A 72,089-nucleotide genomic window follows, 5' to 3' on the forward strand; every position below is an offset into this window, starting at 1 on the left:
TTAACATTTTTTTTTTTTTTTTTTTTTTTTTTTTGCCATTATAAATTGTAAAGTACATTAATTTATAGACCATATAAAATATGGAGTATATAGAACTCTTGTGATATTTACTTGTATGATATATATAGTGTAGAAATGAATCATATCCATAACAAATAATTAACATGATCAGTGGCGGATCCAGAATTTTACGGGTGCTAGGTCACCATTAGCTATCGACCGCATACCAATCATAATTAATGCATTGATATTCTAAAAGTTAATTAAAAAAAAAAAAAAAAAAAAAAAAAAAAAAATTCCAAAAGTATTAAATGTTACGGGGAAGGAAAAGGATAATGACAAGTCACTAATGAAATTACCCAAAAAAATTAGAACAATGACCTTTAACAATTTACCAGTTTGAGAACTAAGTAAGTAGTGGTAGATATTATGTAAAAGGGAAAAAAAAAAAAATGATGCCCGTAGGAATTGATCCATGATCTTTGACAAAATTTATAATGCCTCCCACCACTACAATACTAAGAACTCACTTGTAAAGTTGTAAGTATGCATTATGTTTACATATTAATCTTCTAAATGAAAAAAAAAAAAAAAAAAAAAAACACGGAGTGTAGCTTCCCCTAGGAGTCGAACCGCTGACATTAGTCTAAAAATATGAAGCCTGCACCATTAGACTACGGAGTACATATCATTACCAATTACAGTATTTAATATTTAAACATTTCCCGTTTTTGTGCTAGGTCACGTGACCCACCTTGCACAAGGGTGGCTCCGCCACTGAACATGATAGGATAAAATGGAGTAGAAATGAATCATATGAACGTTCATTTTCAAATTTCAGGTAGTCAACGATGATTATTAAGCCTGATGCATATCCATCCCCTCGATCATTTCTTCGCAAACAAGTATCCTAACAATGGATACCGACTTTAACCGACTCCTTACAGTTGCAATTCAATTAATTTTCTCTCTTTTTTTTTTTCATTTTCTAATTTTTTGATAAAGAAAGTATTCTTACGAATTAAAGGCACTACCTTACGTCAAAAGACATGCAATGATTATAATCTTAGAGTACGGATGTTTTTTCAATAGGGAGGTAAACACCTTCAAGTAAAGGGGGGATTTATTTAAATGTAAATTAATACTCCAGTAGCATAATACAATAACCACCATTTTTATATGATTACTTTTGCAAGTTTTTGTACATAAGGCCACAAACTTGTTCATTAATTAAGAAATACTCTCTTCCCCAACCCGAATTAATAAGCAACATTAATTAAATTAATAAGCGAACATTTGATTAGAGGTCGTTTTTAAGATATTGACATGATTACGTGAAATATTACAATTATCCTTGTTGAATTATTCGATTGTTGAGATAAACCCTCTTATCAAGCTCTATCTACGTATCAAGCTCTTGCTCTTCAAAGAGTAATATGAATATGAGAAAGAAAGAAAGAAAAAAAAAAAAAAAAAAAAAACTAACTACCCAAGCTAGATCTAAAGAGTAATAATGTTATTTATAAACATCCTAAAACAAAATTATGGGCTATTAAAATAGCTTATTAAAGATGTGTTCTCTTTGTTCAAACTTATTTTATACAAAGTATGACCTAGTTATACCTTATACCTTATTAGCTCTTTGATTTTCACCTTATATTTCACACCTTATTGAACTTTATCAATTCTAATTTTAAGGTAAACATAACATACTCTCTTAGTTATAAAATTAAAACAGCTTTCTAACAAATTAAGTTTTATATATTTTCCTCCAATAATCCATTTGATTCCTTGGAGTACAACGGTAATATGATGGATATATTAAAAGATTCAAAGAAAGATAATTATACGTAGCACATTTATTCAAAAAAAAAAAAAAAAGTTTACTCCTTAAATTCCTCAAGCTAAAATAATAAAATATTTTCAAGGATTACTTTTTTTTTTTTTTTTTTTTTTTTTTTGAAGAATTCAATGAGTATTACATAGGGACCTGAAAGACGGAATAAAAAAATAATACTCAAAATGGTCCAATTTATGACTTTCCAGTTCAAAGTAGATGGAAACACAGCTAAATGGTGTTTATAAGTCTAATTAAGGTAGGCCCAACTCTTTGAAATTGTGATTTAATGACACATTGGGCCCCATTTACAGCCATAATCCACATCGATTTAACAGGAAATAACATAACATTTGATTAGTATCATTAAAAATGTCAATAACACCACTAACCAAAGGCACTTTTGCCAATTCACCTGTCTTTCAAACCTTGTTTAGACAACCTTGGCTTTAATGTGTTACACATTTTTTATTTTATTTTTTCTTATTCTCTGTAGAAAAGTCGTAAAAAAACAATATTGTAGACGTGATTTAATTGAAGTCATAGGCACCGCGCCAAACTTTAATCAGCCAAGCTATTGGCATCCACTAATTGTATCATATCATTCATATTAATCATATGTAACCTTACAAATTTACAATCACAACATAGTAGGTAAGTAAAAATACAAAATAATTGAAAAATATAAACTAAAATTCCAAAAAAAGAAAGAAACAAAAAAAAAAAAAAAAAAAAAAAACAACTTATCTTAAATGACTGCATAACACTCTTCTAGTGTTTTACAGGCATTGCAGCAGATGCAATGAACATGCATCGTCTACTTTTGGATAGGATAATGAAAGATAACTAGCAAAATCTATTTTACTTTTGGGATAACAAAGCATCTCTTGACAACAAGGATGAATTAGTCATTTCTTTTCAACTATTCCTGCACGAAACTCAGATTTCAGTCGCAAATAGCAAATACATTACTGGGAAGCAGGAGGATCTCTTTTACACTTGGGTGAAGTTCTTCCCAGTGAAATGCCGAGGACAGAGCGAGTCTTAACAAATTACAACATGACAGACAACGGTGATGAATTCCTAACATGTCCTTGAGACAGATTGCATAATTGATACAACAAGAAGTAAGATTGAGCTATTCGCTAAAAAGCTCTTGGGGCTAACCTAATACTATAAACAAACCTTGCCTAATGCTGCTAGCCTGCTATAAGGCATGCTTGAGGTGCGGATGGAGTACAAGGATACCTGCATTTTGCTGATGGAGCCTTTGCAGAAACCTTTTATGCTTTTTTTTTTTTTTCTTTTTTTCTTGGAACATTACAACAACTTGCCCTTGCTTCTGTACAGGAATCTTAAGACGGAACATTGAAGTGAAAGAGCCAAGAGATGACGAAGGCAAAGACCATACAGGCAAGCAGGAAATTCAGAAACCTATGCCCTTGCCAGAAATGCCGAGTCTCAGCTGGATGAGGAGGAGCAGCTGTGGGTGCAGGATCTTGAGCCTCATTCCATTGCTCCATTAGTTCGACTTCATTTACACCAACTACATTGCGAGCTGTTGAACCACATATCTCGCAGGTTCTACATCAAATTGAAATGAAAAACAAGTTTAGATCAGTCAGGCACAGGAAAGAAAGTTGACAATTTGACATCAAGCAGCTGCTGAGATGAGAATAGTTCTCTGAAGAACTGTGCAAAAAAGCCAGGATTTTGAAGAAGGGAAAAAGGAAAAACAACGCAGTCAAAAAAATCTGACATAGCAAATTCACTCCAAGATAATTTGTTCTCATACCAGAAAATTCTGGGAGGCATAACTGCAAAAGGGGTGTGATACTAGGAAGTTGATGCACATGAGACTAAAAAGGCACCTAATATACAGCGTCTTCAGAAATTTTAACGAACAGGAAATAGACATTTTCTCCAATTCATTTCCTAGGTACAGTTCCACATACTTTAAGCTCCTTCCACTGAAAAAAGGAAAGCTCCATAGATGTCAAACTTTACAGATCTGTAGCCAGATGGAGCGATATATTTGCGGCAAATAGACAAAAGAGCTACACTCCAGCCAGAACTAGTTCACAATATAGCTTTCTTCTCGCTAATTCTTTCCTTTATTCTTTTCTTTGGGTAAGACCAAGCAGGAGTATTATAGAGTAATATATGGACAGAGTGCCAAAATTATTTAACACTATCCTTTGGAAGTAGGAGCTATAGGGAGTAAATTTAAGTTTAGCACCACAATTTTATCTCCAGAAATTTTATGATACATTACTTGACAAAACTATCAAATGTAACCCAATACACGGCACAGTAAATCCAGACATATATTTTTTCACTTCCTCCTTGTTCCTACCCTCTGCCGTAGGTTGGACTGAAGAACTATACAGGTTTTTTATATATTAGGATCAATAAAACACATCTAACACTTTGGTGCACTTTCAACCAACACATAGATTCAGCTTATGCTTAAAACCAATATCCCACTATGATCGTTTCAATTATAACCAACTTAGATTATCAAGTGAAATGCTTATGCTTAAAACCAATGGCATTTGGATTCTAAAATCCACTAAGCCCTACATTATGCATCTCAGGTATACACGTTCACTAGGTTCTGAACTTTCAAAACGTCATGCTCTGCACAGATGAAAGACCTGGATGAGGTAATGCCAGCCAATTTACAAACTTGGTCATTGGCAAAAAAGTGAATGGCGCAGAACAAAAGCAAATAAGTAACACATTGTCATATAAAAGTAGCTGCTTAGATCATAACTCCATTTGTAGATCACCATCCATATCAAGAAATCATGCTCGGTAAGTAAATCAAGCTTTTTAAATTCCATTCCAGGATATCTGTATCCAGCCTCTAATTATTTGACAGAATACAAAAGGGCATTTTACATTGGACCAAAAATATACAAAGTATATTACAAGTAGGCTATTATGAATGGACAAATGGTAGGGAATCTAAGAATGCTATGTACAAGTAGCCATTTAAGAATGCTGGGAAACTTACAAGAGAGGAGGAATACAATGCAACACACGTAAAAAAGAAACAAATAAATACAGAGTTAAAAAATAGAAACATATTTAAGTTGAGAATCTAAAAGTAAATTAATTTTGACAAGTAAAATCATATGAACATCAACTACTATATTGATTAAAAAAAAATAGAGCTGTATTTGGATTATTTTATAAGCTGTATGAGCACCAAAGAACTTGATAAGCACTACCCTATGGAGTATAAAAAAAGAAGTCAACCAACTAGCATCCAATTTAGACAACTATATACTACGACCATCCTTGAGAGCTACAAAGTGATTAACAGTTCAACTTTTCTGCACAACTTGTCAATGTTCTAAAGTATCTAACCAATTATTACTATTAAACTCAGCTCTTTGAGCGTGAACAATAACACTTATCCAATAACTTGGTGGAACACAATCATGGTTCTTGGCATTAGTGCATTAATATTAGCATATAAGACGCACCAACTTCTGCTCTCATTTAGTGACTCCTTTCACTTCCAAAACAAACCATCACAGAGGCCAAGTGACATACAGAAATTAGAAAACATGACAAACAAACAAAAAGCTACTTTGTGGAAAATTAAATGCAAATTTACAACTTAACATTCTGAAATTTACAAAGCTTAGATATTTTATTCAGCTAGTAAGTGATGAACTTGTCTAATGTGTCTGCCTTGAAAACTTATCAGCAACTTTCTCGGTACAAAATTGATGAAATATAGCCAAATCGGTCAAATCAGCCAGACATGCTAGAGTATAATAGCACAAAAATATCTAATAAGTAACAACAAATCAATTATCAAATGTCAATTTGTGATGATGCTAGATTTATTCACACACGTGTTATAGCTACTATGAAAAACACTCTGTACTTTATGCAGTTAGTCTAGCAAAGGAGGTAACTGCTACTTATCTCTTCATCCAGTGTCAAGTACTCGTTACAGAAAGTATACCAAGAGGCAAGGAAAAGAAGGATATTTTTAAATGGAAGTGAATTCCCAAACTGTCTTCTTACCAATTTCTATATGTGGTATCATTAAATACAACCAAATTTCATCTTTATCAACTATAAGCCGGAGAATCCGAGCAAACAATAAAGGAGAATCAAGTAAACATTGTAAAAAGGTTTTTCGTATTTCACATGACAGGAAATAGAAACAACAACCTTCAGCACAACACCTAACTCATAAAAGTCAGTTAAAGTATTCACATGCAACAAATGCAGTTGCTATTTCAATATATGACTAAAACAACTTAAGATACAATTAACAAAATACAGAAGGTTTACCGACACAAACGACACATAAATTGTTTAAAAAAACAAAACTTCAGTTATACGTAATGACATTAAGTTGAGAATCTAATTAATTAGATAAACAAGCAGAGAACCCCATGGTCCTTACAACTTTTGCTTTATTAATAACTTGATTCCCTCATTCATTTTTGACCCAACTTTACTTTGTTTTAAACATTTTTCCTCCTTTATTTTATCCAAAACACAAAATGTGTCTATTCTTATTTCTTAGTGCACCAATATACTACCTTTCATCAAATACAAGCTCTCTTTTTATAGTTTTATGGATTACCTAATAAAAATCCTCCCTATGAGCCAGAGTATAAAGCATTCAAAACGAGTCATACCCACTCACAGATGATCCAAATCAAGGACCCTTCTGTTTTTGAAGCGATTTCATATCCAACCAATCATGTGATTAGCTGTCTAATCACCATTGATTTATCAACTAATGAGCAGTTAAGACATTGGTTTTTCATAATAAACAGTAACAAAGCTCAACTCCATTCAATATACACAAAATATCAGAAAAAATATACAAAAAATAAATAAACAAATCACAACACCCCATACTATAATAATCAAAGCATAAGCAAAAAAACAAAAATAATTTAATAAATTAATTAAGCTATAATTAAGCAAGAAATGCAAAAAATGAGGCATAATCCAAAATAAAAACATAAATTAGAAAATAAAGTAGAGTAAAATGCAATAAACTTACTTATTGCCTCTAATTTTGAACCAAGCTTCAGCACAGTGTTTATGAGCAGCAGCTAAATCCTCCTTACAAGAACAACCCAATTCAATTGGGAACCCAGATTCAGGGTTAGACCCATCTAAGCTCATATGACAAATTCTACAATCTCTCTCCACTTTCGACAAATGCACCGCCACCTTCGTCTCCACCGCCGTTGCTGCCGCCGTCGCCGCCGCAGCACCGCCGTCTTTCTCCAGATCCACCACCGAACATTCCGACAAGCAAGAAGAAGAAGACAAAGAGGGTCTTCTTTTCTCACCACCAACAACTTCACCCACCCCAACAACAATCACTCTTGTACATGACTCACTTGATGAGCTACTGCTGCTGTCTTCGTCGGAGCAACGGACACTCTCCTCGTCGGAATCCTCGCCGGCGGCGGTGGAGTTCCGGCTGGGAATTCCTTGGTCAATATCGATAACATGGGTTTGAATGGTTGGCATTATGGTTGACATTGGGGGTAATCTTCATGTAAATGAGATGATGAAAATGGGTGGGAAAAATGAGATTTATAGAAGTGGGTTTTTGTAAAATTGTTTGTTAATTGAAGTGGGGTAGTTTGTCTGTGCTACTACTGCTGCTACTCCATTGAAGAGGAAGAGAGTAGGTGAAGAAGAAGAGAGAGGAGAGGTGGGGTGGGGAGGTGTTGTGTTGTTGCTTTGCTTTTGTTTGGGTTTAGAGGTGCCCAGAAAGGGCGGAGGAGAGAGAAAATAGAGGTCTGATTTTTTTACGGGCAACACACAGGGTACGAGTACTAATTATACAAACATATTAAAGATACGAGTGTCAAGAATGACATCTTTAATTAATCCTCGGCTTTATGTCAACTAGCTTGTTGGTTAAAGTCTGAGATGATGTCGTTTTGTCTTATTCTACTCGCTATTTATGTTGTTTCAAGTATAGAACGTAACTTAAAATTATTGAGTATTCTGTATGATCTAAATTTTATTTTATTTTACTACTCTTATTACGTAGTATATTATTAGAATTTATTTTAATCCCTGGGAACATTTTTGCCGGAATAAATTAAATAAGTTGAAAAAAATAGCGTCTAAGTTTCCTTTGTTTAGCATCTATATGGTTATACACTTACAAGAAAATAGAAGAATCTTAACTCGGCTTAATGATGCATTTTAATAATGGATGCATTATTCACGATTTTAACTATTACTAAGGATAAGTGGTGGCATTAGGATAAACATTAAACTAAAATGTGTAAGAAATACTATGTATAAGTTTTCCAAAATGTATTGTGTGAGTCACAGTAAGACATATATATGTTACTCCGTATTAAATAATTTAATTATACCGACTTTAAAATTTAGATGTACTCCCTCCGTCCCCGAATGATAGTCACTTTTGGGTGAAAATCACGGGAATTAAGGAAAAATAAATAAAGTATATGAGAACTAAAATTCAATCATGTGCAAAACAAAAAGAAGAGAGAGAAACTGATTGTCATTAAAAAGGGAGATAACTCATTCAATTAAGGCACAAGTACAAAGGCAAATATGAGGGTATTTTGGGAAGCACAGATAATACAGCCAAAAAAATGAGGGTATATAGGTTATTTTGTGTTATTGTATGGGACCTAAAATTGTGAAATGTGACTAACATTTTGGGTGTCCAAAAATGGAAATAGTGACTATCGTTCGGGGACGGAGGGAGTATAAGTTTTTACATTCTCATCTAAATTATTGAAGATTTCATATATGTTAGTTTTTTTGAAATTATATATATATTGGGTAGCTGGGCTTACGGTGAAACGAATTTACTTACAGAGTAATACTTTTTAAATACATAAACGTGTGTAATGACACAATAATTGAAGCTCGAAATGAAATAGGTGTATCCAAAATTTTGAAAATACATTGCACAAGTTCACTACCTAGTCAAACTTTTACACTTACTACACAAGTGTAAGTTTCAAACATACACTAACTTGGGAATTTAGGAGTATTCTATATTTGTATTGCAAAGCTTAAGTTATAAAATCTGTATATTATCCTTTCAAGTTTCTACACAAGGATCGATATTGACAAACCATTATTGCAATGCATTATAATTAGACTTCACTAAGAATATCTTGTCGGAATCTAAATTATAAATTTGGTTTATCTAGCAAATAAAGCTGCATGCATATATATACAACTGTATTAAACAAGATAGAAGACTAATTAATTATACATTTATACTCAACAACTTTGTAGTTTGTCGAGTCAAAATTCAACATTTGAATGAGATTAGTATCATAGCTAGCGTATAACGTGTGACAATTAATGATCAAAACTATATTCAATCATAAAAAAGCTGACTGAATAAAAGATTTATAGTATCACTTGAGGCACGTCTACCATGTGAATACCTAAACCTTCTCGTGATAACTGAGATCCTATGTACTATACACTATACACTGCCTATTTTATACAATATATATGTTTGGAGTATGTTTGGAGTATATGCTAATATCCTATCGTCTTTGTTTAATATAGGTGTTTATATTAATTAAATTGACAAATGATTACTCCTTTCATCTAAATGTAATCGTCATATTGTCAAGACTTCATAAGTAAAACACATCACACAGTTTTGTTTAAAGGACTCTTTGACATACATTATACGACCGACTGATTGTCACTTTATCATACATAATATATATACACATACTTGAATCAATTACCATCTTCTTCTTAGCAAAATAAAAGAAGGTGACAAAGAGAATCAAACCCTAAGCTACCAAATAAGTGAAAGGTAGGAAAGATGTCAATTTATCATTTGGACCCCCCAACCGGACCACCATCTAGCTTATAACATAAAAAATGTTAAAGAGAAGGCTCTGAATTTTTGATAATGAATTGCTTTGGAGAATATCTGAAGTGTCAATGCACCAACTGGTGACCGAAAGCTCTACTCATTTAGTCATCTGTGACAATGCCAATGCGGAAATTGATAATAAAACTTAATTAATTATCATATATTTTTTGAATTTTTGTTCATGATAATAACATAACCAATTTCTTTGCTAGCTAATTAAACTAAAATAATCATCTAAAATAATGTAATGGTTGAGCATCCATCAAAATGTAATTAAAATAAAGTGAGGTGTGTTACTATACGTTGTTAATCTTGTTATAAATATGATATGAAGTGCATAGCTTTATTATTAATCTAGTTCGTATCTACAAGAAATAATAATAAACAAAAATTTATGCAATATATTACTCCGTACATGTTAACTCTTCACCACTATTGCTTTTTTTTTTATTATTATTTTTTATTCACTATAATAAAATATGTCTACTCTGATCTACTTAGCTTTCTCTCTAATTTTTCACGCCGCTCAAATCTTATTAACTTAGGCATAAATTCTCATCAGATAAGGTTCATCTCGCATGCACCAAGTTATTTAACAGGTATCCAAGTCAACTCATTTCAAGCTTATGTTACCGTATTATTAACTTGTAATTATTATTGACTCCTATGAAAATTAAGGAAATAAAATAGGCGTATGAATATATGATAGATATTAAAATAGAAAAAAGAAGCTAGAACTCGACATCTAAAAGCACCAAATGACTCGTCATCTTTAATTACAAATTAACTCACCTATTAGGAATAAAAGGCTAAACTTATAACTATTAAAACCCTAAAGCAACATACTTTAAATCTCACTTTTTTCTGCTAAGTGGTAAATGACACAAAAAACAACTCGTACTCGTCCATGATTTGAATGGTACGTAGAATAATGATTTATTGCATAATCAAATCTTCAATTTGAGAACACAACATGACATAGCAATATAGCATATGAGAAAATATCAACGTAACACAAAATCCCTTAGCTTATTATAAAAAACATTTTATAAACAAAGACTTAATTTTTTGTCTTGACCATGAATTAAATGATTAGCACCGTTCTTTTTTTACTCATGTCACGTACGGCGTGTGACGCCCCACTATTTCCACGCCTTCACCATTACTAATAATTACTCCATTTTTATTTTTATTTTATTATTATTAATTTGTTTAATATATAAAGAAATTCCCCCACTGTAAATGGAATATGTGAAAAGTTTTAAAAAAAAGAATTTGTGAAAAGTCAAATCTACCCGTGCTTTAAAAATGGAATACATGGTCAAAGAAAGGGCAAAATTGTCATTTTAATTAGGCTCTTTAAAAATGGATGTAATAACATTAACGTGGTGAATTATCTAAGTTTATGTGATATGCTTTTATGGAATTGCTAGTACACGAATGACGAATTGCCAATATTGTAACGTACTAGTGGTTGCAAATGAAGTATGAATCCACTCTTTGTTGGTATCTTGTATGTGATGTCATGAAAATTTGAAGCAAACTAAATCATATCTTTACTTTGTACCCTTTAAGGATATTTGTTGGTTCTAGGTTGCTAAGTTTAGTTGAGAATATTCTACTTGTAGATAGTTATGACAATAGATATTTCTAACTATGGCCATCGAAACTTGTGGTTGTGATCGCTATGTTATGGTACAATTTTTTTTTACCATAGAATCATATAGCGTGATACTTTATGATGTACGAAGTACGCAGTAGTAATTATGCATGTGAGTATAACCAAATTTAGAAATGAAAGTGTGATCATATGAATTGTATTGGTACTATTAGTGTACTAGAGATAGTTAAAATTAGTGGTAGATAACTAGATATTCAACGTATAAAAGATGTAACAAAGGAGAATTTACTATGTTAGTTTTGAGTAACTGAGTAAGTGAGATGACAATCTAGAGATGATGCACACTTGAGTAGGAGAATTGAGATAATTGAGTTTTTAGAAAAACAAAACCAAAAAAATTGTAAAATCTAACTTCAATGGAGGGAAGTAAATATGACCTGAAAAAAATAGAGAGTTTCATGTAACTCGAACTATATGGAATGAAGGAAGAAAATGTTTATGAAAGACCAAAAAAAATTTTAAAAAATAAAATTGGATTCACTTAGTGACTCCATCTCAGATAAATAAAAGATATGATGATATGAAGTACTGCATATTTGATATTTCTCTTTATTTATGTGAGATAAATGTTAAAAATAGACATGTAAATAAAGGACGGACAGAGTACGGAATAAATTTTAAATTTGATAATAATGCACGCAGTAAAATAGTTGTTTATATCATCTCAAATACTACCTCCGATTTTTTTTTGTTGCAACTTTGGGGTATTATTTGTGAGATATTAAATATTCCAAAGTTACAACTTAAAAAAATCGGTGGTAGTAATCGAGTATTAATGTTGGTTAGAAGGAATCAAGCAAAGAATCCAATAAAATGAAAGTAAAAATCAATAGTTGTTTATGTAATCTCAAATTCTCAATAATTCATGGAAACAAAGATGTGATTTGATTCACCTACATCTGCATGGATCATTAATAAAATACTGTACTCGGCCCATACTTTGCCAACAACACATTATTGACTTTCGAATTCTGACGGTTAATTGTCGACATTTCGTCGGTTTGATTGATCTTCTTAATTTAGACATTAGACTTCCTCTGATTAGCATTTTGACTAATTAAATGCGTAACAAGGTGACATGTTAAACTAATGTACTTCTAAGATGTTGATATTTAGATAGCTTTTCTGTGACTTGTGCTCTTGTAGCAAAACATACACTAAATAGATTTTTATTGTGTGACTTGTGTCATTTCATCTAGCTGACATGTTAATTAACTTCTTGGTGTTTCTCAAGGTGTAAAAATATTTAAGATAGTTGAAACTAGATTGAAGCATTCTACATTTCTACGCAGGAGTAAGTTTTTTTATTTTAAATTGGCTATGGAGCTTGATGATTTATATAGGCTTCAGGAGTCTTATTGGTTCACAAGAGCTAAAACAAATGAACTTCGTGAAAACTCACGACTCATCTTTACATATATTAGAGTAATCCCCGGATTGGACACTTGGCAAAATTTTGTGAAAAATTTCCCTCCAAAATGCTACTTGTTATTTTTTAAAAAAATAAATTCTTTTAATATATATATATATATATAAAAATTTTAAAGGGAGATATTAAATAGAGTCATACTTCAAAATAAATTAAAAAAAAATAAAAAAGAGTTACATAAGTCATTTAATTCAAACTAGTTCTTAATTAAGTTTCAATTAGCTTTATTTTATTTTACTACATATTTGTATATCTTTTTCAAAATTGACAATTCAAACTCACAACCTATTAAGACATATAACTTCGATCTTAATCAAAGAGTTGTATACTCATACGAGTCATACCAGTAATTAATTACAAGATAACAATCGAGAGCAATTTGCAGTGTCCTCATCTTCATCCAAACATGCAATATTGCAATACCCTCACAGCCAAGTTTCTTAGCTAGTTAGCTCGATCATTTTCTTATGGACCACTTGTAGGAAACTCATCAAGGTAGTGTACAAGTCACAAATTAAACTCACAACATTCACTAAGTCTCAAGATCACAAAGCTGGTGCATTGTTACGAATTTACGATTACTAGGTAATAAATGAAGTCCATTGTATATGCTATCCCAGGTTTGATAACGAAATGACCATTAACAAAGACAACATCGATCTATCAATTCATTAGGGTACCACAAGGTTGGTGCACTACCTACAGAGCAATAATCAACCTCCCACAAATAGAATAGACCTAAAACATCAACTAAGTAAAAACTTATCAAGTTACTCTTTCAGTTTGGTCTACAAACGTTTTCAAATCAAACTCTTCTTCTACCAACAACTGATAGTAAGTGGTAACTGAACTCGAGTTATTCAACAAACTGATAAAAAAACTTGAGGTGACATATTTATCAGAAATGGAAACAGAATAAGGCACAGATCGATAAATCCATCTAGCATTAGCAAGGCGGCAAACAGCATGGCAGCAGAAATTTTTTCTTCTTGCGATTGGACTATTGTCAAAAGGTTTATCAATCCAGCAATGACATCTTAAGAAAGACATAAAGCATAGAAAAGAAAAGCAGATTAGAGCCATTACCTTATACGAAACATCGCACATTTGGATCATTCTATATATATTGTTAATACAAGGCAGCACAAACATCTACAGTTGGTAGCCAATAGCCATCATCTAAAGCACCAATGGAGAAGCAACAAAAAAGCAAGCTCTGTTGTAGAGTTGTACTATTTCCACAGCCATATACAGGCCACATAACCCCAATGCTGAACTTGGGAAATGCCCTTCACTCAAAGGGCTTTTCCATCACTGTAATTCACACTCATTTCAACTCCCCAAATCCTGTTGAGTTCCCCAACTTCAACTTCCACTTCATTGAAGATGTCCTGTCAAAAGCCAAAACGCCTTCTTCAGGTTCTTTAGATACCATAACTATTCTCAATAAGAGTTGTTTGGAGTCTTTTCGGAATTGCTTGTCCCAGATTCTGGAGGACGCTTCCAAGGACAGGGAGCCCGTTGCATGCTTGATATCAGACCCCTTGTGGGAATTCGCAGGGGTTGTAGCTGATCAACTGAACCTCCCAAGGCTGGCACTAAGAACTGGTGGCCTTTTGGCTTCCATTCTTTACGAATCACTGCCACTACTGCAGGAAAAAGGCTTCTTCCCCCTCCAAGGTACTTCCTTTTTTCTACATAACATAACAAAACAAAAATCAATGCTAAATTTTAATCTATCTAAACCTAACTAATTTGTCAGAAAATCTGTAACTAACAGAAAGCCATTTAGGAAATGAGAAAAGGCAAGAGTCAGTGTAACTGTGTGAGTATAGAAATTGTACATTTAGCTCATCATCAGTTCTAGTATCAAAATAAATATCAAGGATAGCATAAGGCTCGGATAAGCAACAAAGTCTAACTAGATATTAATTCTCACAAAAGTGCTCCCAACTCCCAAGCATACACTAACAGAGAGTAAAACTGTTGTATTTTGGTTACACAAGAATTAGTCTTGGACTCTTCGCTTATCTTAAATTTTTGTGGTGTAATTAATCTATTCAGATACCCGAAAGGAAGAACCAGTGTTAGAGGTTCCACCTCTAAAAGTAAAAGACCTTCCTCCAGAGGTACATCATGATGTACTTCTTGGCATGGTTAAAGAAACCAAAAGAAATTGTCAGGGTATAATCTGCAACACATTCAAGGAACTTGAAGGTTCAATACTAGACAGAGTTCGTGGAAATTTTCTTGCTACTCCTATTTTCCTGATAGGTCCACTACACAAGATCTCTCCAACTACTACGAGTACCATAGTCACTCAAGAACAAAGCTCCATAACTTGGTTAAACAAACAAGCACCAAATTCAGTACTCTATGTTAGCTTTGGAACTCTTGCAGCAATAAGCAAAGAGCAATTTTTAGAAGTAGCTTGGGGACTGGCCAAAAGCCAGCAGCCCTTCCTCTGGGTGACTCGACCGAAACTGATTAATGGCTCAGAGAAAAATGATGAGTTGTTTCCAGAGGAATTTTTAGAGATAGTGAGCCAAAGGGGCCACATCGTCTCTTGGGTACCACAGCAAGAGGTTTTGGCTCATCCTGCCATTGGAGGATTCTGGACTCACTGTGGATGGAATTCAACCATCGAGAGTATTTGTGAAGGGGTGCCCATGATTTGCCTTCCATTTTTTGGTGATCAGAAGATGAACGCTAGACACATTAGCGATGTTCTGAAGGTTGGATTGCAATTAGAGAAAGAACTTGAGAGGCAAGAAATAGAGAGTGTGATTAGAAGATTAATGGTGGAAAAAGAAGGTCAAGAAATGAGAGAAAGGGTAAATGCTTTGAAAGAGAAAGCGCAGTGTTGCCTAATGAAAGGAGAGTCCTCATATGAATCATTGGATCGACTAGTTAGTCACATTTTATCATTTTGTGGTGCTGAAATAATGAGGAGCTGATACAATCAAACAATACCATAGATTCATACAGCAAATAAAGAGTCCTTATTTTACCAAAAAAATGGACACATGTTCCTACATTGGATTATGTTGTTTTCGACTTTTAATAGCAGCCCTTTGTAATGCATATGCAGTTAGCTCCTCTCGTTTCAATCGGTATAATCAAAATTAAAGTCTCTCTTCATCTTGCTAATCATCACTCATACCCTTCTATTCTTCACTACTTGAATGTGTCATCCATACACCTTACCACAAACATACAGGTATCAAAGCAACTATACACTAGACATGCAATAAATTCACAAGAACCATAACATATAACAATAGTTGATAACCCATAATTATCAGAAAGATACACCAAGTTTGAGGAAATTTCAATTACTGCATAATACAGATTGAAAACAATCGTAATCACAAAATTGCTTGATGAAGTACAGAAATCAAGCAAGAATCAACTAACAAATTTGTGCCATAAAAGTTTACTGCAGAGTATCAATCTTGCTACATGCATTCATCAGATTTATGTACATACTCCGTATTACTATCAGATATTTCTAAGTTAAGAATACAAACAAAATTCTCTAAAATAGTTGTCGAACCCATATTCTTTAATTTAAATAAAGGCATTTCAAAAATTCAATAAAAATTTGTTTCTTAACCATTGCAGCCAAACTAAAAAAGAACTGAAGAAGAATCCAAAATACAAGCAGAGGTAGTAAAATTGAAAATTTTAACCCTAAATTCAACCAAAAAACATGAACAGATCAATGTAAACATTCACAATTATTTAAAAATTGACGAAATTAAAAGAAAAATGATTGGAAATCGATCTAACCTCAAATAGGAGATTCCGGCGTCGAGTACGGTATTTGAGAGGGCGGCGGTGATGAAGGAAAAAGATTATGACCGGATACACGTGAGGTCGATCATCGGCGGGACGGGAATGGTGTTTACTGCAGTGCCGCCGACTTACCAACTGGCCGAACCAAATGTTACTCCCTTTTTTTTTAAGGAACCAAATACTCCGAATTACCTTTTTTACCCATTTTTTGAAGGATGGAAAATAGTCATTAAAAAAGGTGGAAAAATTTGCAAATTGCACATTTGCATCTATTTAAAGTTCATATTTTGTAAATTGTAGCTATTTAAAAAAAATTGCAAATTGCAGCACAAAAGTTCGTATAACTTGTAAATTGCAGCCCGATTCAACTTTTTCATCGGTTTACATGTCAAAAATCTTCGGTTAAGGTTTTAAGGGTTATTTTAGGCTTTAAGGGGCCCGAATTGAGCTCAGAATTAGCAAAAAAAATAACGTACTTTAAATGTCAGGGTAATTTTGCAAAATACGAACTTTAAATGACTGCAATTTGCAGAATACGAATTTTAAATATCAGGGTAATTTTTTTTGTGAGGTAACTTAATTTTTTTTTTTTAGGAAGAGGTAACTCTCTTTTAGGTAGAGAAGAAAACTATGTACTCGGTACTCCGTAGTATTTTTCTTTTATTAAAAGGGTCATTGAAAATTATTTTCAATAGAAAATGATTTCCATCAAAATAAACGAACCTGAAACCACAATGAGTCAAGTTAAGCTAAGCAAGTTTCAACCGACTTACCTACTTGGTTACTTGATAAAGCTAGTTAGCTGATTTTGACTAGCTTATTGTATTAAATGATTTGACTAACTTATTTTATTAGTTTATTGTATAAAAGAGTTTGGTAAATAGATGGTTGTTTAAAGTTGATTGAGTATGTGAAATGGTCAATAAGCTAATTGCGGGGTAGTTAATTCATAAAGGATTTTTAAGTAAATGAGGGTATAAGTGTCATTTTATCATAATAATTGAATAAGCTATTTGAAAAAGCTCATTTTAGGAGCTCTTTGTAAAAGAGCTTATTTAGTGGAATAAAGCTCTTTAAATAAGCTTTCCACCAAACACTTTATGTTAGCGTATTTAATAGTCAATAAGCTAATATTGCTCAAATAAGCTAGTTACATCCATTATCTTTGTGCACCTATTAGTATTTTAGAAAGATTGTATTGAAATGAAAAATTAATGATTGTTCGATTAACATACAATATATGTTGTGGAGTACTTAAAAAGATATTTGGCTAACAAAAATATATACGATGTATATAATGTGAAATATTTTAGGAAGTTACATTTTTCTTGACTTTTATCTACCATATTACAATTTCAACTTTCTTTATATGATTAATCAAATAATTTAAAAGTACATAAAAGTAGAGGTGATAATTCGGGTCAGAAGGTCAAGTTCGGATCAGATTTCAGGTCGAAAATAGTGTAAAATTTAATGTTATTACGAAATATGAAATTTGGGTCAAATCGGGTCGAATTCAGATTATTTGGATTCGAATCGAGTCGGGTTCAAGTTTCTCTCAATAACTTCAAATCGGATTATCAGATCGGATTCAGAAATTGCCACCCCTAAACAAAACAAAAGAACTAAAAATTTAAGTTTTTATATGTGCAATCAAACAAATTAGTTAACCAAATCGATAAGCTTGAGTTCCAAAACTCCAAATTGCACTCAACTTTTTTGGTTGCCAACAAAAAAATGCATGGTTATTACAAGTGACAAGGCCTGGTCAACACGTCATGTACATTTCAAAAACAATTGCATATTGTACTGCCACATGTGATACAATCATACAAGTGTCAAGAAGAAGAAATGATAATCTTGCATTGCATGCTCAAACATTATGCTAGAAATAAGTTGAATTGCCCTTTATATACATGTTAGTATTATGTTTACTTGATTCATAACATAACCATCCTACTCTTTCAACAAAATTATTTCACAGTAAAAAAAAAAAATAATGTCGTTAATACCGAGCTTCTCTAGCGGCCGGAGATCAAACGTATTCGACCCATTCTCACTAGACATATGGGACCCGACCGAGGGTTTTCCATTCAACACTTCGATCACGAACTCTACCGCCTCGGGTAAGGCGGTAGGAGGGTTCGCTAACACTCGAATTGACTGGAGGGAGACGCCGGAAGCACACGTGTTCAAGGCGGATCTTCCGGGACTAAAGAAGGAAGAGGTGAAGGTGGAGGTGGAAGATGGGAAGGTGCTACAGATAAGTGGAGAGAGGAACAGGGAGAGTGAAGAGGAGACCGATAAGTGGCACCGCCTCGAACGTAGCTCTGGACGTTTCATGAGGAGGTTTAGGCTGCCGGAGAATGTGAAGATGGATGAGATTAAGGCTAATATGGAGCATGGTGTGCTTACTGTTACTGTGCCTAAGATGCAGGAGAAACAGCCTGAGCTCAAGTCTATTGATGTCTCTGGTTAATCAAACTTAATACAAAGGTTAAAATGTAAGGCTAATAAATACCGTGGGTTTTTTTACCTTTTGTAACTACGAGTAATTAAGTAGTACTAGTAAGTATTGTAAAATATATAGTTGTGTACTACTACTTAGTATGTATATGTTCAAGCTATAAGCCTATAATATAGCTAGCTAGTCTCAATGTTGGGTGAAAATGAGGCTATAGCAGCATTGCAAATATGCATGAATGTAAATTAAAATCTAATAATGACGTAATCTTGTAAGTTAAATCTAAGTAGTGTATTTTGTGATGTATTTACTATCTAATCTAACTCCGCCAGTGGGTTTCCCGCTGCCAGTCCCAAGCCTGGATAAAGGAGGAGGGTTACGGTAGGCCAGTGACAGCCAGTATAAAACTTCGTCACATCCCATGACATGAGCCAAACAGATATTTTCGTGGGGGCGTTCCCTACTCAGCGACGCGCTGCACTTCCTAGACCCGGGTGTAGTTCGTAAGGGATGGAGGAGAAAGATTTATGTTGATGACTACACGGAATAATCAAATTTGGTTCATGTTAGCCGACCCCACTTTTGGGATTAAGGCTTTGATTGATTGATTTACTATCTAATCTATCACTTTAATATATGTTTGGTGTATTACTTTACTGTACTGTATAAAAGGGTCAAAATGTGGTTGTCAAAAAAATAAAAGGGTCAAAAAAAGTGAGGTATTTTATAATACCTCATTTAGAACACTTGCACATTCTCTCTTCCACCAGTCCTTGAACCCTTGACCTGAGGTTTCACCAGTCTTGAAACCACCAGAGCCAAAGTGGACTAGTGAATCTTAATCAAGCGTCAAACATATAATACTTAACTAAAAAATTATTTTAATTTTGCCGTTAAAAAGAATGAGAAATACAGTTTGATCTGATCTCAAGAGTTCAAGAGGCAAGATAGTAAGATATGGACGTTTCTGTTGTGGGCCAATTTGTAATCAGAGAAATGGGTTAGTAACTTAGTACCCAATTTAATCGACAAACCCAAAGTCTGAAATATGGACCCTCTTGTAGCAACTACAGAACCCACCCATATTAAGATGTCTAGTTTACCTTCTCCAATTACGGCTACTTTTTATGGAGGTTTTACACATTGCATTATTTCCATTTACGGCCGTATATCAGAGAGTAATTATGAATTTAAAAATAGAAGTCTTACTACTGAAGTACCAGATCCACAATTATATTCTCTTAGAATTACTCCCATCATATTTAAACTGGCTGGCTAATTCAACAGACAACTAGTGAGTGCAAGAACATTCATGTTTCGGGTACTAAAGCTTGACTATAATTAACAAAAAAGACTATAGATCCCATCCCTTGTATACCAGCATGACTATATAACAAAAAGACTATAGATCTCATCACTTGCGCTGCACAAATCTCGCCATGTAAGATGTTCCGCTAGTATGTGAATCTCTAATATCAATCATCTGACACTTCACAAAACCTAAATAACCCCAACCCCTGAGTTTAATGACTGAAACATTAGAATGATCTCGAGAATGCTACTTAGAAGGTAACAGCACTCGTCGTATTCAGCTCAAACCCCAACTTCAGCAGGCAGTGCGACTGTTTGCCTTGGTATCTGAGTTGAGAGTACTTCTGTCATCATACCCATAAGCTTGGTCCGTCCTTCCTCAAAACGCACATTGTTGGTCTGCGCGCCTGAATTATCAGTCCCTTGAGTATCTCTTCTCTGAGTAGGATCCTCCATTCTTCTGGTGCAGCCACTATCCAACCCACTTTTGATCCACGCTATATTGTTCAAATCAGTGGCTATTGACGCTAATTCATGGCTTGAAAAGGAAGGAGGCTCTTCATATTCAATGAATTCAGGCCCCAACAGTGAGCTAGTTGGAGTTGAGCAACATCCATGGCCACACCGCAAAGGAATAATTGGCTCACACTGAACTCCATCAAGAAACTTGGAGATTCCAAAGTCAGGTTGGAAGGCATTTACCAAAGGACCCTGCACAGGCACAGGCTTGGGAGGTGGAGCAGCAGGTGTTAAATTAGACGAGGATTGATAAACATTAAAAGCACCAACACGTGCAACTGGACGAGAGGGTTTAGGGTGCTCAATAGGTTCAGCATAATGAGCATAAAAGGGAGGATATGCAATCATGGGAGGATATGCAACTACAATGGGGGGATTCTCATACATGATCGAAGGTTGGTTTTCAGGTTGCATGGATTGGTTTAGGTTCTCATTGACTGGAGACTGGTAATCGGGCTGAGGACATTGGTTAACAACCATATTTACATCGTGTTTTCCATCATATGCTTTAAATGAATTGGTTTCACCAGAAACTGTTTCTTCGGATGATGCCTTGTTTCTGTCAAAGCTGGAATCTCCTACTGATTTCCCAAAATCATACCTCCGTCTCAAAGTTGAATTCCAGTGGTTCTTGATAGCATTATCTGTTCTTCCAGGGAGAAGCTTTGCTATGCAGGCCCATTTGTTTCCATGAATAGCATGTGCTGAAATAATAGTCTGGTCTTCTTCTTCTGCAGTGATATATTTCTAATTAGACATCGAAATATATGAGTACTAGATAATACTGTCGAACACAACTATCATGGGCAAAAAGATCATTGACCACAATTCAGGCTGCAATGATCGATACAACAGTTCATTTGCAAACCATCTGTTTCTATGCCTATGATAGATGCTTACACGAAGGTATTTATGACGGCATGTAACAATAGTACAGGAGCCCAAAGCTTACTAAAGAGACACCTGCCCACAGGTAAGGGGAGTTGGAAGCATACGGCCTTACCCTGCACTAGAACAGGGCATTCAAATGCTATTATGTAATGAGCATTCTAATTAGCGATAATTACATTTGCTACTTTTATATATCTTGACTCCATCTGATATTCTGATATAGAGCTCCAATACTGAGTATTACAATTGATCAAAGAATGAGTCAAACTATGTACACTATTGACCTGCAAAAGCCCTCAAAAATGCCTTAGACCACTAACTGCATCTTAATCCAGTGAACATAGAAGGAAGACAGCAACATTCACAAAAGGATTGTTTGAAATAAGATCATTATTTTATGAATGAAGTTAGTGAGATTCCGGTACGTATGTCCCGCAATCTTTAGCCAACAAACCTTCATTTTCTATTTTTCTGTGACGATAATGCCCGTTGTATTGCAAAGTAACAAATCTTTACTAGTGTTGAAATAAGCTGAGTACTCAGCTAGTTTGACTAAGTTTTTATGCTTTCTTGAATATATCCTTAAATATAGGATATTTAGTTATTAGGTTGTCATGCTAATTGAATCATTGAATACAAACCAATTATAACAAATTTTTCAGTAGAGAAGCTGTTCAAAAACAGAAATGTGGCAAACCCAAGATAGGAATGACCGTGAGGAGATTCACTAACACATATCAAGTCCAAACAACTAGTTTGCTCATAACTTGTAGGATGGCACTAAATTGGGCATTAGACACCAATTGCAAACAAAAAGAAAGACTGCACTATAATCTGTGGTCATTTTATCCCCAATCCTTTTTTTTTTAAGAGGACATTTTATCCCCAATCCTAGTAATTGAAAGCATGCAATTGATGCAAACCAACCAAATGTATAAAATCAAGCAACTGTCAATCAATAAGCATTAGCAAACTGAAACTTCAGCTACTCACTTGTATACAAAACAAAAATTTGCAAGAGATTTGCATTAGAAAAAACTAATCTTTGTCAATAATCTTGGCTTACTGGCTACTGAATTACTGATGTCAACAATTTTAATTCCTAACTTATACCAATGAGCACATACTAAGAGAACCAACCAAAGAAAACCAGAACATTGTCCTTATACAGTAGCTCCTCGAATTCTAAATGCACATTCAAGCCATGACAGGATAAACCACAAGGATCATACATCAGCATAAGCCAAGCAAAATTTTATTGTATGCAGGACATAACTAATTGTTTAAAAAAAATCCCTAATCTTAAAGAAAATGCCAAAAATTTAGAACATATGGGTCAATAGTTCAATACTGGCTGATGCAACAGCTAATATGGTTAATTTCATTCATCAAAGACCAAACAATACAATAAGATAAACATCATTCGAATGCATTGGCGATGAAGTAGGCTACACACATACACGACAAACAAAGGGGAAAAAAAAACCTTTACTTTAAAATTTTGTTGAAATTTTTTTCTATTAACCTTAGCTACACTACACATCATACAAAATTTTTAACCATAGAAAAGTGGTAACAGAAAAAAACTATTGCAATATTAATATTTCATCAGTAATAGCCATATGACCCCACTAGGTCAACCAAGAGCCAGTAACACCATAATGAAGGGTTTCACCTTAATATAGCATCACCTAAAGCTCATTGACAAGGCTAATCAGTTAAAACCTAAGACGAAAACATCCTGCATTTCCGAGAAGAGGCATTGAAAAGCTAAATTAACAAACAACATGTTCAAGCAAATATAACTAATGCCCACCGAAATGCAAGGTTACCTACTTTGATGTTCCACAATATTCCACCCTGAGATCATTTGGTGCCCTGTTAGTCATATCATCGAAACGATCACAGACTAGGTGTAATTTGCAAATTTCGTGCCCTTAATCAACCTAATGTGTTATAAAAAGCTTTTCAAAAAACCTTCAAGCTGAATTTTAGTTATTGATCAAAACTAGAAACACCCAGCATCTCTTCATTACTCGACTCCAGACCTAAATGGAACCAGCTCAAATTCAAAGCACCCGAGAAATTCACCCCAAATCAAACAAATGAAACTGCATTTGATTCAAAAAAAATGAAGCAATTTTGATTACATCCTACTGTGTTTAACACTACACACAAAAAAGAAGTAAAATTTAGCAAACAAACTGGTAAAATTGCTGCCCAAGAAAACATTTTGATCAGAACAACGAAATACAGAAAACTAACATCAAATTCTACCAAAAATCAGATAAAAAAATACGAAAATTACGATACTTTAAAATTCAAATCATCAAATGCAAACCACCAAATCACAACCCAATTGATTCATCAACAACACAACACACAAATCACAAACACCCACAATCATCAAAACCAATCAAAACAGACCTTTTCAAAATTCAACCAGCGGCAAACATAAACAAAACAAAAATTCAAAAATCCAAAAAAAAGGAGAGAGAAAAAAAGTAGTAAAATTACCAGAAAAAGGTTTACGCTTGACACAAGGGTCAAGCTGATTACACCAACGAAGCCGGCAAGATTTACCGGAGCGACCCGGAATTCCACGGGCGATTAAGCTCCAATTTCGGGCTCCGAATTTGCTAACAAGTTCACTAAGTATGGCGTCTTCTTCCGGCGACCAAGGGCCCCTTACTCGGCTCGATGATGGTGCGGCCGGAAGTTCGTCGGCGTCGGCGGCATCGGCGGCGGCGTCAGGGAGGGTGAGGTCGTTAGGGTCTTCGGTAGTCATCGGCTGGTCACTCATTTTTAGTTTTACTGTTTTTTTTTTTTTTTTAATTGAATTTAGGTGTTTCTGCTTTCGGTCTCTCTCTCTCTAACCGTACCTACCTTCCTAACTGCAACTAGAGGAGAGAGAAAAAGGAGGGTTGTTGTCAAATTCGTTTGGAGGGGAAATGGAAAATTGTTTCGGTTTCCTGTTTTCCCCCTATGGCGGTTTTATTGCCAAAATGACCAATTTGTCCTCATTCTTTTTTTCTTTTTTTTTCGGGTTTTAATTTGTGAATGAAGTACAAGGACAATACAGAGTACAAACATAATCATACACAACTACACAAGCTTTCATTATTACTTGTAACTAATAGACCATGACTTCTCTCTCAAAATAAAATAAAACCAACCAACAAACAAAACTAATAGGTCACGACTTCTGTACCCCCATAGTTATTTTGGATGTTTCATGACGAGTGCACAATTCTTGTTGTTTTAGTTACATAGGGGAGCATCAATCTCCTTTACCTTATGATAATTTTCTTAGTTTTTATCTATTATGTATATATGTTAAGTAACAAGCATTTCAAATTGTACATCCCTATGAGGCAATGATTTAGATGTAGAATATACACCATCCATATGATTAGATGTAGGATACAAATCTTATTTTTGTTTTATGTATTAGTCCATGTTCAATTGATTTTGTTTTGTTTTTTTTTAATAATGTACCTCTAATTTCCTATAGAGATCTATGTTGAAAACTTGACACACTTTTTTTAAATTGAAGCCTTATAGAATTATAGTTGTGAATTCAAAATTCCCCGTTGTTGTATTCAAGTAGTAGATAAATCTCAATATGAGTTTTTTTTTTTTTGAAGACAAACACGGGGAATCAATTTATTAAGTCAAGGTCCGCCAAAGTTTGAATACTTTGGGGGATAGGATCCGAACAAATACATTCATTACTAGTACCCAAATCCCTTCTAGCAACTAAATGAGCTACGGTATTCCCCGCCCGTCTAAAATGAACACAATTGAAACTAGTAAAACCATTCCTCAGTCTACCTATATCCTCGTAGAAATGAAAAATTGGAGTCGCTCCCTCTTGCTTGTCTCTAATAGCACGAACCACATTCATCATCGCCTTCAAGGATTACATTTGCAAACCCGAGTCTGCTCACAATCTGGACACCATAGCACGCGGCAGCAGCTTCAGCCATATCTGAGGTCCATCTGCACAAGGTCTTTTTCGTTGCAATCATCAATATTGTGCCCCATTCATCCCTCACGATAGCACCTAGACAAACACCTCCATGGCTAGGCACAAAAGCATCTGTATTTACCTTAACAAAAGATGGATGTGGCGGACTCCAGCTTGTAGGAGAGAAGGAGATAAGAACAAGCACACCCCCACCAACTCTAGCATTGTATACACAATAGTCCTCACACAATTTGACGAAGCTTGCAGCGATCATCACCCCATTAATGTCATTCGCATCACCAAAAATTGCCTTGTTTCTACAACACCATCCAGCCCGCGCAAGACACAAGAAGACTCTCAACTGTGCTTTATCCAATTTACTCGACACCCAGCAGAATAGCTCCTGAAATGAGGACATTGGGGCACACTTTTGTTGATTAAGGGTCTGTTCTCTTACGTTGAAATTCAGTTTAGTTTAGTTCCTAATTTCCTTCTCTTATAAAATATTTATTTCAGTTCAGTTCAATTCAATTCAGCTCAATTCAGTTCAGTCAATGAGAACAGGTCCTAAGTCAATCAATCACAAAAATGATACAGACTACAAAGTATTAGCTAGGGTAATTAAACAGGCTAACTTTCATTATGTCATATTGCATTAGTGCCAAGCCAAATTTGATCCAAATTTCCTTTAGATGTTCCATGCACTAATACTGCTAACAAACCCAATCATTAAATCATAATCAAAGTTTATCCAATCATTTTATTGAGCTAAAATTCTTCAACATAACCTCTAACCAAATCCATGACAAATTGTATGGATTATTCTAGTCAATCCATAACTACTTGGTTTATGAATTCGACTAAATGAGAAGCAAAAACACCTCAGATTTCTTGTTCACCACTAATAAGTTGAGAATCCCATTTAACATTTAAACAATAATTCCTAAATGCGAAGAAAATTAAAAATGTGCATCACATTCATCATTTTCTTCTCTAATCAGAAACAGAGTACCTATTTAGCAAGTAACCATAAGAGTCATTCCATTGCAATGCAATCCACTTTAACTCAAGATTTAATATAAACAAAATTTATTAAGATCAAATTAAAGATTACATAGTAAGCATCATTAATACATAAACATACTTATTATTAATATTTTTCATACTATTAACATAGATCACTAAATCAAACTAGAGGAACCGAAAGCAGACGATAATACGATATGCCATTTGATAGAAAACAGAGGATAATTTCAGCCAGAAATGTCAATTGATTTAAGCTGAGGCTTCTTCTCCTCAGCTTTAGGAACAGTAACAGTAAGAACACCATTCTCCATATTCGCCTTAATCTCCTCCATCTTCGAATTCTCAGGCAACCTAAAACTCCTCAAGAACTTTCCAAAACTTCGCTCAACACGGTGCCACGTGTCATTCTTCTCCTCTTTCTCCCTGTTTCTCTCTCCGCTGATCTGGATCACCTTCCCATCTTCCACCTCAACCTTCACCTCCTCCTTCTTCACTCCAGGAAGATCCGCCTTGAGCACGTGCGCCTCAGGTGTCTCCTTCCAGTCAATTCGGGCGTTGACGAAAGCGGCGGTGTCGCGGGCGGAGGTGCTGCCGGAGGAGAGAGACTGGTTTAGGTTTCCGGCGAAGGGAAAGCCCTCGAATGGGTCCCACAGGTCCATTGCGAAGGGGTCGAAGGTGTTGTTCCTTCGGTTTCCGAAGAAGCTTGGAATCAGCGACATTGTTGATTGCTTTTTTTTGTTGATTGGAGAATTGATTTGAACAGTGAATTGATTGATTAGAGTGTGCTTGAGAGAATTTGTGAAATCCTTTTGATGATGTTGAAACGAGGAATATGAATGTGGAGATATTTATATAAGAAGGAAAAGAGAGTTCTGGGAGGTTCTTGAATTGACCAATGGTTTCGTTGATGGATTATGGACCTACGTAAATTTTGGGAGGATTAAGGATGATCGAGTCAACAAAGGTCTTTCACCAATGTTCTAGACTCTTCTCCAAACTGAACAATATCTTCAAGACTTGCACTTTAGTTTGTGTTGGGCCGAGCTAGTCAATACTCCAAAGATTACAGTCCTATTAAACAGTTTCGCTCAGCCCAACGGAGTATGTGTTGTTTACGAGGTACATGTATATTTACTTTACTTATTTTAGAAAAATGTATTCTTACTCCCTCAATTTTTTTTTTTTTTTTTTTTTAAATTCATTACTTGATATTTTGCACTATTTATATGTTACATTTGACTAATTTTTTTACTACTACATGGTCATGTAACATGTTATTGGATTTGTTACAAATCTACTTTCATATTACAATTTTATTATCATTTTACTAATATCTCATTAAACATATTGATGGACAAAGTTGTGCCACGACAAGTGTGAAAACTTCAGAGATGCATTAATATAAACCAAAAGGTGACATAGTGATGTCTTCATAAGACTGTTAAAATGCCCTTTGTTTTACTCTTTTCTAAAATGGTTGGTGTTTAGCTAGGCATATAAATGATAAATTTAATCTAATCTTCACATTAAATTAATTGTTTAGGGCTTGTTTGACATTGTTTTATGTTTTTAGTTTTTTATAAACACACACAAAAAAAAACAAAAAAAAACAAAAAAAAAAACCCAAAAACAAGAAAGAAGAAAAAGATGTTTTTACTTTTCAGTTGTTAGTTTTCAAAATTATCATGAATTTAATAAAATTGACTAATTTTTTATTCAATATGTGATATATATCATATGATTTTGAAAAACAAAAAACTAAAAACCAAAAAACCACCGTGATGCCAAACGAACCCTTTAGTCTAATTTTATCATGGTTTGGTCAAAATATTTCATGTTTGGTTTGACGTAATCTATTATACTTTTTATTTTATTTTTTAACAAAAGATGGGAAATTTTATCCATTATTCCATTTTACTTGCCTAAATATTTATTTTAACATGTAATCTTTTTAAATTGTAATTTCAAACATTTTTATCTTACAAAAATAACCAAAAGGATTAGATAAACTACGTAGTAAGAATACGTAATTCAAAATTTTAAATATGTTATAATATACCCTAATTTGGTATAATACCGAATTTTCAACAAGTATAAATAAACAAGTACTCGTAATTAAAATAATTTGAAGAGAAGTATAAGTACTTGTAAGTTTTTTGCAAAAATAATACTCCGTAATAAAAAAAAAAAAGAAAAAAAAAACCAAAGTTAAAGTGTAAAACTAATTGGATAGTTAGAGGCCCTGGAGTAAAGATGGCACAGGGCCGAGGCTTGGCATGATCCAACATGAAAAAAGCATGGCCTGGGCATGCACTGCACAGTATGGTACGTTTTTTTGCTTGCCGGGCTTAAGCTGCCTTTATTTGGGAAAAACACGATAAAGAACGGCATGACAAAACACGCTAAAATTAAGAAAATTTGACTTAGACATGCAAATACGGAATGGTCCAACTCGAGGGTCTAGGTCGTGCACGAGCTAACCTTTTAAAAATTCAAAACTCGTGGGCTGAGCCATGACTGAGCTTAACCAACCGGCACGACCGGGTATGGCCCAGAGATTAGAGATTCGAGGCCTTGGAGCGAAGAAGTTAACCTAAAAAAATCAGAACCCCTAAAGGCCCTAATTTCCAACCTCTTCCGGCCGTCTCCCACCTTATAAATACCTCTCCATTTCTTCGTCAAATCATCCATTCATCTGTCGCTTTTCCAGGTCTGTCAATACAGCTAGGGTTTATACTATTCTCTATCCTTGTTGTTTTCTTTTCCTGTAAATTTTAGATTTCCAGCGTAATACTTCGGTATAATTTTTTCATTTTTTCAAATTTTCTCTATTTTTTGGTTAAATTGAAAGAAGGCTTCATTTGTTGGTTGATGTGGAGAATATGAATTCCCATTGACTCGTTCCCTTGAAGCAACATTAATTCGTGTTGTTTTCTCTTACTTTCTTCTTCGTTTTTTTCAGCGATTAAGATTATTGAAAGCAGCTAAATTCATAATCTACCCTTTAATTTTTATTTGTTGGGTTTTTAATTGGCAAGAAATGTAACCGTGATGAGTCAATACAGACCTGTAATGATTTTGCGGAAATGATCGCACTTCATTGAACATCTAAGGGACTGAGTTCTTTTCTTGCTTTTTTTTCTATTTTTTTTTTTAAAACGCTTTGTTTTCCTTTGATGTTTTAATATTAAATTAATTTTGGGTTCACTTTGATTAGGCCTAAAAATGGTGCTAATGATAAATTGGCGTTGTTTAGAAATGTGAAATCCTAAACTAATTTGTTCCCCTCGCTATCCATTGTAGATTATTTGAATGCTACATTTGGACGTTGGGTAACTCTATTTTTCCACTTTACTGATAATTTTTGTAATTAAGATAAACCGTAAACCTGATTGACTCATACATGTATTATGTGTTCTTGGTTGTAATTTGATTTGACTTATTGTTTTCATCTTTGGCTAATTCATTCTAAATTAAGATATTAATATCATTGATGAATTATTAATGAACAATTTGGCCATCAATATGCATTAGTAATAACTAATAAGCATTCCAATTTCAAGTCTCTCTTGCAAATGAACTGTGTGCTGTCAAATCATCTAGCTTAATCTGAACACTAATTAACTTGTCCCTCAGCATTGCATTGTATTCATATAGATTTCGAAGCTCTCTTTGTAGAACTTGCACATCAGCTGGCGAGTCACCTTTAATTTCTGCTGCATAAAAAGAAAAGAATCGGATCAAATCACCATGACAATCGAGGATCTTCCATATAAAACCGAGATCAAGGCCTTGTTTGATTCAACTTATTTGGACTTATTTCAAACTAAACCTGAAGTAAGCTTACCTTGTAAAGATGGCGGTGGTGCTATATAATGTTGTTTAAGCATAGACGACTCCTTAATAAAGTCATCTGATGGTTTCGAGGAGTTGATGGTTTGTACTTCTTTAGTGATCCTGGATGCATCTCTAAGAACCTGAACACATTGTGGAAATTAAGAGTTTTGCTAGTAAAATGTGGCGGATTATTAAGGAATACCGAATACAGCACAAACCTGTGCATCAGCTGGCTGAGGTCGTGTTATGAGGCCGAAAGACTGAATATTAATCTCACGCTGTCTGAATTTACTTATAGATAATCCATTTCTTCCAAGGCAGCATGTTGGCTCCTCTTTCATGTTGTATCTTTCATCTAACAAGCGAGAACCAAACGTATATGCTACAAATCTTCGTAACTGATCAGTGCAGGTGTTTAAGAGTCAGTCTACATTGATCTTCAGGATAAAGCAGGATGATGACAGTTTTGACATATGCTGAAGAAAAGTTCTATGTACGACAGTCATGAGCACGGCATGAGTGTACCTTATGCCAGTGATCCTCAGCAATTCTTCGTTTTTTGATGTTTTGCATAACCTGATCTTCATTGCGCAGTTGTTTGATCCGGGATTCAAACTGAGTACACCAAAGATTGACAAGTCATGTATGTAGATTGGCACAGATATTGTCACATGGATTTATTGATGGCAAGAGAATACGAGTATATCACTAAGAGAGGGAGTAACTGTACCAGAGTCAAGAGCAAAAGAAATAGTGTAATACTGAGGCAATATAGACCACCAACATCCGCAAGAAAACTCACTGTAATTTTCAGACAGCACAAGAAATGAGAGATGTCTAACAGAATTCAAAGTGAGCAAAGGCCATAATTCTGAGTATTTTTTTGGCTAATTGCAGTTACTCAAAATTAACAGGACTAAGATTTTCCAGAAATCATGATCATAAAGAAGGTTACCTAGTCCAGTATATCTTTTTCCATCATCAATCTCAATCATATATTCAGTCAGAAAACGGAGTGCCAATGTAGTGTTGATTAGTCCATTCTTTGGACTGTGTAGTAATGACCGGAGCTTGTCTTTATCGCGAGCAGAAGAGCCAGGCCGAAACTCATGAAATGAGGGCTGAAGAAGCTTAAGACCATTTACATTAAGATGAACCCTTGGAAACAGATTAAACTTCAATACATGTGTGTTAGCTCCTCTGTAAGTTATGCTTGTATTGTTTGATTTCATCCCATTCTTTATTCTTCCACTGACAAAATTTGCATATTTGTGCTCATCAACATGACTCTTTGCAGAGAAATTGAACTGGAAGCCAACAGCTGTGGCAGGAAACTTGTTTTTTATATCGAAAAATTGCCATGAAACGTACACATTCTCATAAGCGAGTGGGCAGTTCCGGCATCTGAGAGTCACCACAGGACCTATACTGGAGTTTTGGCAAGAATAGTTTGCAAAGTTTGAGAAAGGGATTATGCTATAGCCTATGGAGCCTGGGGTGCCAAGAACTATGGTGCTCGGACCACGAAACTGAGAGCAAGTCATGCTAGAAATGGTGGTTATGTTCAACTCTAAATCATTGGTGAAAGATACTAAATCTGGTGCATTTGCTGCCTTCATGGTATATACCTCTAGTCCAAGCGTAGTTATGATCTGGTACAGTAGTCTTCAGAAAAATGCAATTCGATCAGTATGTTGCTATTATTTTGGGACGGAGGGAGTATAGTATGCACTGATGTGCGATATTGTGATGTATGATGAATTAGAAAACGAGTAGATGTACTCACCCAGCAAGCAAACCAATGAAAAGTATCCAACTAGCTATTGTGAATGTTCCTCCTAGTTCAGATTTCCGCTTCTTAACTACCTTTTGATCAGCCTGCACGCAGTGAGCAAATATTTCTTGATCATGAATGAGAAATGACATAGCTATATACGAGTTGCCTCACTAATTTAGTACAGTCAATAAATTTTAAGAAAATTATTTTTATTTCTATTTTAAATTTTCCATTACACATATATGGCAGTGTGACCTTATAAAATGATCTCAACAAGCTAAATTATAAACCAACTCTCAATTACGGATTACAATTCAAAAACATGTTAATTAATACTATTACTATATACTGTATTAGTGATGTGACAACTAAATCCTACAAGTATTAGATTTAACAAAGCCAAAAGACAATATATAGTGTCATATATTATGTCTAATAAACTTGTACCCCAATATATGGTATAAAGCACAAAGGAAAGCACAAGGGGACCAAAGCAAAGAGAAAAAGTGAAGTGAAAAAAGGAAAGCTAGGAGAAAACTTACAAGCCAATGTTTTGTAGAAAACGTAAAATCGAGGCGACTAATCCACCAGCGAATCTGAAACCAAGCGTTTCTTCCATCCTTAAGCTTCCCAAACCTCACGATTGCACATAGTAACACCCACATCAACAATACAACAACGCTACACCAAAGATAATATACTTCATATTTGATCGCATTTTCATAACCATCGTCGACTTTGGTGTGCTTTACTGAGGAACTCGTCCACCACTCTAAAGGCGAAATGTTAAAGAAAGTGCATGATTTAGTAGAAACATTGTAAAGATAGCCTGGTGAACATGAACACAAAGTTTTGTTGTAGATGAATGCATGTTTTGGGCATGGGGCTTGGAAGATGGCACTATCATGGTTATTTGGCATGTTGTAGTAGAAAATATGTGATTTTGGGCTTAACTAGTTGGCTAATTATAGTTTTATTAAGGATAATTTGATGGGAATAAATGGGTAAGTATGGATTGTTAATGTGATGATTGTTTGAGGGGATTAAGAAATAAGAAAGGTAGATAATTATGAGGGTGAAAGCTCTAGAAGAGGAGTTTTGCAAATCCATGAGGTTGGATTTGGTAAAGAGACTTGGACAAAAGGTAAAGGCAAAAAAGATGCACTAAATTTAGAATGATTATATGTTGTTGGCTTGGAGGTGTGGTTAAGTCTTTTCACAAAGGCTAGTAATTTGGTTTAATGTAGCTTAGGATCAATTATATGTAGCTTAGGATCAATTATCTATTTATCTTTCCGTAGCTATTAAACTTAGTTGAAAAATGAAATTTACTAGATTTAGATGTTATTACTATATCTTCAGAGATTAATACTAATAATTGAGATTGATCGAGAAGTTATAGTCATTACATAGGCACCAATTAAAAATTATGGAGTAATAATTATAGGTGAATATAAGTATAGTCAAAATCATGTCAATTAGGTTAAAAAGGGGGTGAACTTTAACATACAATATAAAAAATATGCAATTTCGCAAGTTATAGATTAAATTGATGATAAATACGGAGTAGTTAAACTTAATCAGAAATCTTTTTTTATATCGGAGTACTGTTATTTGTTGTCAAGTTCTCTAAACATGTAATTTCAATTTAATCTATTACTTTTACGGTTTTACCCTATATCTTGTGCCAATATTCAACTGTTTAGTTGAGGAGGAAATGTTTCGTGAATGACAGCCGATTGTAAAAATAAATGACAAAATTAATGCAATGTCCTTATTACAGTGCTATAATATAGTTGGTTAGTTTGATAAAACCATATTTTATATTTTATATGCATGCATTTAAATTTCATGCATTTGAGACTTTTAGTGTTAAAGAACCAATGGTCAATGGACCATAAAAATTATACGTAGTAGATGTGTGATTGTGTGGTCATATATTATAGTACTACCACCATCTTCTCGCTTTGATTTTAGAATGCCTATTGAATTGACATTTCCATCATTTATTCATAGTCTTTCATCAGATTGATTTTGATTTAGGTTCAACCTCATATTCTTTGATAAGGGGTGTTTCCCCTTTTTTAGGTGTCAATTTCTTGTGGATTATTTTGTTGGACCAAAATTATTGTTAGAGATACGTACACGCATAATGCATCTCATGACTTGTTTCTCACATACACAAAAGAAGTTAAGATTACACACAAATTTATATAGCTCATTAGCAATGTGTTCATTATCTTCACACACACACACACACACACACACACACACACATATATATATATATATATATATATATATATATATATATATATATATATATATACAAAGAAAGTTATATTTCCAGACTTGCTTTGTTTGGTTCAATATTAGTAAAGGAAAAAAAAGAGAGAAAAAACAAAAAAAAAAAAAAAAAAAAAAAAGAACAAGGAAGCTGAGGAAAAAAAAAGAAAAAGAAGAGATTACTTAATAATGTTTATTGAATCCACCTCACAAACCAAGGGAGTTTCTATCCTAAAACTATAAGACACTAGGTGTTTTCGAATCTTAGTATTATAAAGTGTTTAACCCTCTTTTCTTTTATCAATGTGGGACATTTACATGTGTTATTTGATAGGATATATTTCAACGCTAACACTATATTTGGATAACAATAGTGAAGGGAAAGGGAGGTGAGGGAAGGGAGAAGATGACATTCAATTTTTCTTCTAAAACTCTAATAATGGAGGGATTTAGTTTATTAAAAAGGGAAGGAAAATGGATCCATCCTTCCAATTCTACCCCTTCCCTCCTTGCATTAGATATCCAAATAATAGATGATGCATCCTTTGTTTTTTCTCTCTATTTCTCTCTATCTAAACGCAATGTAAAAGTTAGAAGTAGCTTATTCAATGGATCTAATCTAATCAATTAGATCAATGAACATAGAACAAAGTTAAAATTAAAGTTGGATTTTTTTTCCCCTAACACAATATCCATTCGAAATTGTGAAAGGCTAAGCCATATGACTGCATTAGAACTTTTCAAGTTGTATGTTGACCGAACAAGTATAAACTCGACAAGTATCACAAATCACAAGTGATGAGTAGCTAAAGGTGAAAACGATAAGAGTAAAAACATAACCCAATTAAATCGGTCCTTTTTAAAACATAAGTGAGTGTAAAGCCTAGTAGGCTAGTGATTTGGCCTGCCTATCTAAGGGAGTGGGGTGTATGCTAACAAAGACACCATGTATTTTTGCATCCTTTCTGGATCCCAATAATAAATCAGAAAAAGATAAAAGAAAAAGGCAGTGACCTATCTTTTCTGCTTCCTCTAAAATTAGAGTTGTGTCGAGTTAATTCCTCAGTTAAACAAATTTTGTTTATTTGGGAGTATAATCGTCTTTTTAAGTACTAGTAGAGGGGTACATGCGTCTTTTCATTTGCTAGTTGAGGGGTATATGTGTTATTTCCTCACTAAACAGAAAATGCAAGTTACAAACAGTAATTAGACAGCTCATCAAAAATACCGAATAAATGATCACGCCTTTTCAATATATTTACAGAAATGTCACTTGATTAACAAAAATTCGTTTATCTGACAGATAAACTTGTATTCGCTTATAAAAAAAGTAGAACGTTAAAAATGAAGAACCGCCAAAGTTAGCAATGGAAACAATTTAAAGCATGGTTGGTCCGCAACATTTATAGTCGTTATGCTTTACTAATCACTATATTCTATACATACATGTAAAATGTTACAATCACTTCTAATTTTATGTGTGACATGAATTGGAGCCACCATTATTGTCTACCAAAGACAAGGCATTTGCATTTATCCATAGACATATTACCTTTATTGCTTCCTTTATTTTGTTTAGTTTACAACTTTTCTTTTTCCTTTTATAAAGGTAAGTGTACAGAACTATTAGGTGGAAGCTAAGATCAATAGTCTCTACTCATAAAATTTACCAACTATCAATTTTCTTAACTTTGTGCGTGAAAATTTTGATGATTGGTCGTATGTTTTGTGAGCTTAAAAAATTAGCTATATCCAAATTCATAATTATTGAAATCTCCAACAAGAAGCCATATTAATACCTCTAAATTAATTATACAGAAAAGATTTTATAATGAAAATTAAGTGATAAAATTGCAATAGCTTGATGAGAATTAAGTGAATGTGATCTATATAGTGTCCTATATCCAGCAAGTAGCTTCATGACCACAACCTATTTAAACATATTAATTTTAACCACTCAAACTATATCATGACACAATCTTATTGTTTATACCTCGTACACAATATAATTGTTTTATGAGAAGAAACTAAATTTATCATCATCATTGAGAAACTATATATAACCACCATTATGACATCTTCCTTTTTTCGAACTTTATGTCCGCAAATCAAGCAATGATAATGAAAATTTAAAATACCTTCCTATGTATTTAGGCAGGGGAAAATGAGTGTAGTGACTTTGATGAAGCTAAGTATAGTACTATAGTTTTAGGTCAAAATCACAGCTTATACATATCTTCATCCACAATTCCATATATACCAAAGTTAATTGATCAATAATCCCATCATATCACAATCAAAAAATAACACTAGCGGGAGATAAATAATTACAATTTAGCATGCAGATAGTAGGACCAATCACAACTTATACATATTGTTTGTTACATAAAAGACTATTTTAATAATGAGAATTGATGCGATTGGAGCAATACATCTATACGATGGGCTCGAGAGTAATGGCCAATTGGCAAAGTCAAAAATTGGACGCCGTCACATTAATAACTAAAATTATTGGAGTTTGGTCTAAAACGTGGGGATTCAACAACAATTTAGCCAATGCCAAAATAATGGTACGAGTATTAAGATTTCTAGTGGATTAATGATAATGTGTAGTGGGTTGCTCTTATTATTCTTTATCTATTGGACCTTTAATCATTATTTTCTTACCGGATTTATTTAACTATATCTTAAAGTTAGAGAAGTTCAAATAAGCTCAAATATGTGAAAATCATGTCAATTACTTACTATCTTTCTCTGTTATACCTAATTCAAATAATATCCTTCAATCATGATTTACATCAATATCATCTTTATCATAAGTATGCAATGATAGCCTCAGATGCGAGTTTTTCTAAACAAAAACTCCTACCATAAGCATTAATTACATACGCCAAGCATAGGCTAACCACACAATTGCACCCATTGCAATACATATAACATCAAAATGAAGATGAGAGACCTTGACAACACAAGCTAGAATAAAAATAAAAATAAAAAAAAGAGGGTGCAATGGAGGGAAAAAGTGGGGCAATGATGCTTCATTAGTGAAGGCAAGATCTAGCATCATATAAGGTGATAAGGAAGAAGGGGGTCCATTTAACAAAATACAGTAGATAGCATACCAACTAGAATTGCATATATTGCTTAATGGGTTGAAAATCAAATTTTAAAAAGGGTCCCCCACGTAGTAACGAATTGAAAGGTTACCATATTATGGACTTAACGTGCAAATTCTGTAATTGTTGTTATTGGCCCAAAGCCAAACTTCGTTTAGCCACTACCCTCGAACCTGTACTGTACTGTGCTGTCCATCTGTATCAAATTATTCCATGATTGTTGGAAAGAGAAGTCTCAACAAGTTACTTACTTTGTCACTATAACTATGGAGTACGTACCACACAAATACTTTACTTGATTGTTTTGAGGATTTCATTATATGACACTTTTGATTTGGTCACGACTCGTGAGAATACTTGTGATTCGTGTAATCTGTCGTTGATTATCTGTAGTGTGTACGAATAATCAATTATAGTTATAGACTTGTGGAAGGAGATTTCTAAATATACACTCTAACAAACAATTTTAGGAAATTCAAATTATAAAAATTCTCAACCAAATTATTGAAGAGGGGAGGGGGTAGGGTTGATACAACCCGTAGAGGGTAAGCAAGGAAAGAATAATGCAATTCAAAAATATATGATCGAAAAAGAAATGGCCTAAAGATGTGTGTGTGTGTGAGAGAGAGGATGTTAGAAAACGATTGACAAGGCTAATTATAAATGGATGATCGTGAGGCGGAGAAGGCCGACAAAATATTACTCATATGAGCTAGGTTAGTTGAGGACCATTCCTGATTTTAGATTGGACAACCAAATATAATTCAAGCCTAATTTAGATGTAGCCGCATGACATGAATATGTGAGGTTCGTATATATGTGTCATGTTAATATGTGGCCTCTAAGACTGCACAAGGAAAGCTTTAGTGCTAATAATCTATTTTAAAGATGAAGAATCAAGTCAAATTTGTGGTAATTGGTTATCGAGGATTTGGTTGGTAGGACATATTAGTGGGTGAAAAGGTCCATTAAACAAAGTATGGTAGCGCACGGGGCAGAAAGAAAAATCTAATTAGCTAATATATTGAGAAATTACAATCTAGTACAAGTTAAAATTATACAAAGTACTAGCTACCTTAAACGAAATCTCAATTTGTGTTGTGTCTTTTAGGTCATGTTGAATGACTTAGGATACCATTATCACAAATAACAAGCTAATTATGTAAAAGTGTAAAAAAAACTAAAGTTCAGACTTCATTCTAATAGGTCAACCTTAACTAAGTCCTTTGATTAGGGTTTCGCAAACGTTCAAAACTGTGGCCCTAACTTAGTTCCACTAAAATGATTAACTTTATGTGTTGTTGACCATGACCACCTACATTAACTTGAAAATTTAGCCTAAATTGACTAATACGGAGTACTAGCTACTATAATCCAAGCTGTGCAAAATCGCCGTGGATTTTAACACCTATAATTAGGGCGTTCATCCCTATAATATAATTTAATAATCTTTTATAAGCTAAAGTAATTAGATTTAATACATGGAACCTATAATTTGAGTACTAATCACTATTGCCTAACCATGTGCATCTGTTTAGTGGGCAACTCGTGATCAAACCATGATTGTAAATAATGCATACGATACCCCCACAAGCATCATCACAATGATTATTAGCAATTGCTTTATAATTTACTTTTTTGTTTACTAACTAATATCTAATCTTAATCTTTTGGTGAATTAGAACTAAGAGCTTATTTGATTAAACATGAAAATAAAGTTAAATTATCTCGATTCTTTTTACTTTTATGACTGTTACAATAACAATAAAATGTTTTTTTAGAGAGTCACGAGGGCAAGTGATGAGAATCAATTTTGAGATCACTTGAAATCGGGAGGAGCTCTAACCAGCTGAGCTATCCATCGCTCTCAATAAAATGTTTTATCGGTCTCCCTCCTTCTGTTTAGTCTTTGTGACAATATGCCCAAATATATTACTTTTATTAATATTATTATGTAGATTTATCTCCAAAGGAAGATTTAGGCTTAATATAGATTAATTTTATTGGATTGAGTGGATGTCCTCTAGATCTATTATTCACGTTGTAGCATCATGCAAGTTTGACTTTGACCATGAAGCCTCAAATAAAACGGTAGCTTTGGATCAGATCCCAAAATACATTGAATCTAGAGCAGTCAATGGTATTACCATCTCATTTAAGCAATCATTTGCTCATATGATTATTTATACATGTGTCATCAATTATCACACAATCATATGCGTAACCTTGTCACGCTAAAAAGAAGCATATAATCTCTCATAAGAATAAAGGGGGTTAAAAGTAAAATATTCATCTTTCTTATACGAATGAAGTACCAAAGAATTTCATCGATCCTACTAAAATATGTATTTTTTAAGTTCTAACCCATTCTCTTTGTAATAATTGTTTGATTTTTAGTTTTTTACATCGTAGATATATCTACGGTTCATTAGTAGTTTTTGATAGTTAGTCATCACTCCACAACGACATAGTTTTTGAGTTGAGTCGACGGATATATCTTATTCTATTTCAAGCTAATAATTAAGGTGGATGTTGTCTAATTCGCTTTTAGGTGTGCAATGTTCAAGGCCAATATCAAAATCTCCGTATGATGCATATATATATTATATATGTGGGTTGAATCATCATAATAGTTCTTTCACGCTAACATATACTCCGCATACATTTTCTTTTCTTATTCAGAACTTGGGAATCAAATCTATCGACGACACTATCCTCACCTATTCGAGAATAAAATACTATAAATGAAATTGCCAAACATTAAGGTATGTAAGATGGACGGCGATTGCATCATTTTCTTTATTCTTTCAATCTCTCTTTAATGTGCGTGAAAATATAGCACACATGAGAAGAATTTATTCCCTATTGATGGAAAGAACAATTAAATTAAAGTTGGAGAATGGATTAAAGGAGGTGGGGACATAAAATAAATGGATTAGGACCACATTCCCTTAAATTAGCCTAAGTATAGGATAAGTAAGATAATAAATGATGATACTAACATTAGCAATTAGCATACAACTACCCACCAATCTAGCTGTTAATTAAGAAGTTAATAACTTTGAACAATAAAAGTAGAATGGTCAAGCTAAATAGCTTAATAGACCTCCCACTTTTAGGTAAAAAATCCCATGTGTTTGGTTTAGAGTAATAAAGAAGAGGGTCCTACTTTTTAATTTATAGGTACCTCACTAGCTAATTAAACATGTCTTTGTATGATTTGGCAAATCACTAAAGAAATCAATAGTAGATGCTACTTAGAGAATAAGGTATGGTATGATTATGATCTACCAGATTTTATGAAATCTCTTTTGATATTATATAAAGTTCTATTTTATATTTTTAACTTTTGTCAATGATTTGGCAGTTAGCTAGGCTGTAGCAGCTGTAACCATAATTTTTGTATTCTTTGGAATATAATTTAATGGGTTTTGCATTGGTTGTTACATTGTGCTATATGCCTATCTGTTGTGGAGGTAATTAGCTAGCTAGATTGGTATGATCGAAACTCAAAAGGAAATTAAAAACGAAATTATATGAGACTACACATTTTTACATGACGAATTGAAGTAAATAAACAAGTATTGAAGGGATTTGAAGAAGAGATGTAAAGAGAGATACATCTATTTAAAGCAAAGTAGATTTTGATTATTCACAAAACTGAAATTGATATGAGAAAAGGTACGGGATAAAAATTATTGGATCATATCACCATGTCAATCACTCAATCGTGTGTGGTCCTATTCAATAATAACTTAAATACCGACAATTTTTAGGGTATCAACAAAATCAAATCAAGGTTATTTTATATTTATATATATAGGATGTTTAGCATATGGGAATGATATTCAAGGGGCTAGAGAGTAAAACGAGGTGTTCGATAACGAACTATGATAACATAAACATATTATCCCCTGATGAACGATCAATTAACCCCTAAACGATCAAATAACTCGTGCAGTGATCGACCAAGTAATCCCTAGCGGCCTAGCCGATCAAGTAATCTCAGACCAACCGAGTAACCCTTGACCAAGTAAACCCCAAGTAACCCTTGAATAAGAAACCCGATCACACAGAAACACATGTTGTTTATGGTTTATTTAGAGACAACTAGTTTTAAATTAGTTTTAGCACTAATTTTTATTACAACTACCGTATATATTTGAAAAATATCAATGGATTGTTTTATTGTTTATATGAGTCGTTTTAAATTTGGAGTTCTTTTGACATGTACCTTAAAGCTCTCTTGTTTCTCATATCAGGGTTCATTCTTATTCCATTGTTTACGCAATTACGCCAAAGGGTGTAAGGTTACACCCATGCAAGAATAGGACATGATGAAAATTGTTGATGATCGGAATTGAGTCATGTACGTTCTCTTTAAGTTAATAATGAAAATAATGTTAGTTTAGTAAGGGAAAAAAAACAAATATAGTTGTAATCATTATAGTAGATCAATTTGGATCGATATAAATTTAGGAAAAAAATTATATATGATCAATAAAAATTTTCCAACTCTCAATTTCAATCAAAGAAAATCAATTATAAACAACAAATTCAATTTTAATAAACAAATCAGCCCAAAACCCAAAAACCGAATCAAACAATACTTTATAATAAGATAAAGAGAACAAGACCTAGATCACGGCCATAAACCAAACAATACTTGATTGGAAGGGTAAATGGGACCAAGTAGAATAATGGTCTCCCTATTTATAGTTGTTGATACATATATTCAATTAGAAAAAGAAGATTTCTCAACACATGAGCTTAGATTATACAGTATGAAAACAGTAGGACTATATCATTTTTAAGTGCGTTGGAACCCTTTTTATTTTAATAATTTTATACAACTATTTGTACATATATATATAAGTAGACCCTTATATGTTTTAACTCCTCTCATTCTTATGCCACAATAAAGAGAGAGAGAGAGTGAGAGAAAGAAAGAAGTGGTGTTTTGTGGGGTTAGTTGTGTTTTCTGCAGCAGCTGAAGGAGGAATCCAAAGGGATCGCATTGATCCCAACTTACAATTCAATTTTTAATTTTATGGTTTCGTTTGGATCATGCAATCTCTTTGGATTTATCCTTCCGTAGCTTAATTTTTATTATTTCATTCAATTTCTTCATCAAATTTAACCAAAACCGATTGAAGAAGTCCTCTAGAACTTCAACGAATATCGGGTTTCTCTACATAATTAAGGTAATCTCCCAACCCTTGATACGTCTTGATTGTAACAAGGTTGTACAACAAGTGTTTAATCATCCGAATTTATATTTATGCCAAAGTTATTATTTATCTTTATGTTTTTTTTTGTCTCAGATCAACTTGTTTTCAATAATTTTTTGATGAACTATATGAGTAGAAGGAATGATTGGGATGGTTTTGATCCGATACTTAAATTGAAAATAGGGTTATAAGCTTTAAAAAAAAAAAAAAAAAAAAAAAAAACCAAAATAAATTAGACATATGCATAGACTTGATAAACTCCAAATTTAATTCACAATATTTGATTAATAGGATTTTGTATTCTACAAAATCTAAAATAATAATAAAAAAGATTCGTAATTTGCATGGACTCCATGAGCGTCGTCTTCGTTTCGAATTATTCTTGTCTGTCTTTATTTTTCACTTTGCTATTTTTGGGTGGATTCTATTCTGTAAATGACCACACTTTTGTTGAAATTCTGCTTTTTATCAGGAATTTAATCTTAGAAACTGATTATTTTTTTTTGGACTAACACAAGCTATAAATTATTAGATGCAATTTAGAAACAAAATTGAGTTGTTTTGTTCTTTGTACTTATGTACAAGTGTACAACCAATAAGATAATCAAATTTTGTAAAAAAAAAAAATAATCAAATTAACAATACTCACCATAAGAGAATATTTGTTTCTAATTGCTTTTCAAAGATTGAATATACTCCATAATTTCTCTATTTCTAAATAAATGAATTGTTGCTTTTGTAATTGAATATTGACCGTAAATGACTATCAATAAGTATAATGTTGACAGCAGTAGTACAAATTTAGCAACATAGTTTTGGTAATTTTTATTCAACGTATAGTTTCAGTCTTGGTGAATTAACTAGACCAATTCAAGATGAGGTTCCATGGTGTATGCTGTTCGCAGATGATATCGTTTTGGTGGATGAGACTAAGGATGGGGTTAATGTCAAGTTGGAGCAATGGAGGCAAAGGTTGGAATCTAGAGGGTTTAAGCTAAGTCGGAGTAAGACTGAATATTTGGTATGTCGTTTTGGCACTCAGAGGGGGACAAGCAATGAAGTGGTGAGTTTGGATGGAAAGGATTTGACCATGAGTGAATGTTTTAAGTACCTAGGGTCGATCATCCAGAAGAATGGTGACATTGATCAAGACGTGACCCACAGGATTAAGTCAGGGTGGCTTAAATGGAGAGCGGCCACGGGAGTGTTATGCGACCGCAGCATTCCCTTAAAGTTGAAGGGAAAATTCTACAGGACTGCCATAAGACCAGTGTTGCTCTATGGTACAGAATGTTGGGCTTCTAAGAAAGAGCATATTAAAAAGATGGAGGTTACGGAAATGCGCATGTTAAGGTGGATGTGTGGAAACACTTTAAGAGATAGAATCAGAAATGAGGTTATTCGCAAGAAAGTAGGTGTGGCGGGCATTGTAGATAAATTAAGGGAAAATCGTCTGCGTTGGTTTGGACATGTACGACGGAGACCCGAGGGTGCACCGGTGCGAAGAGTGGAAGAGTGGGACCATGGAGGGATTAAACGAGGAAGAGGGAGACCAAAGATGACTTGGTTGGAAGGAGTGAGGAAGGATATGAAGTGCATGGATTTACGTGAGGATGAAGTTTTGGATCGTAAGGGATGGAGGAGAAAGATTTATGTTGATGACTACACGGAATAATCAAATTTGGTTCATGTTAGCCGACCCCACTTTTGGGATTAAGGCTTTGATTGATTGATTGATTGATTGATTGTATAGTTTCAGTCTTTCAGATTATGATTTTCTGGACAAAATAAACAAGTGTTATCGTACAAATGCTTCTATGTAAGTTAATTAGCAAAATCATTCACTTAATTAGTCATAGACAGGATTAATGTATATGACTTTGAAGATCCAAACAAAATTAGGAGATGATCAACTTATACTAATCTGATTCTTAAGATATTTAGATCTGAATATCAGTTTTGAATTTGTTAGTCCTCCCCATAGTCCTCATATACTTCGTATAAGCTAAGAGCAAGTTAGCTAATTAACATTCCACGTGAAAGCTAGGAATTGTTTGTAAGTACCATTTGACTATATTTCATCAATGAAATCTTTTTTCTTCCTGTGTCAAAAAAAAAAAAAAAAAAAAAAAAAAAAAAAAAAAAAAATCTTTTTTCTTCTTGTCAAATAAATAATAACAATAATACTTCGTAATAATAATAATTAAAAAAAAAAAAAGTATTCCATGTGAAAGCTAAAATATTTATTGAACTTCAAAGCTTCAATCTATTTTATATTTCCATTGTCATTTAGCTAGTTTATTGCCTAGAATGATTCTTGGTTAAGAGAAAGCTTGCTAATAAAGCGCGATTATAAAGATGATTTAACTTTTCTTAGTTAATATCACATCAAAAGCATTGGCTCTCTAGAAAAATGTATGATGAATTTACACAAGGTCAAAACTTCTTTCCATAATGATTCTACTTTTACCTCATTTGTCTAGAAGCTTTTGATCATTTGCAATAATAATGCGATTACTTTTGCACCAAACTTAAAATTAATTAACATAATGAAGTTCCTTTGATAATATTGTTTGCCTGATTTGCACGAAAAGGCTTTTGATTATGAGTTATGTTGTCCCATGCGAATCATTTCTATGTGATATTGGAGCGTAAACCATTCCTAATAAACCTTCTTTTTTTCCAAATCTATTTAATAATATGTTTAATTAGCTGTATAACTTTGTACAATAACAATATTATTGGCCTAAATTCCACGCACGCATTTATGCACTATTGCCCTACTTGGTTGCTATATTAGAGTAATTCATGCATGCTAATCTTCACATGATTGTTTGGCACAAAAATATGGTTTGAGCATAAAATGGAAATATTCTCCTTCCACCTTTATCTTATGCATCTTATTAATGTAAGGGCAACATTTGTAGGTGATGACATAATACTCCGTGATTACTTCAAATTTACAAATAACAATATTGAATTACTAAATCTCGTCTACATCATCATCCTTGGTGATTTTGTATATTGTGATATGTATGCATCTTATTGCAAAGGCATGAAATATATGTATGAAAGTTCATAATGCTATGTAATTAAATCACGCGTACATATAACAATGTTATTGAATCTCGTTTGTATCACTGTTCTTTGTGACTTTTACACTAACATCTAATATTTTTAATGCAAGAGTTCCAAAATGAATTAGGTTATGAAAGTGCTAGATGAGCAGATGAAAGAAAAAAATGATTACATAACAAGAGATACATGTGGCCCTAATAAGTCAAAACTCAAGTTAATTAGAATCCAAGGCTTCGAAAAATCATGAGTTTTGGGATGTCCCTTTTGTTGAACAATGAGAGGGACCTCATAATTCATATTGAGTGCTCCGAAGGCAACGGGTATTATAATTCAGGGAACATTTGTCCTTAAAAAATGTCCTTTATTTACAAATTTCTTGTCCTTCATTATACATTGCTCCATTTTCATCGACAAACTTTCTTATACACGTACCTCTAAACTCACTACTAACCCCCCACTAAAACAATAAATGTCCTACCTCTATTATTTCTTTGGATTATTGTCCATACATACTATCCAAATCTTGTATTGAATTTTCTTTTGAAATGTACCCAAGAATTATTTATATTTATAAGGTTTCTTGTGCAATATATATATATATATATATATATATATATATATATATATATATATATATATATATATATATATATATATATATATATATATATATATATATATATATATATATATATCCATGGACGTGACGTTGAAGGGAAGATTTTTTTTTTTTTTTTTTTTATTAATGTACTGTGACAAATATTTTTTAAAAAACTACTACCTCCATTACATATTATATGCAACTTTGGGATACGGTATTAGTATATTACCACGCATTGTGAAATATAAAAACTTAAAAATCGAGCATAATGCGTAATGGATCGGAGGTTGTACTTATTGTTCAAGCGGATGTACATTTTATAGCCTAGGTGTTTGTTTCATAGACAAATAACTCTACGTTTTCTTATTTCTCCCATCTTATTGACATAAATCTTTAACCTTTCATTCACCGGCCTATCCTAGTCCATTAGATCAAATAAGTACTTGTATAGAGTTGTATGTACTAATAACATGGAAGTGAAAAAATGTAGCTAGGTCTATTCAATAGATAGATTACTGAAAACTTGAGAAGATCAAGTTTCTGGAAAAACATAATCAAGAAAATAGAGAGAGAAAATTCTGGAAATTGTAAATCAGATTTTATTATGTCATAAACTTATGAAAGAAGTAGATTACAGAATATATATAGCATGTACAAAACACAAGAAACTTGTGTAAAAAAATCTGAAAATATCTTAGACAGCTAATAACAGAATTCTGATAGAGAAAACAGAATTCATAACAAAATTGCCAAGCTGGCAAACTAAATATGAGCCGTACCAGCTCATCACCCCCTCCTCAAGATTGACTTGGTGGCAACCCTGACCAATCTTGAACACAAGGCTGAGAAACAAGGCCAATCTTCTGAGACAGAAACCTATGTTGATCAGCCCCTAATGGTTTTGTCATTATGTCTGCCAATTGAAGAGCAGAAGACAAATGAGCAGTCTTAATGAAACCAAGTTGAACATTCTCACGAACATAATGAACATCCAATTTGTGAGGCTTTCTCCTGAGATGTTTAGTCCGTTCATGAAAACAAGGGTTATCAGCAATATGTTGAGCAGCAACATTATCACAAAATAGAGTAATAGGTTTAGGAACCTGTATCCACAAATCTTCTAATAAACCATCAATCCAAACAACCTCATCAGTTGTTTGACTCATGCTTCGATACTCGGCCTCAGTTGAACTCTTGGAAACAACTTTCTGTTTCTTTGTTTTCCAAGAAATCAAAGAACTGCCCAAGAAAACACAATAACCTGTAAGAAATCTCCCAGAATCCAAAAAATTTCCCCAATCCGCATCACAATATGCAGATAACTTCAAATCAACATTTGCAGCATAAAACAACCCATAGTTCAATGTTCCTTTCAGATATCTCAGGACATAAGTAGCAGCAAGATAATGTGGAACTCGAGGAGCATTTAAAAATTGACTCAATTGCTGCACAATGTATGAAATATCTGGTCGAGTCAAATTTAAGTAAAGAAGCTTGCCAATTAGTCTTCTATATACCTCAGGATCCTACATAAGCTCACCATCATGTAAACTCAAAGCTAGCCCTTTTTTACTAGGAAATGGTGCTGGTTTGCAGTGCTCCATCTTAGCATCAATGAGCATATCAAGCACATACTTTCGTTGATTCAGCATAATTCCAGCACTAGATCTTGTCACTTCTATCCCTAGGAAATATTTGATATTCCCAAGGTCTTTAATAGTGAAAGCTCTATGCAAAGCACCCTTGACTGCAGCAATAAAGTCAGGATCATTCCCAGCAACAAGTAAATCATCAACATAAGCAACTATAACAGTGTACTTGTTGCCATTTCTGTGAAGAAACATTGAATAGTCTTGATGTGACTGAGTAAAGCCAAAATTAATCAAAAACTTAGAGAGCTCCACATTCCACTGTCTTGAAGCCTGCTTAAGGCCATAAAGAGAACGCTTAAGTTTACACACTTGCCCAGGCTGAACCTTATTGTAACCCAAAGGAGGCTGCATATAGATATCTTCATCTATATATCCATGCAAAAAAGCATTATTAATATCAAGTTGCTGAACATCCCAATTCAAGGCAGCAGCAATAGCAAGAATCAATCTCACAGTAGTCAGTTTAGCAACAGGGCTAAAAGTGTGTTTATAATCTTTACCATTGGCCTGTCTATCTCCTCTGGCTACCAAACGAGCCTTGCATCTCTCTACATCTCCATTTGGCTTAAATTTGGTCTTATAAACCCATTTACAGCCTATAGCCTTCTTGTCTGGAGGCAAGTCTGTAATTTCCCAAGTATCATTCCTTTCAAGAGCATCAATCTCATCCTGCATAGCTTGAACCCATTCAGATCGCTCCCTTGCTTCATTGTAAGAACTAGGTTCTTTAACATCTAGAACCTTAGCAAGACTTGCAGCATCAGCAGCCCCAAGGAAAGCCAAAGAAGGCTCAGAATACACATTGAAACTCTGAGAAGCAGAACTATCAGGCATAACAGAATGTGGCAGGGATATAACATAATCATTGAACTTCTTAGGCATGTGCCTAGGTCTCTTAATCTCAGGAGAAGGAACAGTTTGATGGGCAGGAACAGAAGAAAAAGAAGAATTATAAATAAATTCTTGATGAGAATCAGAACCAGAAGAAGAAAGATTATGAGAGAAATGATCATTCAAAGAAAAATGAGGAATTGTAGAAGGAGAAGAAAAATCTGAAGATGAATTCTGAGGCAGCTCATTATTCAAAAAAGAAAGAGAAGGAAAATCACACACATGTTGCTGAGGAATAACAACATCTGTGCTAGTGACCTTGAAAGGAAATACATGTTCAACAAAATGAACATGTCTACTCAAAACAATTTTGTGGGTATCTAAATCATAGAGTTTATAACCTTTTTGAGCATAAGGATATCCAAGAAAAATGCATTTCTTTGATCTATGAGCAAATTTATCTTGGAGTTTTTGGTAAGGATAGCATAAGCAACCAATCACTCTCAGTGTAGAATAATCAGGTTTGATACCTAACAACTTCTCAACTGGAGATAACCAACCCAAAACAGCAGAAGGAATTTTATTCAGTAAATATGTAGCCGCCAGAATACAATCACCCCAGAACTTTATTGGCAAACCAGCATGAAACATCAAATCTCTAGCTATTTCCAGTAAACTCCTATGTTTCCTTTCAACCCTCCCATTCTGTTGAGGTTCCCCTGGAAGACTTCTCTGATGCACTATACCTTTGCTCAAAAATAAAGAAGTACAAAACTCTTTCAAGATCTCTGTACCATTATCAGATCTAATGGTCTTAATGGTCACCTTTAAATGATTCTCAACATAGGCAAGAAAACCAGTAATAATAGTCTGAACCTGAGCTTTATCATGAACAAGATGAGTCCAAGTAGTTCTTGTATTGTCATCCAAGATGGTCAAAAAATAATGTGCTCCAGATAAAGAACCATGAGCATAAGGCCCCCATAAATCCATATGAACAAGATCAAATGGTGCAAGAGCCATAGAATCATATAAAGAATAAGGCATTTTATGATGCTTAGCAAGAACACACACTTCACAATTAAAATCACTAGTATTATTGCCTGAGAACAATTCTGATACATGTTTCATTGTACTGACAGATAAATGCCCTAATCTAGCATGAAGTACATCAATACTAGGCTTATTTGAGGCTGTAGTAATAGTGTTATTTACAACAGTATCAGAATGATTACTAGTATGTGACCTTGAATGTAAAGAAAGGCTTGAAAATTTGTAAAGACCACAAGACTTGACTCCATAAGCTTTATCTTGCCTAGTGTCAGGGTCCTGAAACACACAAGAATTGTGCTCAAAAATAGCTAGAAGAGAGGATTGTTCAAGAAGCTTTCCTACAGAAAGAAGATTATGTCTAAATTCTGGTATATAAAGAACATCTGAGATCAGAATATCAGGAGTTAATTGAACTGTTCCTGAATATTTAACATGTTTAATTGATCCATCAGGCAATCCTACTGTTATGTGTGATTTTAAATGTTTCAAAGAAGTGAATAAAGCTAAGTTTGATGCCATATGATCAGATGCACCTGTATCTATTATCCAAGCATTTTGATCAAAAGATTTCTGCATTAACTGAGCAGTATGAACAGAAGTTATACCTGCAAAGTTAACTGTAGTGATAGGATCAGATGCCATTTCCTTGCTATTCTGCATCATCTTGACAACTTGCTGATATACAGCTGAAACCATAGTAGGATCAGGACCAGGATCAACAGAATCTGAACCATTTCCATTAACAAACTCCATCGGAGCTTTTCCAAGAATGCCAGAATTAGAATGAACATTAGCAGCAGATTTCACAGTTGATTTAGACTTTAATGATGACCACCACTCAGGATAACCAATTATCTTGAAACAGTCTTGAATAGTATGACCTCTAGTTTTGCAATTGTCACAAAACTTATCATACTTCTGCTTCTTATAGTCCTTCTTCACCATAGAACCAGATCCAGTACCTCCAACAGCTTGTTTATGACCAATAGAAACAACTGATCTATTAGCTGCTAAAGCACTAATTTCAGGTAAAGAATCAACAGCATCATTCAATTTCTTCTGAGTTTCAACCTGTTGCAGCATGTAATATGCCTTAGTAACAGGAGGAAGTTGTTCAGAACTCAACAAATTCGTCTTAACAGGATCATAAGATTTGTTCAATCCAACAAGAAGTTGCATCAACTTATTGCGTTGATCAGCCTCCAAAACCTTCTTCAGCATACCACAACTGCAGTGTTTCATAGCACCACAAGTGCAATCTGGAAATCCTTCCAGAAGTTGCAATTGATCCCAAATTTGCTTCAATTGACCGTAATACTCAGCAATTGAAGCATCGTTTTGCTAAATACGAGATAAATTCCTCTTCAATTCAAAAATATAAGGTGCATTACTCTGACCAAAACGTTCAGAGATCTCCTTCCACAATTCATGAGAAGAATTCACAAACATGAAACTACCAGCAATCGACTTATCAATCGAATTCAAAATCCAAGACATTATCATATAATCATTCCTTATCCACTTCTGATAATCAGAAGAATCAGTACTAGGCATACTCAATGATCCAGTAATAAATCCAAGCTTATTACGAGCAATCAAAGCCATTTTCACAGCTCTACTCCAGTTCAAGAAATTCGAAGTAGTAAGAGGAAGATTCACAATCTGCATACCTGGATGATCGCTATTAGAAATGTAGTAAGGATCATTGAAGTTTACTGAATGCGAATTCGATTGTAGATTCGATTCTTCAGCCATATTGAAGATAAATTCCTCAAATCAGATCAAAATCCAGAAATCAAGAAGAAAAACTACTCGATTAATTCGAGTAATTCAAGAAGAAAGAAGAAGAAATCAGAAAATCAAATCAAAGAAACTCAGAATCAGAGAACCTCGCTCTGATACCATGAAAACTTGAGAAGATCAAGTTTCTGGAAAAACGGAATCAAGAAAATAGAGAGAGAAAATTCTGGAAATTGTAAATAAGATTTTATTATGTCATAAACTTATGAAAGAAGTAGATTACAGAATATATATAACATGTACAAAACACAAGAAACTTGTGTAAAAAAATCTAAAAATATCTTAGACAGCTAATAACAGAATTCTGATAGAGAAAACAGAATTCATAACAAAATTGCCAAGCTGGCAAACTAAATATGAGCTGTACCAGCTCATCAGCTCATCAATTACCCATCTAATACAAAGTTGTATGTGTATTCCAACTCAATCAGCTCTACAATATACGGAGTATTTATTACGGAATACACGTTTTAATAATCAGGTATATATTCATGTGAGAAAAGTATGACTATGGGATTGAATTGCTGCACAAGAATGTATGTACTAATATATACTTGTATATGCTAAATTGACATTGCCTCGGTTATTAATCTATCATATTAGAAAATTAATTCATTCACAAAGTATGTTAAGACTTAAACTTTAGAGTTGGACTACTAGATTGTGGTTAATGTTAAGTTTAGTGAATGATGATGATATATACACTCTTAAAATCCCTTGAATGAGCTCATTTTAATACGACTCAGCTCATGAGCTTGATGCAACTGCAAATATAAGTGGTTGAACTTCTACGACTAGACCGGGTTGTTGTAAATTGCAATCATGGTCCATAGCTAGGAAGAGAAGCTAATAACATGTGCAGTAATTAAGGTCAGTAACATATCATTTAGCTGCTTTTTTTTTTTTTTCCTTCTTCAATTACTAAGGGAGTATGTATATTGAAGACGCGTATAGTACCTCCTTGTCCTAGCCTTCTAGTTTATGAAGAAGACATGGCGAGGACTTGTCAACGACACCGATTGTTTTAATGTGGAGTAAAAGGAGGAAGATGATACAGTGCATGATGTTAAGTGTCTAAGTGATACAGATTAATTGGAGATAGTACAAGTGAAGCAAAAACAAAATGTTGGCTAAGTCCCACATTGACTAAAGAAAGAAGGTATTAGCTGGTGAAGTTGTTTATAACCAGAAACTTGTTTATTGATTAAAGTATGATCCTTCAGGCAGTTAACGGGATATGATGAGTGGTCATTCTTCGCATATTTTATTGCGAATTGGGTGTTCGCCCCAAGCCTTATTTACGACAATATGGGCACCCCAATTTTATACCATCTGATCTCTATTCTTGCGAATTTTCGTTTTAATTTTTGTGAAATGGTTTTATGGTTCATAAAATAAGTTTTTGGATTTACAAAATTAAAATTATTTTTTGATAAACATTTGGTCACTGCTTACTTGTGAGTTGGACCGAACACTTGTAAAACCAAAATAAAGAGTTATCTTGAGGCTAGACTGGCTTTTTTCATTCACGAAACTCTTCACTTGGGAATCCTCGTACATGGAAGGAGAGACTCTAGAGAGAAGAAAGAGAATCTACATTCTCCAATTTTCTAAACATTACTCTTATGTCATAATTTGAAATGAAAACTCCTGTAACATTGAAAAATATGAAAAACTTCATGAACATAAACCTGGAATGATTGGCAATGTAGCATTAGGATTCATGAATATGACTACAAACATAAAAAAATAAAAAATCTATCTGTTTTGATTAACTTTTGGTAGCTTTTAGTGGTTTGAGATACCCCCTCCGTATTTTAATAAGTGTTATAGTTTGACTTTTATTACTATTTACATATTGTTGGATTCGTTGTAATGTATACTTTCATAAAATGAATTTTCCTATAATTTTATTAACATGTGATTAGATAAATTAATGGTCAAAGTCGTGACTCGATATGCGTATTTGGTCAAACTGTAACAATTATTAAAACACAGGGAGTAGCTTTTACGAAAAGTTACAAATATTTGCTTTTTGTAACTTTTCAAATTAGAGGTAGCTGTTGAAAAATTAATCTATAGTTTAAAAAATAAAATATTGATTTTTATATGTAATAGCAAGTTAACCGCTACTTTACCGAACACTTTTACCTAAATTATCTATCTTCACATCTAATAGCTTGTTGACAGCTAACAGCTACATAGACAACTACCTTCATAGCTGTATTTTGTCGAACACGCCCTTAGTATATACATGAATGATTTCAACTAAGTACCCTAACTATCAAGTTTGCGAGATACGAGTCAAAACTTCAACCTGATTAGGAGCTCAAAGTTCAGCCATTGAACTCTAAATTTGTTTTTTTATCTTGCATTCATTCATTGTGACAAAAGGCTATTAAACATTGGACTAACATGATGTACCCATTAATTAGGGTAGAGATCTTGTCTACAAAATCAATACCTGATCAAACATAATGTTTACAAATTAATGAGCAGACGTACCTGGTCATTTCCGAAGGATAATGTAAGTAATCAGTTAAACCACATCGATGATTATTTAGTTAATGGGTGTTGGGTTAAATAACAACAACTTTGAGAGAAAAGGGTAAACTGGTCTCATTATTAGTGGGTTATACAATCCTCTTCGTAATTCATGTCTATTTCTTGAGTATCGCAACACCCTTGTTGTATGAGCAAAATCATTATCTTTATTTCTTTTTCTTGATTGGTTGACTATATACAACAAGCAAACAAGTTGACATTATATTAGTATGTTACTATTATGCATTCATTAGGATGAGGAGGAATGGAGGAGTAAAAGTTAGTGTCATTCAAGTTGGTTTTGACAAATCTAAAGATTGTATCACTAATCGAGTTGTTTAAGCTGGCAAGCAACTACTAATACAGAGTATTTCCGCTGCCTAAGGTACATTTGTATAAGATATTAAGACTATCTAACCATCATAAGACCACTTTTGTAAGCAACTATTGCAACCAAGCATGTAACACCCCTCCCTCTCTAACTTCTTTCAACCTACCTACAAGATAGTCTAATGACGATAAGAGTTATAAGACGGTGGATATTAATATTTTGTATAGACATTTCTATTTAATTTGAATAACAATAAACAAAGGGCGTGTTCGTATAATTTGAATTTTGGAGTGTGTAAGTATGTTTAAACTCACTTAATTTTCGTTCATTTAAAACGTACTATTTAATCTAAGGGTCTGTTCTCTTACGTTGAAATTCAGTTCAGTTCAGTTCAGCTGAGTTCAGTCAATGAGAACATACCCTAAAATAGGTTGAAACAATTTAAAGATGAATAATTTACTACGAGTACTCAATATGAACTAATTTGTTTTACTCCATAGTCGGTAACTTACATGAAATGTATACTACTATTAATCTACTATTAAGGGTCTGTTCTCATTGACTGAACTCAGCTGAACTGAACTGAACTAAAATGAGCTGAATTGAACTGAAATGAATATTTTATAAGAGAAGGAAATTAGGAGCTGAACTGAACTGAATTTCAACGTATGAGAACAGGCCTATAAGAGAAGGAAATTAGGAGCTGAACTGAACTAAATTTCAACGTATGAGAACAGGCCCTAAGTCTATTTCTCCCTATCTACATGAAGATAAACCCAATAAAAAAAATTATTACTAACATTTGTTATGGATATTATATTGCTAATGGTTTCATTTAAAAAGACTTTCATGGAACAGCAATGAAGGTCACTCCTCATAAGGCAGAAGCCCAATTTCATCAGATAGCATAATATACGAAGTATTTGATAAACATGATTGGACCATAATCCTCATTTTATAATGGGTTAGCCCATTATATATTCAGCTTATGTAAGTATGTTGTTTAATGTTCGTCTTTGGGCTAATAAATAATAACATGGTCCAGACAATTGTCACGTCTTCCAAAATAGGTCCATCTTAAAAATAGCAAAGTCTGTCTTTCACGCCCCAAGACTTGGGGAAAGGAGCTAACAGGTCACTTTTATCTAACTCTAGGTAATAAGTCAACATTCAACAACACCATGTGATTTGAGCCTTTGAGGGGTTCAATGTTTTCTTTGGCTTGTTCAATTTATAATCGGTATTAAATGACAACAATTGTAAGGGATGCATTGATATGATTGTGAGATTTTGATTTGGTCTACGTTCTTAAAAATTTTGTAGTCTAGTTTATGTTTCAATTCGGTATTTTGGGCCAAACCATTCTAAGTAGTCTAGTTATGAACTTATGCACAACATTAATTATTACTCCAAATCTAAAATAAAATAGTGAAAAGAAAACACAAGTCGGATATGAACTTGCTTCGAATTTGAAAGGTAGAATTTAAATCCAAATCAATAAATATCGATGGATTCGGCTTCAATTCAATTCTAATATAAAAATCTAGATATTGAGATATCAAAATATCAAATCCACTACCATTTCTAGAGATATTAAAGATAAGAAAGGTGGTCCAAAGAATGTCTATGTATTTGAAGGAAGCTTGATGATGCGTATTTAATGCATGTTTAGTTTGATGTAGGAAGTTGTTCTCATAAGTTTGTAATGCACATGAAGGTTTTTTTTTTTACATATTTTTTTCATAAGAAAATACTATGCATATCAATCAAAAGATATTAGCAATTAGCCAAATATTGTTTATTAATTTTCATAGGAAATTATATTAATCAAAGATAAACTAGTTGAATCAATGAATTACCTACATAAATTGTAAGAAGCAAGAGTTTACAAAATGTGTTAATACTTCAATTTGCTCACCTAAATGAAATACGAGTAATAGTTTCACGTTCCATTAATCACCGACAAACAAACCAAACGAGTGTAACTATTATTTTAAAATGAATATATCTACATCACTTCATATGTACTGTATTATTATGACTATATGAGCATTATTACTCCGTAATTATTAATGTTTAATGTGATATAATTCCTGTCAAGAAATAGAAAGCAAAAATTAAAAAAAATTATAAAAACTCTGTCAAGAAATAGAAAACAAAAATAAAAAAAATGATAAAATCCACTTGCTAAGACGTGCCACCGTCCTACTGGCCAGTAACCACCGCAATAAGAATATAGCATAAAACATTAAACAACCACCACTCTCTCAATTTCCCTCTCTCTCTTTCTCTCTCATTCAATCGTCGGCTACCTCACCTATATTCTGTGAATCCCTGAAAATCCTGCCCTCAAGAATGTAGGCAAAAATATTTCCCTAAAAATAAAATTAAAAATCCCCCAAAAATATTTCAGATTTTTTTCTTCCTTTTTCCTTTGATTCGAAGATATTTCCACCTGCAAATCGATTCATTTGGGAAGAAGAAGAAATCAATGGCAACCTTGAATCAAAATCAAAGGTATAATTTCTTATTTTCTTTGTTAATCTTCTATTTCTTAAACCTAATTACAAAACCCATTTCTTCATTTTCACTCCAAGGCTTTAATGGCGATCAAAATCCCAACTTTGATTCCGATTTTACCCTTCTGGGTGATGCCCAGATCGCTAATGAGGGTAATTTCGTCAATCTTACTTCCCCTACATCTGGGTTTACTAGTTCTGGGCAAATCGTTTACAAAAAACCCTTTAAACTTGTTGATTCGAAATCTTCGAATCCAATAATTTCATTTTCTACTGAGTTTACCTTTACAATTACCCCTGGTAATGGAGATGGATTAGCATTTGTGATTTTTCCTAGTGGTGGGGAACTTTCTCAGGTTTTCGATCAAGGGTATTTTGGGGTTTCTGATAAAATTGACCGTAAATTTGTTGCTGTTGAGTATGATACTCGTAAAGATGATAATGTAGGTGATTTGAATGGTAATCATGTTGGTGTAGATGTGGGTAGTAGTTTTGTGTCTAAAGATATTAGTGATGTTTCTTCAATTGGATTGCTTTTGAATGGTGGGATACCTTTGAATTCTTGGATTGATTATGAAGCTAGTTCTAAGAGATTGGAGATTAGATTGGCTGAATCTGGTAGTGAAAAGCCGGTTCAGCCTTTGATGTCGTTTTCTATTGATTTGTCGAAAATGTGGGGAGATAAGGAGATTTTGGTAGGCATTAGCTCGTCTAGTGGGAATTCTACACAAGTGAGTAGTTTATCTTCATGGAGTTTTAGGGTCAGGACCGTTCCTAGCTCGTTGCATTCGCAACCGCTGGATCCCCAGGCTCACATTGATGAGGAACGGCCAATTCGAAGGAATAAGAGTAGGTTTTTGACTGTTCTTGGTGCGTTGATATTCGCCACAGGATGTGGTACATTGGTGGCATTCGTCGCATTGTTTTTCTGGGTGGTGTTATTTGGTAGGCACTCGAATGTTGTCCCTGAAATGCCTATGAATCAGGTGGATTTCAAATATGAAAAGGTAAATGTGACTGTCAATAATGATTCTCATGATACCACGAGTTGATTAATTTTTTTTCGTGACAAGTATTCTTTCCCCTTGTCATGCCTTGTATGTTTGTTGTATCTTTGCTGTGTGATTTGGGTATGATCCTTATCCACCTTGTAAAATTTTCCCCCATTGTAGGTTTGATTGTAATAGCTAGTATGGTGAAGAACACTCATGATGTAGTTAGAATGTTGTAGTGAATGAAATGAAATATATTCTTTCATATAAAATCTTGATTTTTATACTGCCATTTACATTCTTTGTACATTAATTGTTATGCTACATTATTTTGTTGTATGAGTGGTTGATTGCGGTTTTTGAATTGGAGTTTGATTACGGTCCATTCTCAGCCTTATGCAGATAAGTTTAGGTTGGATATTGTTATCAACTGTGAGTGGTGTCTAGAAATTGGCTGGAATCTGGATTTTGCTCCTTATGTTTATGACTTATGAGGAAGCACATCACATTGTTATGATCGTGATAGCTTTGTATTATAGCATACTTCTTGTCTCGATTCCCTTAGTCATTGTCCCCTTATAGATGGGATCAGATAGCTGCAGATTGTGATTTGCTGATAGTGATTATATCTCTTCTTATCTCGTGTCTTAGTAGTTTGACATTTGTCCTATGAACAGTGGTCGGAACTGGTACTTAGTGAGAAAATCGACTTGGTAGGAGTATTTGTACTTAAGAAGAATGCTGTATGCATTCCTAATACGAGTACAGAACTACAGATTGCCGACTTTGTTTCCTCATGAGGACTTGAAAGCAAGAAGACTAACGAGATGTGTAAATAGAAACGTATACATGTATTTGTTTTGAGAACATGGTGGTGTCTCTATTTACCAGATTGAAGATGATAATGTAAGGTTAGAAGAGCATAACACTGACTCTCTGAGCTTTCCATTACTTCCTTTGTGCGGGAGGGGACGGGGTGTCCTGGGATAGTAACGTGTATGAAACCTTCATAGACCTACTGATTGGACTCTGTACTTGTGATTTTGTGAAGGGACCTTGAGCTGAATTGATCGTGTCATGTGTTATTGGGCTACACATTCTCATCAACTTTTTTAACCTCATCAATGTGTGCTGGTGAGCAGGACTTTTCCTTGTAGTGTGCCTGACTTCTCTCTTGGGCTAAGGCGTAAAGGCCTTGGTGTTAACAACTTGCTAACCTAAAGGCCCGACTTCTCTCTTGGGCTAAGGCCTAAAGTGAGACTAAATAAGATGTATACTTAGAGTCTTGAGTCCATAAATAAGCTATACCCCTGAAAGCTAGTGGTCCAATGACTCAGTGTGACTCGACTCGAGGGATCTAGACCAAAATATTAACCCCTGATAGCTCGAGCATAACAATAGATCGACATTGAGTAACAAATACTTCCGTTAGTCCGCTGTTGTGTGAGAATCCGTAATAGACATGTACATGATGCACATAACTTTACTCAAAAACCAATTAGTAACGTAGCAGGATTATTTTCATTTTATCTTTCACCTAACCTTTTTCTGTATCCTTGTTCGTAATTCAAATATGCATTGTTAATAACCTCATTTGAATTAAAAATCTCAAACATGTACATTTGATTATAACTCCACATTTTCATCATTTATAACCCTATTTAAACTTGTCACACCAACAAGTCAACAAGTGATGGTGAGGGACATCATAAGAAATTGTGGAAAGAAAACACACCACCTTTTAGAAAATCTAACAAATAAGGGTTTCGAATAATTAATCAATTTGTCCACTTGCTCTTAGCTTTATAACTTTATTCATTATTCTCCTTTCGTGACTAAGGGCAAAATCTTCGTTTTTCCATTAATGATCCAATTATTTTATGCTAACGAAGTGATTAAGAGTTATAATGATCCAACTATCATTTTTACTCATAGTAAAATAGTGTCGATATATTATATATTTATATTACACGTTCTAACAAGTTTGGTTTCACTTGGGTCAATTAGGTTTTAGGTCAAAATCTAATTAAGACATATTCCTACTTTTTTTTTTTTTTTTTTTTTGAAACCAACCGAATAAATAATTATATACTATATTAAGTTGACATATTCCAACCTTAATTATTTTGCTTGATTTGAATGGTTATTTATTTTATTTATTTATTTTTTTATGAAGCTCGAAGGTCGAATGATTTTAATTTAGGTCATAATAGATTCAAAGTCAATTAGTATAAAGTGAAAATTAAACCAATTTCATTTTATTTTGTTTGTTTAGAAAAGCACAAAGGCAGGTGATGAGAATCGATCCAAAATCCTATAGAGTCGGGAGGGAAGCTCTAACCATTTGAGGTATCCCTCACTCTCACAATTGTTCTCATCACTTTAATGTTCCTACTAGAGTTACAAGCTTACTTTCATCATATTTAACCAATTTGTATCAACCAAAATTGGATAAACTCAAGCTAAAAATAGAACATTTTTTTTTTTTTTTTTTTTTGGGGGGGGGGGGGGTGTTATTAGGCCAAATTTTGCAATTTCTCAGTACTGTACTGGAGTAAGCTGGCCTTGAAATATGAGGTTAAGAATTGGATTATTAATGTTATAATCAATCAACATAAGCCCACTAGGCTACTACTATGTTGGGTAGTGGAGGCAAAATACCCTTTGCAGTATGGCCGACTTGTCTACAACTTGTTAACCCTATGGCCCATCTTCTTTTTCTTGGGGAGAGGAGTAGCAGGGTAAGGAGGAATAATACACATCACTCAAAGTGGATTTTTATGGTCATTATTAGGCATTGAGAGGATTTTATGGGAGATCATTCTTACTACACCACATAAAATTAAGGGTTTTAGGAGAAACACAGATGAGAATAAAAATAATAAGTCCACTCTCGGAGACGGTGTATACTTATTCGAGTCTAAGGAGAAATAAGATTTTTCTGATAGTGGATTCTTGAGTCTATTCAAAAATAATTATTTCAAAAACATATCTAACAAAGTATTTGATTTGAATATTTCTTTTAATACTTCAACAAGAAAATTCCAACTTTAAAATCCCCTTGTGATTAAACTAGGAATCCGCCTGTGGAGGGAGACATGTTATGCAATTAATTATAAGAGTTAAATTTATCTCTAAGGAATAGATTCTCGAGTGTATTCTTAAATTTTTACTTCAAAATATCATTTATTAAGTTTGAATAATTCTCATACTACTTTAAAGGCGTCATTGTTTGAAAAATCCACTAAGATTAAACTCTCAGCCGATTTTTAGAGATGTAACTATCACTCTGTGACAGATTAACAGGATGTTATTAGCAAATGAACAACTCAACGTTGTCAAAATCATATATGTACGGTGTTGGACGTCTAGAATCATCCCCAGGCCAGCTAATTAATGAGACTCGATAAGGTTTGTAAACATCATATCGCGCTAAGATGGAGAATCATTATATGCAAGTAGCCAAGTACACCTTCAAATCGCTGAGTCGGAAACCATTGCCTACCATTTAATCTACATTTCCTGAATTATCAACTTCTTTTCAAGCTGTAACACTCCAAAATAGCCAATATGCCTAGCATTTGAACTACATTTCCAAAATTATCAACTTTTTTTCAAGCTGTAACACTCCAAAATAGCCAATATATAAAATAGCCAAATATTTTGAACCCACACTTACCATACATGCAAAATGTTACAAATAACTATAGTATAGTCTATAATCTATAGTTTATAGTGTGAGTCCTACATGTAGGAAGGAGGGAACATAATTGCATAAACGCCGTTTCCTTTTTGGAATGTGATTAGCAGTTAGCACTTGTATAATTGTTTTCTATCATTTCATCATTATTTAAGCATGTGAATGTAACAGTTTCAACCCATGTTCTTCGTAGTGGGCGTTGCTAAAAGACAATTTTTGAGGTGGTCTTATAACTTCTTATACTATACCAGCTTTCCGGCAAGCCTTCCCCACCACCAAGACCTAAATAAAGATGATACATGAACAATAAACAACCATAATTCACTGTGTTTTGAGCATTGCATATGCTAATCTTCCGTCTAGTCACTAGTCTCTAACAACTTTGGCGGAGGTGCTTACTTCTATTTCTTACATCATCGTATAGTTTTAAAGATTTTGGTTGGAAAGTAAATCATAAGATATGTGTTATAGAGGTGGCAAACTAGTCGTTTGAATTAGAACTGATATAAGAAACGAACTGCATTTTTTTTTTAAATGAAATATGTATGAGGTGGCAAATAGGTCGTTTGGATTTGATCTGACATGAGAAACAAGCTGCATTTTTTTATTAAATGAAATACGAAATCGGTTAGAATTTGGGTTAACCAGCGTAACCTTTCTCCATGTTTTTATTACATCACCACATGTAACACATTTGTGATTTTTCCTTAGCTGAATTATTGCAATTTTGCAATCATCCATCAAAGTCACACAAATTGCAAAAATAGTCGGTCCACTCCGAAGAATTTGTGATTACATGCATAGTAACATTATTTTAATAAATGAAATGAATTATCAAGCATTGTAGTTATTCAAACCACCTATCAACTGCCCTATGCCCCCACATCACAAATTCACAAGTGTGGAAAATTGTAGCCAAAGTTATTGGTAGTCTAATTCACCCTAGCAAAAAATTTAGTGCATAGTATGGTAAATTTGAGATGAGTAAAATGCGTGTCAAAATATGTGGAGGCTACTATCATCGCACCCTCCTCCCACCAACCTTCCGCTCTTCCACTTTGCGCTGGTGCGGGTGGGTCGGCCCATTGACTCACTCACACACCCTTCTTGGTTGAAGTTTCTCCCTTCCCACTCTACTCATTTACTTTTGTAATTACTCTATAAAAAAAAAAAAGTGCATTTGTTTTTTGGATTTAATAAGAAAAAGTACTTCTTGTAAAATTATGACACGACAAGTGTATTTTATTTTTCATTAGTTGATTGTAAATATGATTATTTATCAGGTTAGTTAAGTCACCTTGTAAAGAGCCCAAAATAAGTAAGGTAATAGCAGGTTGATAATGCACGAAACAATAAGTGAGCAAGGAATAAGATGAAATGAAATAAACGAGATAGAAATCCGTGCATGTTACTAATATTTAACTACTATATTCTTCCCTATTTAGCTGAGACGGTTTGATCGGCTCAAAACTGTAGGCATGTTTATTGATTTTTACCCGTTGTAATTTATTATGTACGTATTGTAAAAGTTTGTTGAATTTTTAATAATTTTCATAAAGGTTGAATATGGGGCTTATAACAAGTAAGAAAAAATACTCTAAAATAAATTGATGAGACTATTCATTAAAGGGAAAAAAAAAAGTAAAAGCGTATCAACTAAATAGGGACAACCTTATAAAAAAAGCGCGACTACAATAAAAGATTAAACTCCCTATTTCAATATTTCATATAAATAGTGATACACTATTTTACCGCCTTTTTTTACTCTTAAAACTTTTGCCCTCCCGTTCTTTTGTTTCATTTTTTTATTTAAAAAAAGTTAGTGTTTTTTATTAGCTAAGAAAAGTAGTGTTAGCCTTTTTTTTTTTTTTTTTTACCCCAAGCGAATGCGTAAAATGCAGTGTAATTAGTTAATTAGTATATAATGATGATGTCGGTATTAGTGTGAACATTGAGCTAAAACCAGAAAAATATTGACCCTACGATATACTATCTTATGGTGAGAAGCTCATTTGGGAGAGTAAATAAAAACGGAACACAAAAGCAAAAGGAGCACATGTGTGTTGATCAATACTTTGACTTATCATAATTTATTTGTAAATGGTTGTCTTCATCATTTTGATTTTTCAATCCATAACCAATTTTACTTGCAACTTCCACATAATAACCGACCCATGGGCCATGGAGAACTCCAAAAGGAAAGCGACAAATCTTTGTAACAAGAAGTTGTAATACTTCGTACTTATTTTTTTTTTTTACAAAAAATCTCATTACTTCGTAATATTATTAATATATACAAAAAATAAAGTAAAACATATTAGCAGTCAAAGTAATAGTTAAAATAGAGCGGTAAAAGTCAAAACAAGCTAAATAAGGGAAATAAACAAAATATGTGTAGTAAACTAGTACTTCATTTGTCCCAATTTTTTTGCTCCATTTGACTTTTAAGGTCTTCAAGACGTGTTTTCGAACACACGTATCTTCATTTTCATACATGTTAAAATTATACTCCTTAAAAAATTATATTAATAAAATATACAATTACTCGAATTTAACAAAATCACACATGACTATATTATCTCTTATAAATTAACAATAATTTACGATCATAATTTTTAAAAAGTTTGACCCCAAAAAATGATAATATGGCAAAAATAAAAGAACAGAGGGAGTAATAGGGTCATTACATAGTTTCACCACCCAAAAGTCACGTACAAGTTGACTTCGCAGACTAGAGGTGGTCGTCACACACTACAAATCTGTTACACAAACATTAAACCTACTAAAAATGGAAACCTGTACATTAAATTATTATATTTCGAAAAAATAGCAAGGTTCTGTAACAAATAACAATTGAAGTCGAAGCTGGTCCAAGAAAATCTTAATTTTTAAGGAGTAAAGCCCCGTGACATGCAAATACAAATTCCAGATGTTTTTGTGGGCGTAAATAACGGGCGTTAACGGTTAACTTGATAAGCACGTATTGAAACTAACACTTGATTGTATTAGCATTGCTTTAACTTTAACCTTATGCACAAATTATACATAGTAGGGCAAAAGTTGTCCTAGGAAACTGGTAAATGTCACGATATACTTTTTATAAGGCAAACAAGACAGACAACAAACAGCCAAATTCATTGTTATAATGTACTATATGCTAGTTATAAGGAGTATTTCATGGTGTAAATTTATGCCCAACAAATATTGGAGAAGTGTTATCACATCAAATGCATGAATGAAATCGTTTATTGGTACCACACATTATGACACTTTACCATACATACATATATTTCTTCTCTTTGCCCTTTGCATTGCGATTGGAATAGCTATAGTGCGTTGTTAAATGCTTTGCTAGTGCTGCTTTGTCTTTGTCACGAAAGCCTTGTTTTGGTAGTTATATGCAATGATGATTTGTACCAACTTAATTTTACACGATTTCATGTACACCATCTGATCCGTCTCTAAATAGCGTATCCGTTTTTGTTATCAACTTTTTCTTTAGCATTCACCTTGTCAAGAGTGTTTTTTCAAATGGCAATTATAAAAAGTATTTATATGCGAATAAAAATAAATATTGGCCCGGGTAAAAAAAAAAAAAAGCTTAAATAAGTTAAAATAAAGTGGTACAGATTAGGATTATTAAATCCATATATGTGAGACAACTCAATAGATTTTTTTGGCTAGATGTGAGGCTTTATATTTAAGTTTTCATTGAATATGTTATATAATTATTATTTTTTTCAAAAGAAATTATTGATATTTGGAGATGAAGGGAATATAGTAACACAAATTTATATATTTACTCTCATTATTCTACTACTATTTTATTCCACTCACAATCTGTAAATTTGCTAACAAAGAAAAGTAGTTCTCGCAAGTAAGAGAAATGTGGGTGAATAAATGAAAAAAATAAGATACTCCGTATATACATATACGACTTTGTACGGAGTATGTATTTAGTAAATGGTGTGTAGAAAACAAAAGTGTATAAATTATGAGATACTAAGGAGATGTAATAAAATAATACTCCGTAAGTACTACCTCCGTTCTATCTTAGTTTGACACATTTTGACTTTCACCACTATTTACATAAGTGTAACTTTGACTTTATTTACTGTGGATTTATTCTCAAGAAAAAACATAGATGAGCGGGATCTTATTTCACCTCTATCTATTATGGAGTGTTTTGTATATATGAAGTACCCTAAACTAATCTTACCATACACTTGTATTACAGAGTGTTTTGTAAATAAATAAAAAAAACCCTAAAACGAAAATTTAAGGAAGAACGGAGGGGTTACAATGGTACAATATAATATAGAAGTATAAGACAATAAAGTTAACTAAAATCTAAAGAAAGTCTCCCTAGATTTCCTAGAAGTTGCAACTCATCATTAAAAATCAAAATCATTCATGATTACATCCCATAAAACAGTTAATTTAATCTTATCATACACTTGTTTTAGACAAAACCTATTGTTAAATTCATATCAAATTAATGAACATAAAAAAGCTAGAAAAATGCAACCGTCACATCCCATTATCCCATTCATAGTAATTAATCCGCACTTTTTTCCATTAAGCAAAAAAATTAGATTAATTGTAGTGGTTTCCATCATTTTATGCAAAAGTAATATGGTCATATGGAGTACAGTATATTAAGAAACATTGATCTATTTCGAGGAGATGAATAAACAAGTTCGTTCAATGGAGCGCAATATAATCACGTCATGCAATAAGCTAGTGATGCAATTTAAGTTGGGGAACAAAATCTCTAAACGTTGAATTTTAGATTCTACACTTACTTCTGCTCACTATATGGTTAGCGTAACACTTGTAAATTCAGTACAAGTTTTAATTAGGAATCAGAATTTTTCTTGATCTTTAGATTACGTGTAGTACTATATAATATTGAAAACTCCTTTTTACTTATTCCTCATAATTTCTTATTATGCTATTTTGAACTTGTAAAATTGGAAACCTCTTCTAATAGAGGTGCTCAGGTGCATCATATGGTACGTTGTCTTAGGGCCTGTTCTCTTCAGCTTATTTTCAGTTCAGCTTCGATTAATTCAGTTCAGATCCAATTAGTCCAATTCAGTTCCTAATTTTTTTTTTCTCATAAAATATTCAGTTCAATTCAGTTCCTAATTTTTTTTTCTCATAAAATATTCAGTTCAACTCAGTTCAGCTCCAATCAATTCAGTTCAATTCAATTCAGTAAATCAGAACAAGTCCTTAGGATGTAGCAATAACTAAAACTAGTTAATCAGAATAAACTCGTTGTATATAAAGGAAACTATTCTTAGTTAGTGTAGTGTATTGAACTAGCTACAAGACATGATCAACCTGAAGCTGGTCTGGAGTAGTGGAGTTCGAGTGCGTGCTCGAAAGGGTAAATTGGGGCCATTTTTTTTGGCTTAAATTACAACCCTTATAAGCTATCCCTCCAAGAGGCACTCAGCTATTGTCCACAACTCCAACTCTCCAAGTATTACCATCTAAAAAGGTACTCTAATGGAAAATATAACTATTATTTTTTATTTAAAGTAAGCGAGTTAGGCATGTTGTTTTTCAAATCATATTAAATAATTAAATATTTAATACGTCATCTTATAACACTCAACTGAAATTTAAATTTATATTCCTCGATTATATAGCTTGGATCATCATTGTTCCTTTAAACTTGATCAAATTTAACTACAACCAATCTCATTCATTCACGCTAAGTTTGGCAAGTACTTTTTCAACCTAGCCTACTTGGTTGGACTAACAATTGTATAATACACCTCCACTTAGCATGGTAGTTGTTAGGAGTATAATTAGACATTTTGATTTATAATGATTGTTATTATTCTTTAATTTAAATTATACTAATTCGTAATTTGGTGATAAGCTAAGGTAACTAAAGGTAGATAAGCATGTGCTAAATTAATCATTCATCTTGAAACACACTTTAGGGTTGAGAATGACATAAGAAAAAGAAGTCATCTTCTTTTGTTTTGCCTTTTAAAAATGATGATTAGTGGGTATATCTTTAATTTTTGCTTTCTTGAAAAGAAGTGTTGTGGAGCACAGAAATAGGACTAGATTAGGTCATACAAGAATTATCTTGACTTGTTCTTGTCTTTGTCTTAATGTTACAATCTTTATTATTTTCACCGGTCAAAAAGGATTTTGCCATTGTTTCTACAATTAGAGGTTAGTGTAATAATATACAAGTATTTTTTTTCCCTTGGAAAAGTCAAACACAACACCAAACATTTTGTGTATGTATGATTATTGGCAAATTGAGTATTAAAGTAGTTGGCGCGGTTAGTTAAAAATTAGTCCAACCAAGATAGTCGATGAGGACAGAGGTCAAACCGATTTACCTCGTGTTTGATTTAAACTTGCCAAATTTTATACACTAATTTTGACTTGTATTATGGTAAATCCATAAATGATTTTTGTTATGTGATATGTTGTTGCTGAAATGCTGAGTAGTTGACTACATACATACTTTAAACGTATGCTTTTAGTAAATCGACTTTTAAAATTTTGTATATACTACTTTCAATATTGTATGCGTTTAATTGTTATTGTGTCGAAAAGTGTAAATGTAAAATTATTGTAATGAAAATAATTACTAGTAGTATACTAATAAATTAGACTCTGTAGCTGTGAATTGAAAGCTATTTTATCAAGATTTGAAAGAGGTTTTGTAGAATACATTTTTTTTTTCAGATTTCGTATACTACAATGCCTCGTATAGTCGTATACAACGATAGAAGTCTTTCCACTTTTCATGACTTCACATGTTACAACTTACAAACTAGCTTAGACAAAGTTGAGGGCTTAGACTTCACATGTTACAAATTAGTCTAGGCTAAGTGGAGAGTTTAGACTTCACATGCACATGCCGCAAACAATGCAAAGTTGATCTTAAGATGAATAACCAGTAGCCGGAGAATTTATTTATTTATATTTTTTTTTGGATGAAAAATACAAAAATTAGGTAAGTTTTCTCTCAAAACTATACTCTAAGCTAGCTAAAGAAATAAAATAAGAAAGCTTAGCATCTACATTAGGATTAATGTTTACATAATCTGTAATTTGATAACATAATCTGATGCGCGATTGGTTTTCAGTAGCTGGAGAAATGCATATATATGGAGTAGTGTTCTTTTTTCTAGCCATCCTATCAGTGTTTTGGATATTGTAGAATCTTACTAAAGTTGCCAAGGATAACCCTATAAAGATTTTATGTTTTGGATATGAGAAAGTTTTACAAAGTTATTATAGTTGACAAGGATAACCCTACAAAGATTTTTCTAGTCTTATACAATGATTTCGCACGCTCAACAAAATTTATGAAGTATGTAATATGTACTTTGCAATATTTCATTTCTAACTTTGTGCATCAAATACCCTAAACTTGAATTTAAGTGTGACACGTATATAAATTGTTACGGGAAGCATAGATTCAAAGTCATAGGGCATGTTTGACAAAATTAGTTGCATCATTATGTGAGTTTTGATATAAACTTACCGAATAAATTTAAATTAATTTTTAGAATAGTAATTCAAAGAGAAATTTGGTGCAGCTGATATGATGAACAAACACTACTTCAAAAGATCAAAGTTATTACCCACCATTACTTCACCAAATACCTTTTTTTTTTTTTTTTTTTTTTTTTTTTTTTTTTTTTGTGTGTGTGTGTGTGTGTGTGTGTGTGTGTGTGTGTGTGTGTGTGTGTGTGTTTAGAGGGCCACAAGAGCGGATGATGAAATCGATCTCAGGATCACCTCAAATCGAAAAAAAAAGTTATACTATTATTTGAATTACTAGTCATTAATTAGTATTTTGACTTAGTATAAACTCTAAAAGATGCCATAAAAAAAGTTATTGTTGAATACACCCTTAACCTCACTCTATCAATCAATAACTAAAATAGGGTTACCATTTTTTCATCCATTATCTTTTTATATATACTTTCAATGTGAGAAATTCGAAAGTTTTAAGATATTATACACTAATAAAAAGTTTGTTTAAATAAAAATACAAGTATATCGATCCGGTAAAATGTCCTTGCAATTTAAGGTAATGCATGGTTGAAATTTGCATCTTGTATATGTATAATCTAAAGCACCTCAGATACGAATTCGTACATATCGATGGTAGCTAAATCTATAGCCACAAAGAAATTAAAGTATGGCAGCATAAAGATGAACACTCAATAATGCTCAATCTAGTCAATAAATTAAACTTTAATTTATTTGTGAAAATGCAAGATGCTACCAAAGTGGAGACTTTTTATGATAGCGCCAATTTAAAGATAGGAGTATAACATTTCCAAAGGTGAAAGGACGTATTCCGAAGCTATGGTGTAAAGTAGTGAAGATTTAGCCCTTTATTATTCTTTCTTTAGACTCTATATCCAAGCATACTACCCCATGCAACATGCATGTATATGCTCCCATAATGAACGAAACCCTAAATGACCTTAATCAAAGATATTAGAACTTTCTTGGATAATTCGCTCCAGACCTACCAAATTTAATTTGCCATTGGTTGAATTGACATCCGTAGAGAAGCCAATAAAATTTCAATGGATGAATTGATTACGTATGTTGGTCACCATCTATTTCTGAAAATGTAATTTCATAATATACAGAGTATGTAACATGTGTACAATGTACGGTGTACCCCTCGTAAAAAAGGCCAGTAATTCTCATCTCCTAGCTAAATTAATGTTTTTTTCATTAAATTTTTATGTTCACATTTAAAAATAAAAAAAAATGTGGGAAAAAAATAACATGCTGACAAAAATCATCAAATCAAAAAAAGTTTGAAAATATTATTATCAATTATTAGTTCATTGGCTAGCAATATAACATGGAGTAATAAGTAATAAAATTTTTACTTACTGAGGGATTGGCATGCATTTGAGCAACATTCTTTGTTTCCACTTCCATTCTCCTGGATTAGGTTGGTGCCATCTATATCTACTAATGTCTCTTATATATGGACCATCTTAGATCTCCACTAACCTATTATCTTATAGACCATGATGTGAAAGGTTATATATCTCTTTCTTTTTTAGGGATAAACTTAAAGAACATGGAAATGAACTGACAAATAAACCGCGTATGCGTGCTTGCATACATTATGCATAATATGATACACTTGATTCAACTAAGTAATGATTCTTTGTTTCCATATATTTGGTTTTGTTGAATAATTAAACACAAGTTATATATGATACTTGAATAGATCTCTAGTTATAGGTCTTGTGAACGATGGTAGAGGATTGTATATTGCTAGATTCGAAGAAGGTGTGACGTTTGTGCCATGTAATTGTCCAAAACTTAGTAGTCATATTAGCTTGTCTAGCTAAAGCAATGACAAGTAGAGATCCAGCTAAATAAATACAAAATTTCAACCATTGCACACTCATCTATAATAAATACGACGTTGAATTAGTCTTTATTATCTACAATAAGCATGATCACCGTGTTTTGTCACCTCTATGATTAAAACTTTGAATACTGATAAGAAATCTTATTGCGTAAGGGCTTCTCTAAGAGCTAAATCAAGTTTTTTTTAACTACAACCTTAACTATCCACAAAACAAGTATCCCTTTCAATCTTTAATGATATGACTTCCATTTTGATGATTTAGGCCACTAGAGAGTTAATTTTAGGATTGCCATATACATTTTGCAACTAGCTTGCTGAGGTTATCAATCACAAAGGTCATTAAGATTTATCAATTGCACCCTTTTGTTAAAGAAATCATTTCATTCAATAAAATCAATATTTTAAGTACATACGCCTACTAAATAAGATTGTTGATGAGATTAATTAATAACGACCTAATTGTATAAACTTATGTTCTTTCCTTGTATATAATTTTTTTGACTTGATAATTATAA

General features: G+C 33.3%; 7 protein-coding genes, 1 long non-coding RNA gene and 3 other non-coding genes across 11 annotated transcripts; 6 read left to right on the plus strand and 5 right to left on the minus strand.

The window, feature by feature from the left end:
• Nucleotides 1-2,805: 2,805 nt before the first annotated feature.
• LOC145642383 (uncharacterized) lies at nucleotides 2,806-7,665 on the minus strand. Its single transcript, XM_081693550.1, has 2 exons — nucleotides 6,885-7,665; nucleotides 2,806-3,421 (listed from the first exon to the last, which is right to left on the minus strand). The coding sequence occupies exons 1-2, from the start codon at nucleotides 7,373-7,375 to the stop codon at nucleotides 3,193-3,195; spliced, it is 720 nt and encodes a 239-aa protein (XP_081549676.1). The 5' UTR covers nucleotides 7,376-7,665; the 3' UTR covers nucleotides 2,806-3,192.
• A 6,146-nt stretch (nucleotides 7,666-13,811) lies between these two features.
• On the minus strand, nucleotides 13,812-16,835 carry LOC145556653 (uncharacterized). The gene is made up of 2 exons (XR_014091912.1): nucleotides 16,637-16,835; nucleotides 13,812-14,538 (listed from the first exon to the last, which is right to left on the minus strand). It is a non-coding gene; the product is annotated as an uncharacterized LOC145556653 (long non-coding RNA).
• Nucleotides 14,035-15,988, plus strand: LOC145556652 (UDP-glycosyltransferase 76B1-like). The gene is made up of 2 exons (XM_081618304.1): nucleotides 14,035-14,524; nucleotides 14,909-15,988. The coding sequence occupies exons 1-2, from the start codon at nucleotides 14,035-14,037 to the stop codon at nucleotides 15,799-15,801; spliced, it is 1,383 nt and encodes a 460-aa protein (XP_081474430.1). The 3' UTR covers nucleotides 15,802-15,988.
• Nucleotides 16,836-18,533: 1,698 nt separating the features above from the next.
• Nucleotides 18,534-19,412, plus strand: LOC145556654 (17.4 kDa class I heat shock protein-like). The gene has a single exon (XM_081618305.1). It carries the CDS (start codon nucleotides 18,642-18,644, stop codon nucleotides 19,119-19,121), a length of 480 nt encoding a protein of 159 aa, XP_081474431.1. The 5' UTR covers nucleotides 18,534-18,641; the 3' UTR covers nucleotides 19,122-19,412.
• Nucleotides 19,413-20,291: 879 nt separating this feature from the next.
• LOC145556655 (transcription factor MYB1-like) lies at nucleotides 20,292-24,770 on the minus strand. The gene is made up of 2 exons (XM_081618306.1): nucleotides 24,345-24,770; nucleotides 20,292-21,667 (listed from the first exon to the last, which is right to left on the minus strand). Exons 1-2 carry the CDS (start codon nucleotides 24,628-24,630, stop codon nucleotides 20,700-20,702), a joined length of 1,254 nt encoding a protein of 417 aa, XP_081474432.1. The 5' UTR covers nucleotides 24,631-24,770; the 3' UTR covers nucleotides 20,292-20,699.
• A 2,099-nt stretch (nucleotides 24,771-26,869) lies between these two features.
• On the minus strand, nucleotides 26,870-27,640 carry LOC145556656 (17.8 kDa class I heat shock protein-like). The gene has a single exon (XM_081618307.1). The coding sequence runs from the start codon at nucleotides 27,540-27,542 to the stop codon at nucleotides 27,051-27,053; it is 492 nt and encodes a 163-aa protein (XP_081474433.1). The 5' UTR covers nucleotides 27,543-27,640; the 3' UTR covers nucleotides 26,870-27,050.
• Nucleotides 27,641-29,864: 2,224 nt separating this feature from the next.
• On the plus strand, nucleotides 29,865-29,949 carry LOC145557111 (small nucleolar RNA SNORD25). The gene has a single exon (XR_014092184.1). It is a non-coding gene; the product is annotated as a small nucleolar RNA SNORD25 (small nucleolar RNA).
• Nucleotides 29,950-30,021: 72 nt separating this feature from the next.
• On the plus strand, nucleotides 30,022-30,167 carry LOC145557229 (small nucleolar RNA snoR136). Its single transcript, XR_014092277.1, has one exon. It is a non-coding gene; the product is annotated as a small nucleolar RNA snoR136 (small nucleolar RNA).
• A 154-nt stretch (nucleotides 30,168-30,321) lies between these two features.
• On the minus strand, nucleotides 30,322-33,509 carry LOC145556657 (uncharacterized). The gene is made up of 8 exons (XM_081618309.1): nucleotides 32,980-33,509; nucleotides 32,447-32,538; nucleotides 31,616-32,325; nucleotides 31,391-31,461; nucleotides 31,186-31,275; nucleotides 30,879-31,058; nucleotides 30,671-30,800; nucleotides 30,322-30,536 (listed from the first exon to the last, which is right to left on the minus strand). Exons 1-8 carry the CDS (start codon nucleotides 33,355-33,357, stop codon nucleotides 30,382-30,384), a joined length of 1,806 nt encoding a protein of 601 aa, XP_081474435.1. The 5' UTR covers nucleotides 33,358-33,509; the 3' UTR covers nucleotides 30,322-30,381.
• Nucleotides 33,510-53,317: 19,808 nt separating this feature from the next.
• LOC145557210 (small nucleolar RNA Z279/snoR105/snoR108) lies at nucleotides 53,318-53,425 on the plus strand. Its single transcript, XR_014092260.1, has one exon. It is a non-coding gene; the product is annotated as a small nucleolar RNA Z279/snoR105/snoR108 (small nucleolar RNA).
• A 3,662-nt stretch (nucleotides 53,426-57,087) lies between these two features.
• Nucleotides 57,088-58,757, plus strand: LOC145556658 (lectin-like). Its single transcript, XM_081618310.1, has one exon. The coding sequence runs from the start codon at nucleotides 57,452-57,454 to the stop codon at nucleotides 58,529-58,531; it is 1,080 nt and encodes a 359-aa protein (XP_081474436.1). The 5' UTR covers nucleotides 57,088-57,451; the 3' UTR covers nucleotides 58,532-58,757.
• The last annotated feature ends 13,332 nt before the right edge of the window (nucleotides 58,758-72,089 follow it).

The sequence above is a fragment of the Chenopodium album genome, chromosome 8 (genome assembly GCF_948465745.1).
Source record: "Chenopodium album chromosome 8, dcCheAlbu1.1, whole genome shotgun sequence".
Classification (NCBI taxonomy): Eukaryota; Viridiplantae; Streptophyta; class Magnoliopsida; order Caryophyllales; family Amaranthaceae; genus Chenopodium; species Chenopodium album.

What these genes read in the sequence shown, in the direction of transcription:
- LOC145556655 (XM_081618306.1), bottom strand. Translation starts at nt 24,630, where the DNA reads ATGAGTGACCAGCCGATGACTACCGAAGACCCTAACGACCTCACCCTC. An exon ending in CAAGCGTAAACCTTTTTCTG is followed by an intron (nt 21,668 to 24,344) that starts GTAATTTTACTA and finishes ATATCACTGCAG; the next exon opens with AAGAAGAAGACCAGACTATT.
- LOC145556654 (XM_081618305.1), top strand. Translation starts at nt 18,642, where the DNA reads ATGTCGTTAATACCGAGCTTCTCTAGCGGCCGGAGATCAAACGTATTC.
- LOC145642383 (XM_081693550.1), bottom strand. Translation starts at nt 7,375, where the DNA reads ATGTCAACCATAATGCCAACCATTCAAACCCATGTTATCGATATTGAC. An exon ending in TTCAAAATTAGAGGCAATAA is followed by an intron (nt 3,422 to 6,884) that starts GTAAGTTTATTG and finishes AATTTGATGTAG; the next exon opens with AACCTGCGAGATATGTGGTT.
- LOC145556658 (XM_081618310.1), top strand. Translation starts at nt 57,452, where the DNA reads ATGGCAACCTTGAATCAAAATCAAAGGTATAATTTCTTATTTTCTTTG.
- LOC145556657 (XM_081618309.1), bottom strand. Translation starts at nt 33,357, where the DNA reads ATGCCAAATAACCATGATAGTGCCATCTTCCAAGCCCCATGCCCAAAA. An exon ending in TTTCTACAAAACATTGGCTT is followed by an intron (nt 32,539 to 32,979) that starts GTAAGTTTTCTC and finishes CACTGCGTGCAG; the next exon opens with GCTGATCAAAAGGTAGTTAA. An exon ending in CTGAGGATCACTGGCATAAG is followed by an intron (nt 31,059 to 31,185) that starts GTACACTCATGC and finishes TGCACTGATCAG; the next exon opens with TTACGAAGATTTGTAGCATA.
- LOC145556652 (XM_081618304.1), top strand. Translation starts at nt 14,035, where the DNA reads ATGGAGAAGCAACAAAAAAGCAAGCTCTGTTGTAGAGTTGTACTATTT. An exon ending in AGGCTTCTTCCCCCTCCAAG is followed by an intron (nt 14,525 to 14,908) that starts GTACTTCCTTTT and finishes TAATCTATTCAG; the next exon opens with ATACCCGAAAGGAAGAACCA.
- LOC145556656 (XM_081618307.1), bottom strand. Translation starts at nt 27,542, where the DNA reads ATGTCGCTGATTCCAAGCTTCTTCGGAAACCGAAGGAACAACACCTTC.